General features: G+C 40.3%; 1 protein-coding gene and 3 long non-coding RNA genes across 5 annotated transcripts; 2 read left to right on the top strand and 2 right to left on the bottom strand.

The window, feature by feature from the left end:
• Positions 1-19361: 19361 nt before the first annotated feature.
• On the top strand, positions 19362-20733 carry LOC138912158 (uncharacterized). The gene is made up of 2 exons (XM_070212019.1): positions 19362-20062; positions 20598-20733. The coding sequence occupies exons 1-2, from the start codon at positions 19362-19364 to the stop codon at positions 20731-20733; spliced, it is 837 nt and encodes a 278-aa protein (XP_070068120.1).
• Positions 20734-37661: 16928 nt separating this feature from the next.
• On the top strand, positions 37662-38383 carry LOC138912637 (uncharacterized). 2 transcript variants are annotated; one of them, XR_011418201.1, is made up of 3 exons: positions 37662-37805; positions 38068-38258; positions 38323-38383. It is a non-coding gene; the product is annotated as an uncharacterized lncRNA (long non-coding RNA). The 2 variants fall into 2 exon arrangements; XR_011418200.1 differs by having other exon boundaries at positions 37750-37805; positions 37939-38258.
• A 10685-nt stretch (positions 38384-49068) lies between these two features.
• LOC138912588 (uncharacterized) lies at positions 49069-50810 on the bottom strand. The gene is made up of 3 exons (XR_011418133.1): positions 50310-50810; positions 50036-50251; positions 49069-49972 (listed from the first exon to the last, which is right to left on the bottom strand). It is a non-coding gene; the product is annotated as an uncharacterized lncRNA (long non-coding RNA).
• Positions 50811-60753: 9943 nt separating this feature from the next.
• LOC138912595 (uncharacterized) lies at positions 60754-62010 on the bottom strand. The gene is made up of 3 exons (XR_011418146.1): positions 61689-62010; positions 61415-61630; positions 60754-61351 (listed from the first exon to the last, which is right to left on the bottom strand). It is a non-coding gene; the product is annotated as an uncharacterized lncRNA (long non-coding RNA).
• Between the last annotated feature and the right edge of the window lie 10079 nt (positions 62011-72089).

The following is a 72089-nucleotide window of genomic DNA, read 5'->3' as shown; positions in this document are numbered from 1 at the left end:
TTTCGTTCGTCCATCGCCCAACACTTGGCTTCACGAATTCATCAACAACATTGCTCGTCCATCGCCCAACACATGGCTTCACGAATTCATCAATAACATTGCTCGTCCATCGCCCAACACATGGCTTCACGAATTCATCAAACACATTTCTAAAGCAACCCTCGTCCATCGCCAATTACATGACTTCACGAATACTCTTCCGTTTCAATCAACTTTTGTTATTCATAATTTGCATCGAGCTCTTCAGGAATTTGCACATCCGGTAACTTTCGCAAACTTTCGTGTGGATACTTATAACGTCTATTGTTCTGTGTAGACTTCAAAACGTATCGATCTCCGTCCAATACCTCGACCACTAAAAAAGGTCCTCTGAACTTTGGGTCTAATTTCGTTTGCTGTCTCTCACTGTTTTTAAGCAACACAAAGTCACCCACACAGAACCGAATTACTTTAGCCATATTTTTATCAAATTTTGTCTTCTCATATCTTGCAACCTCTTCCATGTTCTTAGCGGCCAACTCCCTTAATTTAATCTTGTCAATTTCAGTTTCAGTATCGCTAATAGGAATCAACCCCAGTGGTCGTCCAACTTTACCAATCAAAAGCTCTACAGGACTAAACTTAGTGCTACGATTAACTGTACAATTAAGGGCTAACTGTACATCCCCAAGTGCATCTTGCCATGATCTAGAACTAGTCTCAACAGCCGTCAACAAATTCTTTAATGTACTCATAACCCTTTCAACTTGACCGTTGGCTCGACTTGCACCTGTTCCGATTAAATGTAATTGTATCTTTTGGTTAGAACAAAATTGAGGAAACTTTGTGCCCGTGAAGCTGCGTCCCTGATCGGCAATTAAACGTGTTGGTACGCCAAAAATAGCAATAGAAGATTTCATAGCGCTTATACAAGTATTAGCGTCCAAAGAAAAGGTGTGAAACAGATAAACGTATTTAGTAAAAGCGTCAATTTGTACAATTATATATTCTTTACGATCACTTTTTCCGCTCAATTTTCCCGATGTATCTATGTGAACGGTATGCCAAGGAATGCTAATTTTTGGAATTGGATGTAATTCAATTTGAGGTTTTCCTGACGTCCCCTTAGAAACTCTACATGTAATGCAGTTCTCCACAAATCTTCGAACATATTTTGCCATACGAGAAAACCAGTAATGATCGTACACCTTGTCTAGCGTTTTCTCCCAACCTAGATGCATGATAGATTCATGTACCTGATTTATAACTGACTATCGGAACGTACGAGGGACTACAGGTAAACAACGAGTTCTTGAATTCCTTTGAATCTTTCTGTACAAAACATTTGATCTAATTTCGTAAGTGGCAACCAATGCCAATGGTAAATCATCATTCTTCAACTTAGTTACGATGTCAGATATTTCTGAATCCTTTTGTTGTTCCACCAAAATCCAGTTTTCCGATATTTCTGTTAAGTCAATTCGTTTCTCTTCTATTTTACTTGGTACTGACTTACTCTTTTGATACACCGGATTCCTAGAAAGAAAGTCTACGTGTGCCATGCGTTTACCTTCTCTGTATTCAATTTCGAATTCAAAGGCTTGTAGAAACTCCCACCAACGATAAACCCTAGGTGATAATTCGACTTTGTTTCGAGAAGATTTGATTGAATTACAGTCAGTAAAAATTACGAATTTTCTCCCATGTAGATAGTGACGAAAATGTTTTACAGCATTCACGATAGCCAACGTTTCCAATTCATAAGATGTATACCTGGACTCACAGGAACTAGTTGCTCTACTATAGTATTCAACCACATGAGGCTTAGAGTTTATACGGTGCAAAAGGATAGCACCATACCCGATAGAGCTGGGGATCAAAAATAATCAAAACAGGCTTGTTTGTTAATACACTGATGACTTTACTGCGAACTTCTTCATGCTGTGTTTGCCAAACAAAACTATTCTTTTCAGATGTGAGAAAATATAAAGGCTTCATCAATTGAGAAAACCCCGGAATGAATTGACGAAAATATGAAGCTAACCCAATGAACTGTCTTAGAGTAGCAACTGACTTAGGTGGAGGTAACGCAACTAGCGATTCTATTTTGTTTAAATTTGGACGTATCTCCCCCGCTTTTATCTCATAGCCAAGGTAGCGAACTGTAGACCTCAAGAAAAAGCACTTTGAAATGTTAAATGTGAATCCAGCCTTTACTAGAACGTCTAATACAAGTTGCAACCGCTCAAACGCTTCTTCCTTTGTCTCTGAAACAATTAATATATCGTCCATATAAACGATAACAAACGAATAAGCAAGACTGCCAAGTGCCTTCAACACAGCTCTTTGAAACACTGAGGGTGCGTTCTTTAATCCAAAGGGCATCGATAGAAATTCGTACTGCCCATCAGAAGTAACAAAAGCAGTATACTCAATAGATTCAGGGTGCATTGAAATCTGATAATACCCGCTAGCCATGTCAAGAGAAGTGAAATATTTAGCTCCCCTCAGTCTTGCTATTTGATCTGCTATTAACGGTAATGGAAACCTATCAGCTACTGTATTTCTATTCAATTCCCTATAGTCAACACAAAGTCTTGCTGAACCATTTTTCTTCTTTACTAATAACGCAGGACTAGCAAATGGTGAACTACTAGGTCTGATAACTTTATACTCGATTAATTCTTTAATTTTAGCACGTACTAACTCCCTTTCGCTTGGACTAAATCTGTATGGTCGCCTTTGTACAGTCTTAGTCGGTTCAATCAAACGAATATGCATTTCCCCTGTACTCACACGCGTTTGCGGAGTGCCTTCGATAAAAGATTCTGAGTGTTGCTTTAATAATGATATTAAAATTTCTTTTTCATTTCCTTCCATTTCAGTTTCAATGCTATCAAAATCAGTATGTTTGACGGTTTCACAAACGTTCACAGCTTTAGTTTGAACAATCTTAAAATTATCGTAGGAAACTTCCACTAAAAACCCTTGAGCCAATATTTCCCTTCCAATTACAATATTATTTTTCATACATTCGTCTGGTACTATGTGGAACAAAATAACCAAAGAATTTCCATCAATCATGATGTTTGATTCAACTTGTGCGGTACTGTAAGTACTGGCATTACCTATTCCCTTTAAAGAGATAACGCTATGAATCCTCTTACCAACTAACTTATTAGAAACGCTCTCCTTAATTAATGAGCACTCAGCCCCCGAATCAAATGTAATTGGGAATCTCTCACCATTGACCAGCATACTCGATTGGGGTTCCGCTATAGCGCACAGCTCCACTCTTTTTTCAGATCTTACTCCCACTCCGGTACTCTGCACTTTTTTTGGACAATTAGTGGCGATGTGTCCCGGCTCCTGACATCTGTAGCAAGTTACATTTGCCCTTCCATGACGAGGTTGTCCTGAACGCCACTCCTTTCCAGTTGCCGAAACCTGGGATCCCATTCCGGATCTACAGTCTTGCTTTTTATGTCCTGGTTTTCCACACTGATAACATTTGAGTTCCACAGTTCTAGCACGCTTGGCGTCCGGTTCCCAGTTTGATGTAACAGGGCGCTCCTCCAGCAGTGAGAATACTTGCAGCTCCGCTTGCAGTTCACGTCGATTGTTTACAGGCGTTGTGTGTATCATTCGTTGCAAACGCCGGTCGAAATTAGCCATGTGTCCAAGAACCATCGCTATGCAAATTTGTTCAGAATTCAAATTACGCAATTTTGTGCACAATGACGTCACGATGCGACTCGCAAAAACAGGCAAACTTTCACCGTTGCTTGGACGACTATTAAGAAGATTAAAAATGACGGCGGCTGGCGTTTCTGATGTCTCGTATCGCTTCTCAAACAATTGCCGGAACTCTTGCCAATTTATTCCTGGGTAGCATATTTGTGATAACCACTGGGCCGCTGCGCCTTCCAAAGCTTTACTCAACGCCAATATAAGAGCGCTGTCACTTAATGGTCTAGCTCGCAAAATGATGTCGACCGTAGCGCACCACTGCGTGGCATCCATCCCAGCAATGTCCGGATTGTATTTCGGCAAGCAAATCTCGCTAGTCTGTTGTAACTCGTTCACCGGCGTCTGTAGCTTCTTAACCAGTTCCAGAAAATTCCGGTTTTGTTGCTCTAACAACGCGAAGACATCCCTTGATGAAGTTTGGTTAGGGCCGAATCCCACTTCTGATGTCGGGGAATTGAAGTCATCCCCGTGCAAGTCGTCGTTGTTGGTCGCGTTATCGTCAGATTTCTTTTTTTCCATACTCGGTCCTGGCGGATGCTGCGAGTCTTCGTTGCCTTTGTTGCTCATCGTGGTCTTTCAGATCTTACAGCTCGGAACTCTTAGACTTACGCGTGACCCTTTCACGCCGGAAACCAGAAAAAGAAGGAAGAGACCAGATCTAGCAACGCATACGAAGCCACACACAGCCCCAGTTCGCAAAACTGAGTCTCCATTCTGCCAGGACTAGTATTTACCAACACCACCCAACAACCCATGGTCATACCTTAAAGTCTCGTGCCTATCGATATGCTACAGTACTTCCTCTCCGACATACATTTATCTGTATAAGCAAAGTACATACCGTTCTGAACAATATATATTATAGTCGAATTGGGTTCATTAAAAAGTTATATGCAATTAAAAAAAAAGTTATATATCCATCTCCCTCGCACTCCCTTTAGCCGAGTGACGGGTATTAGATAGTCGGGACACGAACCCGACTATAGCGTTCCCTCTTGTTTACGTTTGAATTCTGTGTGGTAATTATGCAGTTGCATTTGTGTTTTCTACATATGTGTAGATGTTGACATTTTGTTTGTGACAGGGATGCCCCGGAGTAACTTCCCCAGTCTTCTATTTTCCTAAAGAGGTGGTTTAGGTTGATGGTAATGTTTTTTTTTGTTTTTTAGATTTACCTGCAAAAGGAAATCGTCATACGCGCTAAATTTGATCTATTTGTATCTTGTCAGGACGTTGGCTAGTTTATTGAAGGCTATTAGGAAGAGTACTACTGATCCTTGTGGGATTCCGTGCGTAAAGCACGGTTTAACCCAATTCGACTATAATAGATATTGTTCATAACGGTATGTACTTTGTTTATACCTTATAACTTAGGCTGTGTTTTACGTAAAGAGGTGGTAAAACGTGCAGCTTATTAAGTTCGTAAATGTTGTGCATTACAATGTTTATGTAAAGTTTTAAGTGCTTTCCCCCGCTTACCCCCAATGATGTTTATATCCTGTTATTTATTAATATTTCAAGATTTTAAAAGTGCTTTCACCAGCTGCCGAAACGTGCCGATGCACTTGTCCAATCAGAAAATGCAACCTAACCTCATTTATTTTAGAAGGTCCATCTAGGAAGAAACTCTTTTTATACCCTTGCAAAGGGTATTATGATTTCAGTATGAAGTTTGCAACGCAGTAAAGGAGACGTTTCCGTTTCCCCATAAAGTATATATATTCTTGATCAGCATCACTAGACGAGTCGATCTAGCCATGTCCGTCTGTTTCTACGCAAACTTGTCTCTCAGTTTTTGAGCTATCGGGATGAAACTTTCCCAAAAGTCTTCTTTCTATTGCAGGTAGTATATATGTCGGAACCGACCGAATCAGACAACTATATCTTATAGCTCCCATAGGAAGGATCAAAAAAAATCGAAAAAAAAAACGTTACAAAAAATCTAGCTTCGGTGTTTTTTCAAATATTACCTTCTACTCTTGAGAATATACTTTTTTATATATTTCTGAATTTCGAATTAAATATTTAAAAAATCGGATCACTATATCATATAGCTGCCATAGGAACGGTCGAAAAATTAAATGGAAATTAATAGGAAAAAAATTATATCTTTGTTAATTTTCATTACATTCTTTTCTACTCTGGGATATGACTATTTTTAAATATTTCCGAATTTCGATTTTAAGTTTAAAAAGATCGAACAACTATATGATATAGCTGCCATAGAAACGATCGAAAAATTAATGTGAAATAATAGAAAATTTTACATTTTTGCGATTTGTAAATTAATAGAATGATCTGCAAGGGTATATAAACTTCGGCCTGCCGAAGCTAGCTTCCTTTCTTGTTTGTTCTGTGTGTGTTGTTGTATCTTGTTTTTGCTGTTTCTTTTGTTACCTTTTGGTTGGTTTTTGATTAAAAAACTTCTTAAAGGAGCAGCTGAATCAAAAAATTAAGGATATGTATTGATTCGACTGCAAAAACAGATTTATTTAACAAATTGCTTTTAAATTCTGATCCATTTATTAATGGACAAAAAAATTGAGTCATAACAAAAAGTCAATTCTTTTAAAGTCAACTATTTCGCTAGTCGATCATAAAATTTAAAAATGATATTAAATCATATTATTGTTCGTTTTGTTTTTTATAATTTTTTTGATGCGGGTGGAGTTCAGTAATCACTCCCACATTTTTATATTGCAGTTCTAAGTTTGTAAATATCGTACTCGTAGAGTAAAAGGGTATATTGTATTCATGCAAAGGTATGTAACAGGGAGAAGGAAGCGTTTCCGACCCTATAAAGTATATATATTCTTGATCAGGGTCACTAGCCGAGTCCATATAGCCATGTCCGTCTCTCCGTCTGTATGAGCGCTGAGATCTCGGAAACTACAAAAGCTAGAAGGTTGAGATTTTCCACACATATTCTTGGGCTTCCTACGCAGCGCAAGTTTAATTCAGCCGAGCGCCACGCCCCCTCTAACGCCTACAATCGCCCACTAACGATTTTAAAATGTGTCTGGCGCCCACATCTTTAATGATTTCCGAGAAGTATAAATGCAATTTTGTTGTGTATATTTATACCTATCGACATTTTTCAAATCGGACCATTCATTTAAAAGTTATACGCAAACAAAAAAAATGTTATATATCCATCTCCCTTGCACTCCCTTTAGCCGAGTGACGGCTATTAGATAGTCTGGACACCAAACCGACTATAGCGTTCTCACTTGTTATTTAAAAAAAAAATTGAATTTTTGATTGCCCTCTCATGTAAACGCAACCAATGAGAACATCGTTCCTATGGAAGCTATAGGATATAGTGGTACGATCTGGCCAATTTTTGTAACATATATTTATAATAATTATCTAGATTTTTGTTAAAAGTTTCATAGCGATGGCACATCTAGAAGTATTTTTGGGCACGGCTCCGTACAAGCCCGACCACTGTGCGTTGCTCGATGGTTGGGATGCTAGAAACGTAAAGTAAATTGTATGTTGGTGCTGTGCGAGTGTGGTTTTTAATTTTTTCAGTGTATTTTTTGGGGCGTATCCATATGTGTGAAGTGCATAGTCAATTTTAGAAATAAGTATGGCTTTTGTAATGCTTAGTAGAGTGTTTGTGTTGCAGTTAAACTTGGGGCTGGACAAGCATTTTATGATGTTAAGTTTATTGGATAGTGATGGTATGAGAGTGTGAGTTCCAGTTGTATTTCTTGTTTATAGTTAGTCCGAGTATTTTGAGTGATGCTACGTTTTTTGCGTTTGAATTCTGTGTGGTAATTATGCAGTTGCATTTGTGATTTCTACATATGTGTAGATGTTGACATTTTGTTTGTGACAGCGATGCCCCGTAGTAACTTCGCCAGTCTTCTATTTTCCTAAAGAGGTAGTTTAGGTAGGCAGTGAAGGAGACGTTTCCGATTAAATATATATAATATAATATAATATAACAGCCGAGTCCATCTAGCCATGTCCGTCTGTCCGTCTGTCAGACTGTCCGTCTGTCCGTCTGTCCGTCTGTCCGTTTCTATGCGAACTAGTCCCTCAGTTTTAAAGCTATCGCGATGAAACTTTCCCAAAAGTCCTCTTTCTATTGCAGGTAGTACATATGTCGGAACGAGCCGGATCGGACCACTATTTCTTATGGCTCCCATAGGAATAATCAAAAAAATAATAGAAAAGCGATTGTAACTTTGTAGAAAGTAGGCGTTTTTATTTTTGACAATGTAAAAACATTTTAAGTAGGCATACCTGCAAGGGTATATAAACTTCGGCTGGCCGAAGTTACCTTTCTTGTTTTCTTGCTTTTTAGATTTACCAGCAAAGGGCAATCGTCTGCATATGCACTAAATTTTATCTGTTTATATCTTGTCAGGATGTTGGCTAGTTTATTGAAGGCTATTAGGAAGAGTACAACAGATATGGGGGATCCTTGCGGGATTCCGTTTTCTAGAGGGTGTATGTTTGAGTTGTGTGTCCCTATTCTGACTGTTATCTTTCTGTTCTTGATGAAGTTTATAATATAATTTATAATTTTGTGGCCACATTTCCATTTAATTAGTTGGTCAATTATTGAATGTGTACCCCCACGATCGAAAGCTCTTTCAGAGTCAAGAGAGATGAGTGAGGTATGTTTTCTGGTATTAAGTGACTTCGTAATGATGTGATCTGCATAGAGCAGATTATCCGAAGTCGATTTACCTTTTTTTAAACCGAATTGATGTGGGTGTAGAAGTTTGTCGTTGTTCAGAAACCACCATAGTCTTGGTCTATTCGCTATTATTTTGGCCATCGTTTTACTCAGGCAGGAGTTAAGTAAGATGGGTCGGTATGATGAAATGTCAGTTTTATCCTTTTGAGGTTTTAGAATTGGTATGATCAGGCTGGTTTTGTATTCTATTATTTGTTGTTGGTGAACTGTTTTTTTATTATGGTGTGTGAGATTCTATTGATTCCTGGTGTTGAGCCTTTAAGTGATTGGAGAGAAATGGTTAAATCGATTTTGGTTATGGGCTTGTCGATTTCTATAGCAGATGTGGATGGAATGTGATTGAGGGTTATTGTGTCGTATTTATGGGAGGTTAATTCCTGGCTGAAGTTTGCGTCTTTAAAAAGGTGGGACCAATGATGTGCAAGATGGTTGGCGATTTGGTTTTTGTCGTTGGTAGTCACTTTGTTGTTGGTTGTTATGCAGTGTATTTGTTTTACTGGCAAAATCGCCGAATGTTGTTACATATTTTTGTTGTTGGTGTGTTTTCTTGAATGGTTGAATGTGGTGGAATGTGGTTTTGTGGGGCGAAGAATCCCCTGCTTGTGGTTGTTGTGATCACGTGACTGTTTGTTGTAGCATTTTTTTTAATCCTTTTTGGGAGTCTCTTTTGTTTTCTTGTTTGTTTTTGCAAATTTTGCTGATAAGCACTGGTTGTTGGTGATTTAGATCGCCGTACCTGCACGTCTTTACTAAATGAGGTCTGGAGTGAAACTGATGAACAATATACACTGGGCGGCATAATTATTTTGACAGATTTGAATGTTAACTGTACTCACATTTTGAACTTTTAATATAAACTTTTGGCAATTCCGTTTAAAAGACACAAAAATGTTCTTAACCCATTAAGCACCCTATGAAAAGTTAGGACATTTTGTGAAAGTCAAATTTGAAACTTTTTTCCTGGGGCTTAAAACAAAAATGTTTTGATGCAAATATTATCCCCAATCAAAATTAATAATAACTGCAAACAAAAAAATTTCAAAATATTTTTCCCTGTATTTTTTATGATTTTTTGAATGGAACGATCTCAGTAAAATTTTGTATGAAAAGGAGGAAAAAGCGGCTAAAATTGTCATTGTTCAGTCGAGTACAAAATTCTTACTTAAATGTAGAAAAACAAAACTAATACCTAAGTTTATTCAACGCACAACGAGACTTGACCAAATATTTACATCTAACAAACAAACACCAAAACACATAAGAGAACTTATAGACAGATATACTTACTTTTTCCAAACAAAATTACTAAAAATTCGTATTAAACTGAGGCATAACATTTTAAAAGAACAATCGCAAAAACTCACGATCACAAAAACAAAGCTTAGCAACGCACTGAAGAGCGAAGATGCAGAAAAGTTTTTTGAGAGCGAACAGCTGCTAACACAAACAAAAACAAAAATTTGGAGAGAGACTCAACAAAAGAAACACGAAAATCTGAGACAGGAACGAAAGTCTAAGGATCGAAATGGTTTGTAAACAGAACAAACACTGAGTTCCCGCCAGACGTGGAAGCACTCTTAGGAAAAGGCCCAAAGTTCACACTCCCCATAGCAGCAAAGAAATTTCCGCTCTTAAACGGAGACGGAGAGGAACTAGTGCAAAGCAACAACGAAAAATAGACACAAGAGGCAGCCAGAACAAAATTTTCTCTTCTCTTAAATGACGTTTTGACGAGACACAGGTTGACAGCTAGGGACCGTGTCATATTGGATACAGTGGGACAAACCCAAGATTTCTTACGAAAAAAGAGGGACATACAATTTTTAACGCAGATAAAGGAAACGTGAACGTCGCCATGATAAAAGATGACTAAAAACACAGAATGACAACCTTGTTGGAGGATATAGGTATTTACCGAAAACTACGACAGGATCCCACACTAAAGTTACAAAGTAACAAGAAAGGAAGCTACCTTCGGCCAGCCGAAGCTTATATACCCTTGCAGACAATGTAAATACCTATAGTTTAATGCTTACTCGGTGCAGTTCCAGGGATTCCAGATTCAGCGTTTCTATTTAAGTTTTGTTTTTAAGTTGTCAAGAATCAAAACGCCTACTTCCTACAAAGTTACTATTAATTTTCTTATATTTGTTTGAATATTCCTATGGGAGCCTTAAGATGTAGTGGTCTGATCCGGCTCGCTCCGACATATGTACTACCTGCAATAGAAAGAAGACTTTCGGGAAAGTTTCATCGCGATAGCTTTAAAACTAAAAGACTAGTTCGCATAGAAACGGACAGACGGACAGACAGACAGACAGACAGACGGACATGGCTAGATAGACTCGGCTATTGGTGCTGATCAAGAATATATATACTTTATGTGGTTGGAAACGTCTCCTTCACTGCGTTGCAAACATCTGACTGAAATTATAATACCCTCTGCAAGGGTATAAAAATAACAGTGTGCAGCATTTTTAGTGCTTTTTAAATTTACCTCGATGGATGCTATATTTTTGGATTCGTTACGAATTCCCAATTTAAACTGCGTTTTCCAAAAAGTTCCCCGACGCAAGGATTCTTAGCAAAAGGACCTCAAAGTTTGAAAAATGCTGAAATTGGCCAACTTTGCGGAGTTCTCAGAGGCAAATGGATGCATGGTTTGATTCGATGTTAAAGTTTTTTTTAAAGATACACTCTTTATCTTTCAAACCCCGTACTTCGAATAATTTTAGGATTTTTTTTTAAGGCATAAATAAATTCCAGAAAACATAGTCAAAAAACTTAAAGCATACAGCTGCGGTCAAAATAGTAGTAGTGTTGCCGCCCTGTGTATTTAAAAATTTGTTGTTGTAATTGTTCTTTTCCCGGTAATATTGTATTGATTATCATTTTACTATTAGACTAATTGGATAAAAAAAGTGACAACATCAAACCTTTAAAAACACAGGGCGGTAATACTACTACTGTTTTGACCGCAGCTGTATGCATTTATGTTTTTTGACTATTTACTAGCATACCAAAGAAATTGTTTGTAGAAATATTACGGTTCTGCATAACGGAAAATAGGTACTATAGATATGAAGACAACATTTACACGCAACTTAAAGGACTACCGATGGGATCCCCGGCATCACCAATTATAGCGGACATCATAATGGAGGAAGTACTCGACAGAGTTCAAAACACGAGGCTACTTAGCAAATATGTGGACGATTTATTTGCTATAGTGAAGAAAGAGGACGTCCAAAAACATTGGACACATTAAACTTATACCACAAGAACATAAAATTCACAATAGAAATGTAAGTAGAGGACAAATTACAGTTTTTAGACTCATTGGTATGCAAAGTGGACAATAGGATAAAACTAGATTGGTACCAAAAACCAACATCATTAGGCAGAATAATTAATTACCACTCCAAACACCCCCGTAACATGCTTATAAACACAGCAAAAAATCAAATTAGAAGAATTTTAGACACCAGCGACGAAATATTTCACGAGAAAAATAGGATGCGAATTTGGACAATCCTTAAAAACAATGTGGAAAGTCAACGCAATAATACACAAAATGACAAAAGCATATTACATAACCAAGAACCTACAAATCTGTGATATATGTACCTGGATTCTCCGACAGACTAAAATCGTCGAACATATATGACAAAGAAAACATCAGAATAGCACACAAACCAGCCTTAATAACGAATAATTTTTTCTCTAACTGAAAAGCAAAATAGACAAAAATAATTTGATTTATAAGATTCCTTGAGCAGGAGACAAAAATAAAAACTGATAATGTATATGTTGGTACGACGAAATGTAAATTAAAAACGAGAATCTCTGGACATCGATCGGACATGAACAAAATACACGAAATAAATAGCGAAAAACAGCACTCGCGACACACAGTAAAAGTACCGGTCACAGGACAGACTTCGATGCAGTGAGCATACTACAACAAGAAGAACATTATAACATTATAAACACACCTACAAACATTAGGCTCAACTTTAAAATAGACACAGAAAATTGCGGACATATAAACAGACACTTGTTAGAAAAGAACAGAATTAGTTTATATCTACACGGCGGACAGAACGGACGTCGTGCGCTTTTAAAAGCAATGTAGGTATAAACAAGGTTTAAAATGTTTTTTATGTCATTAAATGTAATTATTATACCCGTTACTCGTAGAGTAAAAGGGTATATTGTATTCGTACAAAAGTATGTAACAGCTAGAAGGAGGCGTTTCCGACCATATAAAGTATATATATTCTTGACCAGGATCACTAGCCGAGTCGATCTAGCCGTGTCCGTTTTGTCTGTCTGGATGAACGCTGAGATCTCGGAAACTACAAAAGATAGAAGGTTCGGACTTCCTACACATATTCTTGGGCTTCCTACGCAGCGCAAGTTTATTTCAGCCGAGTGCCACGCCCCCTCTAACGCTCACAAGCCGTGTCGCCCACAGTTTTGTGTATGAATAGTACCAATTCCGTGCCATAGATGGCGCGTCGCCGCGTGCTCAACACTCCTGCTGGTGTTGAAAAAAGCTGGTCACTCTAATTTGGAATATGTGAATGCAAAATGTAAATTATTTGAAATGGGGAGCGCGAAAAACATACAAGAAGGCATATTTATATTAAAGTTGTCAAGCTGAGTAACGGGTATTTAATAGTTGAGGAACTCGACTATAGCGTTCACTCTTGTTGTTAATATATATGTATCCCCTGAAGACGATCTCCGGAGGAGATCGAAATATATTGGGAAAAAACGCAAAAATAAAAGCACCCAGCCCTCGAGCCAGCTAATCCAATTGTTTGATTATATCAAAAAGGCCGCCAAACACCAACAATTGTCATTATACCCGTTACTCGTAGAGTAAAAGGGTATATTAGATTCGTGCAAAAGTATGTAACAGGTAGAAGGAAGCGTTTCCGACCCTATAAACTATATATATTCTTGATCGGGATCACTAGCCGAGTCGATCTAGCCATGTCCGTCTGTCCGTCTGTCTGTCCGTCTGTCTGTCTGTCTGTCTGTCTGTCTGTCTGTCTGTCTGTCTGTCTGTCTGTCTGTCTGTCTGTCTGTATGAACGCTGAGATCTCGGAAACTATAAAAGCTAGAAGATTGACATTTTGCATGCAGATTCTAGGAGTTCCTACGCAGCGCAAGTTTGTTTCAAAAGGGTGCCACGCCCCCTCTTACGCCCACAATCGCTAATGTACGATTTTAAAAATTTCAATATTTTGGAAAAGTAAAAATGCAGTTTTATTGTGTTTATCAATACCTATCGAAATGTAGAAGAAATTTTTTAAATCGGACCATTCGTTAAAAAGTTACGACGGATCAAAGTTTTTCTCCATCTCCTTCGCACTCCCTTTAGCTGAGTAACGGGTATCTGATAGTCGGGGCACCCGACTATAGCGTTCTCTCTTGTTTTTAGCTATTTTCAATAATCCAAGGAAAATTTTTTGAATTTTTTTTTGCAGTTATTATTAGTTTTGATTGGGGAAAAACTTTGCATCCAGTTTTGATTTGAGCACCAGGAAAAAAGTTTCAAATTTGACCTTCACAATAAATTGTCTAATTTTCTAACTATTCAAAGGGTACTTAATGGGTTAAGAACATTGTTGTGTCATTTAAACGGAATTGAAGTGCTCTTTCTATAGGTGCCAAAATGATTCTATTATAACTTAAAAATATGAGTAGATTTAACTTTAAAATCTGTCAAAATAATTATGCCGACCAGTGTATATTATATTCGAATTGGGTTAAACCGTGCTTTATATTTGTTTTAGAATTTTTTTAATTCACTGCGTTGCACTGCACTGTTGACCAATTGCAAGTAAGTAAGCACGTCATCGCTCTTTTCATTCCGTTATTGGAAATTCCCGTTAGAAATTAAAATGAAACTATTGTGTCAGAAATTTTGGACAATCAGCTGATCGTAAAACTGGTTTTCGCTGGAATATTTCAAATTAAATTTTTTGATTTTTGTCCTATGGCAGCGACCACTGCATTTGGACAAATCATTTCCCAAGAACATACACTTAGCGTGGCTATCGCTTCTTCGGTCAATCTCTTCTCCACAATCGCTAAGAATTCCTCGCTATTGCCTAAATTCTGATGCAGCTTCATGAATTTTGTAATGCTTCAATCAGAGCCTATGGCTGTCGCATATATGAACGCCTACACTCAGAAAAACAATCGCCCTAAATTTTAGAAAATCGCCATACTTTGGTAATCGCCTTGAAATTTACAAAAAAAAATCTTATTTTCAGAAATATTTTTCTAAAAATCAAGAAAAACTTACCCTGATTAGATCAACTCCTCTCGTCATCTACTTTTAGAAAAACTTTCAGTTTTTCAGAAATTTTTCTTTGAAACTAAGAAAAAATCGCCTTAGATTTTAAGAAATCAGCCCAATCGGTAGCCTAGGGGTCTAAAGCGAGCGGATTATTTGTTTTGTGCGCTTATATTTGGAAGTGTGTGTTCTTTGCGTCTTTTTATTTATTTTTTTTTAATATTGTGTATATTTTAATACAAACTAAGATTTAAGTAATCTAACACACACTCAGAAAAAAAATCGACCTAAATTTTAGAAAATCGCCATACTTTGATAATCGCCTTGAAATTCAGAAAAAAAATCTTATTTTCAGAAATATTTTTCTAAAAATCAAGAAAAACTAACCCTGATTAGATCAACTCCTCTCTTCATCTACTTTTAGAAAAACTAAGATTTAAGTAATCTAACACACACTCAGAAAAAAATCGCAATAAATTTTAGAAAATCGCCATACTTTGATAATCGCCTTGAAATTCAGAAAAAAAATCTTATTTTCAGAAATTGTTCGTAACTAGGAGTACCCAACCCAACCAGGTTGCAGCATACGTCAAGCAAGTCGTAACTAGCAGTACTCAACCCAACAAGGTTGCAGCATACAAGCTAGTTGCTCAAAGAGACCCAACAATGACACACTGACTATCCCATACACCCACTCACCAAGAGACCCACCAATGACCCACTGACGCACCCACACCCAGCACCTGTACAAGCAGCATATTCGGCAGACACAGCGAAGTTCGGCCACTACATAACAGCGCATTCTGCAGGCACAGCAGAAGCTCGGCCACTACACAACAGCGCATTCTGCAGGCACAGCAAAGTACGGCACCACAGTGCACGACCTACAATCACAAATTGGCACAGCGAAACACCTCAAACTCAACCCACTCCACTATAACTCCGAGTACTTTACTCTGCACTCACGGGAGCACACTCGCGTCAACTTATAATTGAATCTGAAGTTAAACTAAACATACAACATTCATTGATCCCCATCGTTCAAGGTGCGATCAAACATTGGTGACCCCGACGTGATTCTTGCATTTCCAAGGAGCACACTTACAAGGAATCGTTAACTGATTCTTTTGAACCACGCTAAACTAAAGTCCTTCAGTTCAGGCACCTCACTAAAAGTCCTCCAGATTAGGCACATTACTAAAGGTGCTCCAGTTCAGGCACCTCATTAAAAGTCCTCCAGATTAGGCACATCACTAAAGGTCCTCCAGTTCAGGCACCTCATTAAATGTCCTCCAGTTCAGGCACAACACCAAAGTCCTCCAGATTAGGCACATTACTAAAGGTCCTCCAGTTCAGGCACCTCATTAAAAGTCATCCAGTTCAGGCACAACACTAAGGTCCTCCAGATAAGGCACCTGACAAAGTCCTCCAGCCAAGGCATATCTCCAACGGTCCTCCAGAAAACAACGCCACCGATCTAACATGTAAGCTTCACAGTTCCTTTACACCAGACTAGGGAAACAGGGAAATCATCAAAATGCCAAATTCCTTCATGATGGAAACAAGCCTAGCTAGATCAGAACAAGTGAGTCAACTGTTAAACGATCAGCATGAATTGCAAGGGCAGATCCAGCAGCTCACTAAGAACTATGGAAAGGACTCTTCCGAAAGAAAAGGTCGCGAGGGATATTATTCCAACCGCCAAGCACAATTGCAAGATCTGTGGCAACAAAAAAAACCGAACCCGAATATCCAACAAAATACAACGCCCTAAAGGAATTAGTCGAAAAATACGAAACAATATTTGGCGATAACATTCCAGCAACCAGCGCCCCTCAAAAGATCCCTCGACGACCCCGAGAAGAGGCGAAACCACCACCACCAGCACCAAAGGAGCTGGACGCCTCAATAAGTCAGGCAATTCGGTTGCTACAACTAAGATGTACCGAAATGGAATCATCGCTCAGTTTAGCATTAGATGCACCTAGCATCACCCCTGCACTGCAACGCCATTTGGATACTCAATGGACCTTAATGAGAAAGGCACACGACGACAACGAAATGATACCAGGGGCAACACGGGCCGCCATCGCAGAAATAACCCAATTTTGGGAGTTGTACGCTGAATACGAGATGACCCTATTACGCGAAACCGAAGCACCACTGAGGTTGACTTTGTCACAGCCTCCAGTTACATTACCCGAATTTTCCGGTGAATATTTGCAATGGCCTCAATTCCATGACCTATTCATAGAATTGGTCCACAAGCAACCATACCCGTCGACACAAAAACTCCATCTGCTACAGAGCGCATTAAAAGGAGAAGCCCGAAATATATTAACAGATACTGCATTCTCTCAAGGAGAATATGAAGACATCTGGCGACGGTAAAAGACCAGATACCAAAATGGAAAAATACTAATCTTCACTGCACTCGCAAAGATGTTTGACTACGAGCCCATCAATGGATCTCTAAGCACCCTCAAAAGCCTAGAGGTCAGCACAGAGACTTGGGATCCAATCCTTGGGTTCCTCATCCGAAGGAAGCTGGATCACAACACCTTGGCGGCACTGGAAGACGCGGCCGATGCACCCACAGAAGTACCCACATTACCAAGCGTTCTCAACTTTTTGGAACGACGGTCCTGTATGCTGGAAATGTTAAGCGAACAACCTGGAGCAAAACCTAAATCGACATTCGGAGCCAGCTCAAGCTACACCGTCTGCAGGGTCTGCAATCAGACACAGCATATGATCACTAACTGCACCTTGTTCAGAAACATGACTCCTGACGAACGTCGTAACTTTATCTATCGACTTCGAGGATGTTAAAATTGTTTATCAACACATCACAAGTTTGGCGGTTGTCCGTCAATCAGGACATGTCGACACTGCGGACAACGTCATCTTTCAATGCTACACAATGTCAATCACGGCTTAGTGTCAGGACCTTAGACGACCGCAGTAGCCACGATTATTCCCTCGGATACTGCAACCAACTCAAGACCTCCCTCAGTCAAGGTATGTTCTGTTAGGGATAGCAAACGTACAAATCACAGGTCCAGACAACTTCCAGGAGCAGTGTCGCACACTAATAGATCCCGGATCTTAGATAAGCCTCATGTCTCGAAGAATGATGAATCGATTGGCTCTGCCAGTCACAAAAACTGCAGTAACCATAAGCAGGATAGGCGGCAAGACGCAGGAATCTACTTCTCGGGCCATGGTAAAGATGTCATCACTCACGTCTAACATTAAAACAGACATCAAAGTCATAATATTACCGCAACTAATGGCCGATCAACCATCAGAACCGGTAACAGGGACACTAAATATTCCAAGGAACATTCACCTAGCTGGTCCTAGAGAGCCCGGTTCCATAGACCTAGTACTTGGTGCTGTTATATATCCACAGTTAACAAGGAAGAAAAATATTCTACTCGGACGCAATAAACCCCTGCTTCAAGACACTAACTTGGGGTGGATTGTTTTAGGACCAAAAAGGAAACGCTAACGTCAGAATCGGAAAAATTTTGGAAAATGGACACACTACCTATAATCTCCTCACCAATGACAGCTCAAGAACGACTCTGCGAGGAGCATTTCCTGTCTAATGTAAAAATGGGTCCTGACCATCGGTTTTCAGTACGACTTCCCTTTGTAGAAGAGCCAACTAGTCTAGGCTCAACTATGCAAATGGCTCAACGAAGATTGTTCAGTCTAGAAAAAAGATTGCAAAGAGATGCCTCAATACGGCAAGGATATGTACAATTCATCGATGACTATGAAAGATTTAACCACATGACAGAAAAAGACGAGCGGCAGCTATCAAGGAATCATTATTTCATACCTCATCATTGTGTCTTAAAACCCGACAGCTCAACAACAAAGTTGAGGGTGGTTTTCGACGCATCCGCAACGAGCACAAGCGGAAAAAGCTTGAATGATATATTACGCATTGGGCCGACAGTTCAAGGAGAACTCTTGTCAATATTACTCAGGTTTCGATGCTACCGGTTTGTATTCACCACCGACATTGAAAAAATGTACAGACAGATCTGGGTGCATCACGTTATCATCGGCGGAATGGACGATCGTGTCATACTTCGATTTACGAAGTTTGGCAGAAGAGATACAAGCATTTACGAAGGGAGTTACAGGCCTAGAGAAGTACTGCGGCCGAGAAGGAACCTGTGGAACTATCGTGGGGGCCCTAACTCAAGGTGTGGATGAATTTCAGGACACCCAGAACCTTTTCAACCACCCGAGGCAGAAAGGGGTGCCCTTAATCTAGTAGGAAATTTAGCAAATGGGCTGTTCGGAGTTCTGGATTCACAGTATGCTCAGAAGATAGAAACAACGCTACAGAAAATTAAGTCAAAGGAGTTGGATCATACGCACATACTTAAAAAACAAACTTCGATACTGGACAGTACGGTCAACGTGATGAAGTCCAGCTACAACATGATGAAGATGAAGAACGCGTAAAGAGAGTCAGTCGAAGGTCTGGTTACAAGCCTCGAAAACTCCATCAAAACAGGAAAGGTGGCCCAAATCGCGACAGAATTATCGTTAGTTGCTGGGCATATAAAATACACCCAAGCAATGATAATTAATGTTGTGACCGGAGTTCACAAGGGGACGATTGATCCAGCTTTGCTATCAGTGAATCAACTACGAAGAGAGTCGATCAACATTCAGGCACATTTGCCAAATGGACAGAGGCTTCCAGTCAAACAGGAGACTATCCACGATGTATATCGACTGATAACAACACAGGTCCAGGAACTAGACGAGCTATTAGTGTTCCACAGCAAGGTACCGTTAGTAGACGAGGATCCCTTGCTAAGACAGGCAACCTTAGGCCCAGCTCATGAGTTGTTAAGGTGCACCTTGGCAGCCTTTCACAAGGAACATGATCCGCTGTGTGCATTAACGTTGCCTAATTCGTGGATTTTCGCGACCGCCAAAGAAATCACCCTGACGTATGTATGCGGGGAAGAGCGTCACCAAGTTCACATAGGCGGCAGTGGGAATATAACCTTGAATGAAAACTGCATAGCACGCAGTGCAACATTAACGTTACAAGGTCACCCTCACTTGCAGTCAGCAATACATGAGCAAGAGCCAGCAATTTTTGTCCACCCGATGAGTCTGCTTAACAAACCAGAAGTAATAATGGAGCACGATATGGGATCGAGATATGGTAATCACACACAACAGCTGACGCAGCTACAGGAAGAAGTCCAAACTCTGAAGAAAATGCAGACTCAACAACCAAATGAGTCGATGGACGACATACAAAGGTACGCAAACGTCAGCACGATAGCGACCATATCAATAATCACCATAGTTGCAATGGTTACAACGGCAATTATACGGTGGAAAAAGAAGAAAAATGTATGCTGCAAAAATGAAGGTGAAGAAAACAAGACTACAACGACCATAGGGAGGCCTGAAAAGAGAACCCCACCAGAGCCCAAGATTCGATCAACAAGAATTACTCGCACATTCAAAATGAGCGACTCAGAATTGTCATCATAACAAAAAAAAAAAAAAAACACGCACACGTAGATTTATAACGGGGATTACATATTCAAGTACTTTATTAAGAGGACTCGGCCCCAGAGTCAACAGAGATATCGTGACGTTGGGCGGGAGCCAGCGGTGCAGGAGAAGGCCGTCGCATGAGTCAAGTCAAGTTTAGACGAATGACGGCGAACCGAGCATCAGGAAGACACAGGATAGAACCAGGTTCAACTAGTATAACCTTCTCTGGAGGATAGGACACACCGTTTACAACGAGTCCAAAGCTCGTACGCAGTAGAATGTGCCCGCCAGATCGTCTCATGTAGTAGCCCGGGAGATCATCCAACAAGGTTCAAGATTTCCGGAGGGGGAAGGAGCACGGGACTCCCACAACATGAACTACCACACGGCGACAAACGTAGAGCGCCATGGTGACATCAACTACTGAGGTAGCAGTAATGGCATAAATATTTATTCCAAATAAGTGTCAGGTCAGCACTTAGTGTCGAAGCGATGTTGGCAAGAAAAAAAAAAAACGACAGTTCAAGGAGAACTCTTGTCAATATTACTCAGGTTTCGATGCTACCGGTTTGTATTCACCGCCGACATTGAAAAAATGTACAGACAGATCTGGGTGCATCACGTTATCATCGGCGGAATGGACGATCGTGTCATACTTCGATTTACGAAGTATGGCATTTACGAAGGGAGTTACAGGCCTAGAGAAGTACTGCGGCCGAGAAGGAACCTGTGGAACTATCGTGGAGGCCCTAACTCAAGGTGTGGATGAATTTCAGGACACCCAGAACCTTTTCAACCACCAGAGTCAGAAAAGGGGTGCCCTTAATCTAGTAGGAAATTTAGCAAATGGGCTGTTCGGAGTTCTGGATTCACAGTATGCTCAGACGATAGAAACAACGCTACAGAAAATTAAGTCAAAGGAGTTGGATCATACGCACATACTTAAAAAACAAACTTCGATACTGGACAGTACGGTCAACGTGATGAAGTCCAGCTACAACATGATGAAGATGAAGAACGCGTAAAGAGAGTCAGTCGAAGGTCTGGTTACAAGCCTCGAAAACTCCATCAAAACAGGAAAGGTGGCCCAAATCCGCCTTCCGATGGAGGCCTCCAGCTCCAAGTGATTCTGCCGGTTTCCTTCCTTTTTTGGGGTTAGCGACTAACAGCCAATCCTACTAGTCTTAAGTTCCTAAGTTTATATCATTTTTTATCGTCAGTCCTCATACATGTCACGATTATTCGCATCATACATCACCGCTAAACTTTGTTTACTCGTTTCCCCAGACTGTTCACGATGGCGCCAACCACAATCCATATAAAATACACCCAAGCAATGATAATTAATGTTGTGACCGGAGTTCACAAGGGGACGATTGATCCAGCTTTGCTATCAGTGAATCAACTACGAAGAGAGTCGATCAACATTCAGGCACATTTGCCAAATGGACAGAGGCTTCCAGTCAAACAGGAGACTATCCACGATGTATATCGACTGATAACAACACAGGTCCAGGAACTAGACGAGCTATTAGTGTTCCACAGCAAGGTACCGTTAGTAGACGAGGATCCCTTGCTAAGACAGGCAACCTTAGGCCCAGCTCATGAGTTGTTAAGGTGCACCTTGGCAGCCTTTCACAAGGAACATGATCCGCTGTGTGCATTAACGTTGCCTAATTCGTGGATTTTCGCGACCGCCAAAGAAATCACCCTGACGTATGTATGCGGGGAAGAGCGTCACCAAGTTCACATAGGCGGCAGTGGGAATATAACCTTGAATGAAAACTGCATAGCACGCAGTGCAACATTAACGTTACAAGGTCACCCTCACTTGCAGTCAGCAATACATGAGCAAGAGCCAGCAATTTTTGTCCACCCGATGAGTCTGCTTAACAAACCAGAAGTAATAATGGAGCACGATATGGGATCGAGATATGGTAATCACACACAACAGCTGACGCAGCTACAGGAAGAAGTCCAAACTCTGAAGAAAATGCAGACTCAACAACCAAATGAGTCGATGGACGACATACAAAGGTACGCAAACGTCAGCACGATAGCGACCATATCAATAATCACCATAGTTGCAATGGTTACAACGGCAATTATACGGTGGAAAAAGAAGAAAAATGTATGCTGCAAAAATGAAGGTGAAGAAAACAAGACTACAACGACCATAGGGAGGCCTGAAAAGAGAACCCCACCAGAGCCCAAGATTCGATCAACAAGAATTACTCGCACATTCAAAATGAGCGACTCAGAATTGTCATCATAACAAAAAAAAAAAAAAAAACACGCACACGTAGATTTATAACGGGGATTACATATTCAAGTACTTTATTAAGAGGACTCGGCCCCAGAGTCAACAGAGATATCGTGACGTTGGGCGGGAGCCAGCGGTGCAGGAGAAGGCCGTCGCATGAGTCAAGTCAAGTTTAGACGAATGACGGCGAACCGAGCATCAGGAAGACACAGGATAGAACCAGGTTCAACTAGTATAACCTTCTCTGGAGGATAGGACACACCGTTTACAACGAGTCCAAAGCTCGTACGCAGTAGAATGTGCCCGCCAGATCGTCTCATGTAGTAGCCCGGGAGATCATCCAACAAGGTTCAAGATTTCCGGAGGGGGAAGGAGCACGGGACTCCCACAACATGAACTACCACACGGCGACAAACGTAGAGCGCCATGGTGACATCAACTACTGAGGTAGCAGTAATGGCATAAATATTTATTCCAAATAAGTGTCAGGTCAGCACTTGGTGTCGAAGCGATGTTGGCAAGAAAAAAAAAAAACGACAGTTCAAGGAGAACTCTTGTCAATATTACTCAGGTTTCGATGCTACCGGTTTGTATTCACCGCCGACATTGAAAAAATGTACAGACAGATCTGGGTGCATCACGTTATCATCGGCGGAATGGACGATCGTGTCATACTTCGATTTACGAAGTTTGGCAGAAGAGATACAAGCATTTACGAAGGGAGTTACAGGCCTAGAGAAGTACTGCGGCCGAGAAGGAACCTGTGGAACTATCGTGGAGGCCCTAACTCAAGGTGTGGATGAATTTCAGGACACCCAGAACCTTTTCAACCACCAGAGTCAGAAAAGGGGTGCCCTTAATCTAGTAGGAAATTTAGCAAATGGGCTGTTCGGAGTTCTGGATTCACAGTATGCTCAGACGATAGAAACAACGCTACAGAAAATTAAGTCAAAGGAGTTGGATCATACGCACATACTTAAAAAACAAACTTCGATACTGGACAGTACGGTCAACGTGATGAAGTCCAGCTACAACATGATGAAGATGAAGAACGCGTAAAGAGAGTCAGTCGAAGGTCTGGTTACAAGCCTCGAAAACTCCATCAAAACAGGAAAGGTGGCCCAAATCCGCCTTCCGATGGAGGCCTCCAGCTCCAAGTGATTCTGCCGGTTTCCTTCCTTTTTTGGGGTTAGCGACTAACAGCCAATCCTACTAGTCTTAAGTTCCTAAGTTTATATCATTTTTTATCGTCAGTCCTCATACATGTCACGATTATTCGCATCATACATCACCGCTAAACTTTGTTTACTCGTTTCCCCAGACTGTTCACGATGGCGCCAACCACAATCCATATAAAATACACCCAAGCAATGATAATTAATGTTGTGACCGGAGTTCACAAGGGGACGATTGATCCAGCTTTGCTATCAGTGAATCAACTACGAAGAGAGTCGATCAACATTCAGGCACATTTGCCAAATGGACAGAGGCTTCCAGTCAAACAGGAGACTATCCACGATGTATATCGACTGATAACAACACAGGTCCAGGAACTAGACGAGCTATTAGTGTTCCACAGCAAGGTACCGTTAGTAGACGAGGATCCCTTGCTAAGACAGGCAACCTTAGGCCCAGCTCATGAGTTGTTAAGGTGCACCTTGGCAGCCTTTCACAAGGAACATGATCCGCTGTGTGCATTAACGTTGCCTAATTCGTGGATTTTCGCGACCGCCAAAGAAATCACCCTGACGTATGTATGCGGGGAAGAGCGTCACCAAGTTCACATAGGCGGCAGTGGGAATATAACCTTGAATGAATAGCACGCAGTGCAACAGTAACGTTACAAGGACATCCTCACTTGCAGTCAGCAATACATGAGCAAGAGCCAGCAATTTTTGTCCACTCGATGAGTCTGCTTAACAAATTTATGCAAATTTACACTTCCTGTTATTATTATGTTAAAATATTTCCAAAAAATAATATGTTTGGGTAATACCAACTTCTTTCAGGCAGACAGACGGACATGGCTAGATCGACTCGGCTAGTGACCCTGATCAAGAATATATATCACTATGGACGGCAGTCCATGTAGTGACGAAGCGCACCAGGAGAGTGTGCGAAGGAGACTACTATTATATAGCCGCAAAATTGAAAATCTGCTGTGATAGTCCGATCGTAATGAGTAATACACCAATCGAAAGGTATTGCAAAACTTGCATACAAAGACTTTAAGAAAACCAATTGGATTGGGAGAGAGAGCGGTGAAAGTGAAAAAGTGCAAAATTTCGAAATTTGGAGCTGTTGGGGCCGGTGGGGATAAATGCCCCCTCGCAATATTTTAGTTGTGTTTCTATTGAAAATATCCGTCGAATGAGGGGTCATATGATAAAATCCGACGCTCCGTTATGGCCAAAATAGGATTTTCTTCTTCTTCCCAAAAAGGAAAATTTAATTCTGTTTGTCAGTTTGTCAGTTTGTCCAAAATATGTTTTTTAAGTTCTGAAAATTTGATATGACGTTCATCACATCGATATAAAAAACTTTTGTTCTATCACTTTTGGAAAATCCCGCTAGTTTAGCGGGAAAACAGCTATTAATAGCTTAAATTCGGAAAGCCGTAACTTCTATTGTTATCTATTCTATTCTTGTGTTGCATCTCGTTTGAAAGGTATTTTTAAATGCTATAAACGCCTTCTATATGCAATTTGTGTAAATGTAATAGTTAAAAAGATATAAACAAAATACAATTTGTTTAAACTTTTTTTTTTAGGTTTTTTTCAATTTTCTCAAAAACGGCTCTAACGATTTTCTTTACAACTTTAAGCTGTATAGCCCTTAAGATTCCTTGAATTTTGGTATATATCATGTTTATGTAAAAAATCGCGTTTAAAAGTTATTCAGAAACGAAAATAGCCACTTTTGCCAGGTCAAAACAACTAACGCTTCCTGAGTGTTTAATTTTGTGCGTGGGTATCCAAACTGTATTTTAGGCTCATAGAATCATTTCAATTGTTTTAAGGAGTTCCAAATAGGAAACTTTTGTTATACGACTTTTGGAAAAACCCGCTGCTTTAGCGGAAAAAAAGCTAGAAATAGCTAAATTTCGTTAGTTTGTAAGTTCTACACTACTGAAGCTACAGACATGTGCTATACCTCGTTTAAAAGGTATTTTGAAATACTTAAACGCCGATTTAACTTAATTTGTTTAAATACAATGGTTTACAAATTATGATTGACCAATTTAAATTTTAATGTATATACTAGCTCCTATGAGAGCAAATATAAGCAAACAAAAACTTCTGATATCAAATAAAAACACCTCTTAACGAGGTAAAAAACTAGTGACGATCGCACCTTCAACATACAAAAGTTCTGATATCAACATTTGTGACGAAAAATTATTACACTCGTCATTTAATACACTTTCTAAGATTTTCTCATTCGGCACACTGCAATAGAAAATGCCTATGAAGGTAAAAAGGCTAAAATAGTATGCTAGGGCGGAATATATTCCAATCGAATCAAATAAAATTATATTAACAGATTAAAGTTTTGTTGCTGTCGAGCAAATGTTAACTTTTACAAGGGCTTCTATTCAAAATTGTTTTAATTTATGTTAAACATATGAGGCTTTTCTTAGAATCTTACCCAATTTCCATTTGAAGTCCAAACTCGAAATAAAAAATGAAATGGAAAATGGAATCTATTCCATCTCAGATTTTTAAATTTCGAACATCGTGACGTTATCCGTGTGTTTAGAAACATAAGTTGCGAAACCGGCACCAACAACAAACACCGTCAGAAGGAGTAACCGGCATTCCCCGATTTTTTTTTTCCTCTTCTTATTCAACTTTCGAAATACTTTGCCTAAATTTAAGAAATTTGTTTTTTCTGTTTTTTAGAAATTTTTTTTTCTAAATATCAAATCGAGCTGCCTTTGGCTTAAAAAGTATGGGGATTTTCTAAAATTCAGGGCAATTTTTTTTCTGAGTGTAGTGACATCTAAATCTCGACTATCGCCAACCAGGAAATTTTTGATTCCCAAATTAGAATTGTGCGGTGCACATTTATTGTCGAAACTCTACATCAAGGTTATTGGTTCCCTCGAAAACAAAAATAAAAGACAAGCCTTCATGTTCTCAATGCATATGACTTCATCACTGCCCGTCTTCTTTACGTGACAGCTGATAGGACCTTCTGGCGCTTCATGTCCACGGCTGCTTTAAAAATCTCGTAGTTTGTTTTAGACAGCTGTTCGTTCAAATAGATTGGAGTGGGCGAATCCCAACGTAACTTAGAGAAAGCTAGATTTTTGTTTCACGCCGTAGAGCACCTACGGTACGCATCAGGTTAGCCTTGTCTATCGAACTTGTCATTACATCAGTTTACAAAAAAAAAATCGACCTCTTCCTACTCAAAGAAAACCTTGGTTTTCTGTTAAAGTACTTCTCCCTGATTAAGAAATGGGCACTTAAAATTTTTGTTATGGTGTCAATTTTTTTTAAAGTGTTAAAAACGTTTTTGTGGCTTTTTTATTTTTTATCTTGAGTTCTAGTAAACCGAATGCGGTTATCGAAGACACTTTTTATAGGTAATAGAATGATCTTTAACTTTCTTATACACAGCAATAGGTTCCAGTCATTAGTTTAGAAGCTACACTTCGGCAAGGTTGAAAAAAATTAAAAATTAAAATCTAAATTAGTTCTATAACTTCTTCTGGTAGATGGTACTTTGAGAAAAAAAACAGCTAATGATCATTAGAATCCACCAGCAGATGAATATAAATATATACATATTTTAAGCTTGGGACAACGGTGATTTTTTGTCCGCTTACACCTGTTAACTGAGACAACAGGGCCTTAACAGGGCTGTTATACCCGTTTGTCCCAACTTAAAAAATCTATGGAAAATTGAACCCTTGATTGATTTTTGGGCTGATGGTCTTTTTAGTTTGCTTAAAGTTGTATCTTTGTATAAGTTATAAAACGAGGTTTAGCTTCTAAACTAATGACTGGGATTTGTTTGTAAACTGATGTTATTATTGGGTCAACTATAGAACGACCGTTTCTAGGGGGTTTCATCCGGAATATTCCCGAATTCTTGGGGTGGGGGTAACTTTAAGGTTAAAACAAAGGGTGTGAAACAATGCCCTCACATCTTCGCCTTGAATAAATGGTACCCTATAAAGGCGGAGATCACAAGCTACCCTTTCATTTTGCTACAGCTCAGAGGCCCAGAGGACTTGGTCTAGCAAGGCCCGAATTTCTGCAACCTCACTCTCCAAACGCTCGACTCTCTTTATGATTTCCGACATATCACTGTTAATAGCGTCCAGCGTAACAGTAATTTTGGTCGTCATGCGATTCTCCAGTTCGGCCATATGGTTAAAAAAAAAAAACAGTTTGCCCAGCAAACTTCTGGCTTATTTTTTCCCAAAGCCCACCTGTTGGAGGTGTGAAAAGATCGTGGATCGTGGTAATGTTTATTTCACTTCACACTTAAACCATCAGGCCACACACGAGAATATATACCTATACTAACAATTATATATTTTTATGTAGCACAGGATTGTCCCGAGTCCTGTCACGGTCTCCATGTGAAAAGATCGTGGAACAAAGAGGTATAGGTATATTAAGCCTGTCAAACATTCTTAGCTGCTAGAATTGAGTGAGCAGCGGGAGAAGTAAATGCAACGTTAGCATATTCACCCTGCAGTTCCCGAATTCAGACCGAGCGCTAAATGGCACTGCGACGCCGGCAGAGCCTCGGCAGAACCGACTCTCTCACCAACCCGTCCCTCTCATTCACCGTCACCGACGGAGCCGACCTAAACGGCGCCATAGACGACGCTCTCCCAAATTTCTCTCTCTCAAATTAAGCAAGCGCGATCGTGGCAAAGGGAAATGAACAACAAGAGAGATTGAAATTGCAGATGTGGTTTTTCTCGCTCAGTATTATTTTTCTATTTCTAAAAAGCAGGCGCCGTTGTTCCGCGTTTTTCAATTGCGTTCTAACTGTGATAAGTTGTTTTCGAGTTCAAACAAAAGTGCTATTAATCAAGAATGAATTTTTAGGTAAGTAATTTTAAAGGGTTTTATAATTTTGTCTTGTCAAAATTATTATAGCTTCCTATTTTTAGAATATGTATTTATTATTTTTAGGTCAAGCAAGGTGCATAAACAATATAATTTCAGATGAGATCATTTTGTTCTACAGCCCAGAAGGATGTTATTCTTGCACTTCTAAGTATGTTTTTATCGTTCATGTCTAATATTCTAATATTGTGAGGAAAGCCCCACATTTTTATAGAAATAAGGCTAGATAAGTAGAGATAAGTAAATAAGAATAGAGTAAGTGACAAAGCAAAGACCCACGGAGGGCACTAACACATAGGGAAAAAACCACCCGCACACCGCGTAAGAGAGGAAAAGAGAGAGAGAACGCAGCCGCAGCCGAAACGCAGCCGAGACGCAGCCGCAGCTGAAAACGCAGCCGCAGATGAAACGCAGCCGCAGATAAAGCGCAGCCGAAGCTCAACACGAAGGGGGTCCTCTGCCCGGAACGACGACAGCGCAGCAGCCGACACGATCGTCAGCAGAGGACTGCAGCCGAAGCTTGACGATTTGCGGATCGGGACAGTTACTCGAGAGCCGGCAAAGGAGCCGGACGTTTTCGGTCGTAAAGAACAACAGAAAAACGTGGAGTATTTGGACTAATCTATCGCCGCCGCTGCCCAGAGGATGCAGGAGGAGTAGAGTGGGTGAGCTGGCCGAGGGCCCTAAATCCCAAAAGTGGGAAAACATGTGTGGCGGATAGGCTGGGGAAATTGTAAGAAATAGAGTTTGACAATGTAAAAGAACAACAGCGTGTTTGTAAAAAGTCGGGTGTGTTCGGGAATAGTGCCCCACGCTACCGGGACAAAATGGGAATGAGGGCTCACGGCTGACGGCGCCCCTCTTTCCTCCGGCAACCCGTTTTTTGCCTTCGCCTCCGGATCGGGGAAATTGGCCTACGGGTGACGGGGCCGGCCTCCCCTCTCCGGAAGGTTTCCCCACGTCGAGATTGGAAAACGCGCTACCGGGTGACGGGGCCTGTTTTCTCCAATTTTCGGGCTGGGAATTCGATATCCGGGTGACGGTATCGGATTTTCCCGCTCCTGCCTGCACGGACCTTTACTTTCCTCTCCCCCCTCTACGACCCGACACAGTCTTCGTCCGTTATCCTGTCTGTCTTAAAGATAGAAATATTTTCTGTAAAGAGACCCTGGAATGTCTGAGATATCATCCCAGCTATAGAACTACTTTACAGAATGGCGCCCGAGCAGGGACTAGACAGGATATTTCAAGGATAATTCCAACCATCGTGGCTTAAAGCACCACCAGTAAGAATTTCAAGGGTCTAAAATTTCAGGGGAACAAATTGGCTGCTAGGCCCGTTATGTTCTCTTACAAAAGCAAAGAGAATAGTAGGAAGGAGAAATAGGAAAAATACAGCCAGACCCGACGAAAATAACACGTGGCACACGAAGCCGAACCGACACGAAGTTATGCTAGACCCGACGACCAAAGTACACGACGCTAAGAAAAGAAAAAAAAGCATGCAACGCAAAGCCTAGCCACGCCGCGAGCACCACCTGCCGTGAATCCTCGCTTCCGAACGGCGACATGGGTGTTCCCTGGATTTCATATCGGAGGAAACACGAACTCGAGGCAATCCTACTCGAATTTGGCCTCGAACGCACCGGTACGGTCGAAGAGCAACGAGCCCGACTCTACGCGTTCGTACGGCAACCCGAACTCCCCGACGCTGTCCACACACGGCTCGGAGAAATGGAGCAAAAATATGGGAATTCCCCATCCGCGGATTCCAAGCCACCGTCGCCATTGCCTCCCGACCTCGAGACAAGCGCCGGCACGGCATCTACGCACACGATTACACCGGCCCCGGTCCACACCCTAACGGTACCACGCAGTACGTCGCCAGCACCAGGACCCCACGGGTCGTCGGGATCCTCACGCGGCACAACCTCTCAGTTCGACGCGGCCGTGTGCTCCACGTTGGTCGACGAAATGACCAAATGGGGATTATCTTTCGACGGTACCTCGGATCCGCTTAGCTTCGTTGAGCACATGGAGGAACGGGCGGATACCTACCGAATCGATCGGAAATATCTATCTCACGCCATCGTCGTACTCTTGACTGGCAGAGCCGAGAGCTGGTTTCGCACCAGTGGACTCCAGGGAGGAGCCTGGACGGAAGTTCGCCGGGAATTTCTGGACTTCTTCTTACCACCCAGATATTATCAACGGCTCGACGACGAAATTAGCTCGCATTTCCAAGGGGCGAACGAACCATTCAAGGAATACCTCGTCGATCTTCGCCTCCAGATGCGCCGCGCCGTGCTCTCCCCAGAGCAAGAGTTGGAGCGTGTGTACGAAAACATGCTACCAGAGTACCAGATGTTCAAGCGCCGCCAAGACTTTCGGACGTTGACCGAGCTCACCCACCTGGTGGTTAACTTCGAGGTCGCCCGTAGCCGAGGAGGCCGGACTACCCGAGGACACATGACCAACGAGAACGCATCTGATCGCCAAATCGTACGACCCCGGGTGAATCCGAGCTATACATCGACCGCCGAGCCGCAAATGACGCGCCCGCGGAATCCCCCTAACAACGCCATCGGACAGGGCACGGCACGGAGCCAGGATCAAAGACCCCGAGCTTTGGGAGAAGCGATCGACGCCAGAACCGCCTGTCGGAACTGCGGACAGGCTGGTCACTACGCTACGGAATGCCGGAATACCAGAGTCATATTTTGCTGGGACTGCGGTCGGCGCGATCTGCGAACCATCGACTGCTGCCGGAAACAGGGCAAGGGCCTCAAGTATCCAGGAGTTACCCGAGGAACCCACCGATCCCACAGAGACAGTAACCAACCCGTTCGTACAGGATCAGGGCCGTATCCACGCCCGCGTCACGGTCGAGGGACACCCCCTCAGCGCTACATTGGATACGGTGGCCTCACACAGCTTCGTAAGCGAACGCCTGGCGAGGGAATTAGACAACGGGAGGAACCATCGCGTTGTACGGTCACAGGTGAAACTAGCCGATGGAACAGGTAGGGAACTGACGCAGGCCCTGAGGGCAGCAGTCCAGTTAGGAGAAGCAAGGGTCATCCCTTCCATCCTCATCATGCCGGACGTACTGGACGACCTCCTCCTCGGCATGGATTTCTTATGTAGCAGCGGAGCAACACTACAATGTGGAGGCCAGGCCCTTACCCTGCGGCCCCCAACCCGAACCCGATCCATGGAGCCTCGCGGAACGAACCCAGACCTAGCACAAACACCACCAGAACAGCAGGAGAACCACGACGAAACCGCCGCACAGACAGAGCCAGAACAGCAGGAGAACCACGATGAAGCCGACTCAAGGGCACAGCTCTAACGCAGACCAGAACCAGATCCACAAGTACCACAAGAAAACCATCGACAAGTCACTCCTAGATCCCATACAGAGAACCACCGGCGTACAACCCCGATCACCAACGCAGAACTGGGAGTAACCTCGACCTGGGCCACCGCGTTACCTGCCCCTGTCGCAACAGCCGTCGAGCGGAACCCTTTTCGCCGCGCGGTAAGGAGAGTTCGGTTTCAGGGGTCAAGCGGTCCAGAAACATCGGCGACCACGAGCGCTCCACTGTGCGGAAGCGCCAGCGCTGAATACACCTCGGGTGAGGAGCAAAACCCCGTTGACCACACCGAAAACTACCCAGAGCCATGGGTAGGGGAATTTCTCGAGCAAGAATTAGCCCGATTTGAAACCCTCACTGGTGTATCCCACATCGCCGAGCATAATATCACTATGCGAACCGACCGACCGATCAAGCAAAGGTACCACCCGCGGAATCCAGCGATGAGAGCGGTCATTGACAAACAGATAGATGAGCTGCTTCGCGACGGGCGCATTGAGCCATCAAAAAGCCTCCACAGTGCGCCGAAAGTCATAGCCACGAAGAAGAATGGCGACGTAAGGATGTGTGTGGATTACCGGCAGTTGAACGAGAACTCGGTGTCAGATGCCTACCCCCTGCCAAGAATCAACCATATATTGGAGCGGCTGCGGAACGCCCGATATATATCCACGCTGGACCTTAAGCACGGGTACTGGCATATTCCAGTAGCGCCCACCAGCCGAGAGTGCACCGCGTCCACGGTCCCAGGATTTCACTGGAAGGTTATGCCTTTTGGCCTGCATTCGGCACCGGCAACTTTTCAGCGTGCCCTGGATACGGTCATCGGCCCGGACATGGAACCACATGCCTTCGCCTACCTCGACGATATCATCGTAATCTGGGCCACCCTCAAGGAGCATGTCCGAAATTTACGCGAGGTGTTTCGGCGACTCCGGGAAGCGAGACTACGGTTGAATCGAGACAAGTGCCAGTTTTTCCAGCGAAGTCTGAGGTACCTAGGCCACGTGATTAGCGAAGCCGGGATACAAACCGACCCTGATAAGGTCGCAGCCATCCGGAAACTGACCCCGCCGACGAACCTAAGGGAGCTGCGCCGATGCCTGGGGATTGCTTCATGGTACCGTCGTTTCGTTCCTAACTTTGCGGACGTAGTCGAGCCAATGACATCCTTGCTCAAAAAGGATCGGAAGTGGGAATGGGCAGAAAAACAGGAGCAGGCCTTTCAGTGATTGAAGACCCTGCTGACCGAGGCTCCGATCCTAGCATGTCCAGACTTCGAGGCGAAGTTCGTGCTATAAACCGACGCGAGTGAGTATGGTATAGGAGCCGTACTCACACAATCCATCAACGGGAAAGTACGTGTGATCGCGTATGCCAGCCGCCGGCTGAATAAAGCGGAGCGCAACTACTCCGTGACGGAGAAAGAGTGCCTGGCGATCGTGTGGGCAGTCCGCAAGATGCGCTGCTACGTCGAAGGATACCGTTTCGAGGTACTCACCGACCACCACTCGCTAAAGTGGCTGAATTCGATCGACAACCCCACGGGCGGATCGCTCGGTGGGCATTGGAGCTGCAACAGTTCCAGTACGATATCAACTACCGCCGTGGAACCCAGAACCTGGTCGCCGACGCCCTGTCGCGCCAACCTCTGGTTACGGTTCAGCGAGCGCAGGTAAAAGTCCACAAGTGCAAGTGGATAAACAAAATGCTATGACGAATACAGCAGGAGCCCGCCAAATTTCCAGACTTTCGAGAGGAGAACGGACAACTCTATCGCCGCATTGGCCTACGGCCGGAAGATGAAGAATTCACGCCCTGGAAACTATGCGTGGAAACGCAATACCGCCGGAGAGTGCTGGAGGAATGCCACGATCACCCCACCGCGGAACACCTAAGAGTTCGCAAGACAAGCACACGGGTAGCTCAGCAGTACTACTGGACGGGATTGTTCTGGGAAGTGGCGCGGTACGTTCGGAGATGTGTTAGTTGTCAGCGATTCAAAGTAAGTCAGGAAAAGCCGGCTGGAAAGATGTTTACGCGGCAAGTAGACGAACCGTTCCACGTATTGTGCGCCGACTTTGTCGGACCTTTACCACGCTTCAAGCTAGGGAACACTGTACTCCTCGTGTTTCTCGACTCGTTTAGCAAGTGGGTAGAACTGGTTCCCCTGCGCCGAGCTACAGTCCCTTACCTCGAGCGAGCGTTCCGAGAACGGATCCTCAGCCGCTTCGGGATCCCGAGGACTTTCAATAACGGAACACAATTCACGAGCCGAGCATTTCAGGCGTTTTGCAAATCCCTGGGAATGGAGTTACAGCACACAGCACCCTACACGCCACGTCAGAACCCCACGGAACGGGCAAATCGAACGGTGAAGACGATAATAGCACAGTATCTCGAAGACACACCGCAGAACACCTGGGACCACCTGCTCCCAGAGATCTCGCTGGCCGTGAACAGCAGCGTGTCGGACACCACGGGATTCAGCCCGGCTTTTCTCGTGCAGGGCCGGGAGCCGCGCCTACCTAACGCTCCGCATTCCGAAGTTACGCCGGGGAGAGGAACTGCGCAGATCCCACCCACGGAGAGGAGTGAGCAGCTCCATAACATCTTTAAGGTCGCCCGAGAAAACGCGGAACGTGCCACAGCAGAGCAGGGCAGACACTATAATCTGCGACGACGGGAGTGGAAACCACCACTAGGATCGCTGGTACTAGTACGCCGCCACGCCCTGTCAAACGCCGCTGAGGGTTTTGCCGCCAAATTGGCCGCGAAATACGAGGGACCGTACCAAGTCATAAAATTCCCGGCGCCGCCGCACCGCCAGTTTAAACAACCTGAAGCCATATCACCAGGAGGGCGACGACGACGACCACGACTCAGAACGAATCAGAGACGGCCAGGATGACCATCACAGTCGTGCCCCGGCCGAGGAGACCAGGGTGTCCTGCCACTTGATGACGAGCCCGCTCGTCCAACGTCCCCACACCCCATTGGGGAAGAAACCCACCCGGTCGGCTCTCCTCGTCCCGGGCACAGTGGCCACCAGCGAGGCCAATCCCGAGCCTCCAGCCATCACCATCGACTCCCGCCACGGCACCGTTCCCGAAACCAACGCCGATACCCAGTCCAACCCAACGAGCCCATCCACGGCCGCTGCATCCGCATCAAGGACGGGCAACGAAAACAACCTTATGACCAGGCCGACCACTCAGACGTCGCCAGCAACGTCACCTCATCCGACTGCGCTACAAGGAGCACGGACGAGGCACCCAGGGTCTCGAGTACACCCCCCAGTTCGCGGCAAGCCGGCAGCGCCCACCCCGACGAGAGCGCGAGGGGAGCACATGGCCATAGCGCCTACGAACGCATGGTGCAGCAACTCCTCCAATGCCCAGAAGGACCCACCACTTCAGCCGCCGCTCAGAGGCGCGCGGCCGCCAGGACCATGATGGAGACCCTACTCTCGGATTCCCCGACACGCACAACCCCACCAAGCGAGGTCATCATGGCCACCGCTGGACGGACCGTGGTCACTCCAAAGCCAGTCCAGTCCACCCCGAGGCAAGTGCAAAAGGTACGTCCGCTACCCGCCACCGACGAATGGCGCTGGCGTTTCCGCCGTGAACACGCTGGCTTAGAGCCCGATACTGCCGCCAACCGTCCAGGGATCTTAAACCACGGCCCACAGCGACGACGACACGCCCCATGGCCAGCGGAGGAAGCCAGCACCGACGAAGAAGCACTCCCGGAAGTGGAACTCGAGGACGACCCCGAGCTGATGGTCCGTGCCCCACCAGGATGGACAACTCCGGACGGATGGATGCCAGCCGCACTCCTGGAAAGCTTCCGACAGCGAATCCGTATTAGAAATAAAGAGTAACAATGTAAAAGAACAACAGCGTGTTTGTAAAAAGTCGGGAGTGTCCGGGAATAGTGCCCCACGCTACCGGGACAAAAGGGGAATGAGGGCTCACGGCTGACGGAGCCCCTCTTTCCTCCGGCAACCCGGGCAATGTTTTTGCCTTCGCCTCCGGATCGGGGAAACTGGCCCGTGGGTGACGGGGCCGGCCTCCCCTCTCCGGAAGGTTTTCCCACGCCGAGATTGGAAAACGCGCTACCGGGTGACGGGGCCTGTTTTCTCCAATTTTCGGGCTGGGAATTCGATACCCGGGTGACGGTATCGGATTTTCCCGCAGTTTCGTCTTTGGGGCTGGAAACCGACCCACGGCTGACGGGGTCGGCTCCTGCCTGCACGGACCTTTACTTTCCTATCCCCCCTCTATGACCCGACACAGTCTTCGTCCGTTATCCTGTCTGTCTTAAAGATAGAAATATTTTCTGTAAAGAGACCCTGGAATGACTGAGTTTTCATCCCAGCTATAGAACTACTTTACAATATTATATAATATTATAAAAATCTATATTTTCCAAATTCAGATTCCATTGGTCAGGTGAAGCCTGCAGAGCCTCCGGAGAGGATGCGGAGATGTGTGAAAAATATCCATGCGCGAAAACGGAGCTCACCTAGACTCCGGAAGCCATGACAAACGTACCGAAGACCCTACAAGTCACCGTAGTTGGTAAAAATCTATTAATTTATTGTAAAAGTATAAAAATAATTTACCAAAAATGATGTAGTAAAATGAAGTGAAAAGAAATAAACCTTTTGATAAAGGCGATGAAATTCAACATATTTTTTATTTTTCTCTCTCTTTGCTGATGATTTTTGGGTGATATTTCGGCGCTAAAATAGCGCTTAGTGCTCCAGTTTTAGCAGTGATTCACTGCTAAAAAAGCGCTGAATGGAACTGCTGGGCACGTATACACATATATGCCCTGAGACAGCTGGCTCGATGTGTTAGTGAGAGAGAGCCACCCAGCGGGAATGTGAGAAGTTGGTTTTTGTGTTCTTGAAATCCTGTTCCTTTTTGCAGGCGGCGATGTAGGGATAGATAATTTCTGAGCGTTAAATGAGGGTGGGTTTCTGAGTAGCATCAATATCAGGCCATTTATGCGCTGTGTGATTTCTGTGGCACTACGATTATAATATTTTTTAACAAAAAAAATCACCAACTTATAATATTAAAAAATCCTATGATTTACACCAAAACCAAAAGACTTGTTCTCACATTTAGTTTTAATTTTTAGTAATTTTTAAAGTCGTAGAAAAAATATTAATAATTGTTAATCAAAAAAATTAAACTATATAACATTATTATCATAATGTCTATAATGATAATATTCATTTATTTTACTCAACATTTTTCAAATAATAATAAGGATGAATGTGGGATTCAACCAAATTATAGAGAAAAGCCACGGTAAGACGATTAAAATATTTGATCACATTTATCAAGGAATTACATTAAATTACAAAGAAAACTATTGTTGTTTTTTACATTTTTAAACATTTTCTGTGAAATAAAATAATTTGATCGTCAGATCGTGGCCTAAGCCATTTTTAAGTGTTGTTAAAATATAAAAATTCGTGTTGGTGGTATTGATAACACGAAAAATGCATAATATACCTATAATATACGTAACCTTTAATGATTACGGTCCCTGAAAAGTATTGTTTAAATATTTATTCGGCGCCAAAGTGTGACCCAACTTTACAACGAAATTTACCCCACATTTATCTGCATTTTGTATGGTATTATCAAGAATATAATGCAGGGTCACATCATTTTTAAATTTGTTGGAAAAAGTGAAAAAAAAAGTGAAAATAGTTAATTTTAATCTAAAAAACAATAAAAAGGTGAGTGATAAAATGAATTTTGTCTTTTTATAACCTTTATTTCAGCGTTACAAAGGTAAGTATCACAGATATTTTCGCCATTAATAAATATACGCCTCCGGATGCTATCTTCAACACAAATTCTGCATTTCAGTGACACTTGAAATGTTTTTAATCTTTACCAGTGGTAAATGGTGTGAGGTGTTCATTAAATGGTTGTATAAATAGTACTTCAGTACTAACTTAGTTGTTTAACTTAATCAAAATATTACATTTATTTCAGCCAGGCCGACTGAGACTTCTTGGGACCAGAAGTGTTGCGCCTGCGTTTGTCATATTTTATTTTTTCTTCTCATAGTTTTTGATATAGATACCCGACATAAAACAACTGAACAGAGGGTAAATGATCGGCCATGGCAAACCAGGCATAATTTCTGGAGAGATCCTTTAATTTTGTGCGGAGACCTAATAATGGTAATTACTCTTATTATTATTCCTGGTCTTACATTCATATCTAAATTATGTTTGATATTTTCAGAAGACAGACAAGAAATGGATATCTAAGTACTGCATTCGGCCAAGCAAAACCCGGGAATGCTTCATTCAAAAATTTGTAGTTCCAATGCTTCGATAATAAATACACAAACAAATATTACAAAAAAACATGATTTTTATTGTGGAAAATCAGATACTGCAAAGCAGTGCAAAACCAAAACTGCGAGGGTCTGGAAAAACCAAAACTGGGAGGGTGTAGAAAAACAGATATTGCAAGTGGAGGAAAACCATAACTGGGTACGTGTGGAAAATCTATAATGCGGGAAGTCGAAAAACCAGTGGATTTTGTCCTGCATTCTTCTGCCAGAGATCCAGATAGAAACCTCATTTCCCCCTTACTTTTTGTGTCACCCCCGTGTATTTTGAAACCAGAGATGGAAGAAATGTAAGGGGTGAATGAGGTTTAGTCCCTTCCGCTTCTATGGAGAAACCTCTTGAAAATATGTTATTTTCCAGAGGAATTTTCCCGGTGGGCAGCCGTGGGAATGCATACCCAGCGGGAAAGTGAGAAGTTTGTTTTTGTGTTCTTGAAATCCTCTTCCTTTTTGAAGGCGGCGGTGTGGGGATAGATAATTTCTGAACGGTAAATGGGGGTGGGTTTCTGAGTAGCATCAATATCAGGCCACTTATGCGCTGTGTGATTTCTGTGGCACTACGATTATAATATTTTTTAACAAAAAAATCACCAACTTATAATATTCAAAAATCCTATGATTTACACCAAAACCAAAAGACTTGTTCTCACATTTAGTTTTAATTTTTAGTAATTTTAAAATTCGTAAAAAAATATTAATAATTGTTAATCAAAAAAATTAAACTATATAACTATTATCATAATGTCTATAATGATAATATTAATTTATTTTACTCAACATTTTTCAAATAATAATAAGAATGAATGTGGGATTCAACAAAATTATAGAGAAAAACCACGGTAAGACGATTAAAATATTTGATCACATTTATCAAGGAATTACATTAAATTACAAAGAAAACTTTTGTTGTTTTTTACATTTTTAAACATTTTCTGTGAAATAAAATAATTTGATCGTCAGATCGTGGCCTAAGCCATTTTTAAGTGTTGTTAAAATATAAAAATTCGCGTTGGTGGTATTGATAACACGAAAAATGCCTAATATACCTTTAATATACCTAACCTTTTATTTGGTATTTCGTATTTATTCGGCGCCAAAGTGTGACCCAACTTTACAACGAAATTTATACCAAATCTGCATTTTGGTATTATCATTTGGTATTTGGTATTATTTGTTGGAAAAAGTGAAAAAAAAGTGAAAATAGTTAATTTTAATCTAAAAAACAATAAAAAGGTGAGTGATAAAATGAATTTTGTCTTTTTATAATCTTTATTTCAGCGTTACAAACGTTAGTATCATAGATATTTTCGCCATTAATAAATATACGCCTCCGGATGCTATCTTCAACACAAATTCTGCATTTCAGTGACACTTGAAATGTTTTTAATCTTTACCAGTGGTAAATGGTGTGAGGTGTTCATTAAATGGTTGTATAAATAGTACTTTAGTACTAACTTAGTTATTTAACTTAATCAAAATATTACATTTATTTCAGCCAGGCCGACTGAGACTTCTTGGGACCAGAAGTGTTGCGCCTGCGTTTGTCATATTTTATTTTATTCTTCTCATAGTTTTTGATATAGATACCCGACATAAAACAACTGAACAGAGGGTAAATGATCGGCCATGGCAAACCAGGCATAATTTCTGGAGAGATCCTTTAATTTTGTGCGGATACCTAATAATGGTAATTACTCTTATTATTACTCCTGGTCTTACATTCATATCTAAATTATTTTTGATATTTTCAGAAGACAGACAAGAAATGGATATCTAAGAACTGCATTCGGCCAAGCACCCGGGAAAATGCTTCAGGCATTAAAAATTTGTAGTTCCAATGCTTCGATTGTAAATATTATTAATAAATACACAAACAAATATTACAAAAAACATGATTTTTATTGTGGAAAATCAGATACTGCAAAGCAGTGCAAAACCAAAACTGCGAGGGTCTGGAAAAATTAAAACTGGGAGGGTGTAGAAAAGCAGATATTGCAAGTGGAGGAAAACCATAACTGGGTACGTGTGGAAAATCTATAATGCGGGAAGTCGAAAAACCAGTGGATTTTGTCCTGCATTCTTCTGCCAGAGATCCAGATAGAAACCTCATTTCCCCCTTACTTTTTGTGTCACCCCCGTGTATTTTGAAACCAGAGATGGAAGAAATGTAAGGGGTGAATGAGGTTTTGTCCCTTCCGCTTCTATGGAGAAACCTCTTGAAAAAATGTTATTTTCCAGAGGAATTTTCCCGGTGGGTAGTCAGCATTTTAACGTCCCACCGGGAAAACTCCTCTGGAAAATGACATATTTTCATCAGGTTTCTCCATACAAGCTGAATGCAAAAATGTTAATTTTCCTATTATTTCTCATTAATTTTGCGTTCGTTTCAATGGCAACTATATGATATAGTAGTTCGATTTTGATAAAATTAAAATCGAAATTCGAAAATATTTGAAAAGAGTTATATCCTAGAGTAGAAGAGAATATGAGAGCTATATGATATAGTTGTCCGATCCGGCTCGTTCCGACTATACTACCTGCAATAGAAAGAAGACTTTTGGGAAAGTTTTATCCCGATAGCTTGAAAACTGAGAGACTAGTTTGCGTAGAAACGGACGGACAGACGGACGGACAGACGGACAGACGGACGGACAGACGGACAGACGGACGGACAGACGGACATGGCTAGATCGACTCGTCTGCTGATCAAGAATATATATACTTTATGGGGTCGGAAACGTCTCCTGCGTTGCAAACTTCTGACTGAAATCATAATACCCTCTGCAAGGGTATAAAAATAACAAGAAGGAACTTGTTTCAACAGGAAGAGTAACAATTAATTTCAAAGGGCAACAACTCCCAAAAGAGATTAAGTTCTTGTATGCTAAGGTGGAAGTTCAGCCTAATGTTACTTGTTAGGACTCATCGACCTACATAATATAATTATTATCGCAATTACGAATGTCGAACAAAGAATCGTATATCATGACACTTGCTGCCGATACTGCAATTATACACCTAGACATTCAGTATGCTTAACAGTGGTCAATCTGCCGACGCAGCGAAAATAGCTGACGCCACAATTCGGAATTAGAGCAATAACGTAGCACTGCATATAACACTTTGACCCACTGCGAGTAATGCAGAATAGCTGTAATTTCATTTTCCCTTTCTACATATTTTGTTAACGTAAACACTTTTGTACCTATAAATACCGGTAAGTTTGTTCAATAAAATCAGTCTCAACCTCAGAATACCACTGACTGTTACTCATCTACCATCGCAATCAACAGAGGCTGTCGCTGTGTCTTCAGATCCTCATCTTGCGCACCATTCTCCGCCGTCCACCTAGTTCCAAGTGCTGGGTGCGACACCTAATCAGTAGACAGTTTATGTGCTATATGCTACCCAACCCCCCGATACACAAATCCTGTAACCAGGCGAAGTAACGCCACTCACGCTAAGGATAACGTATTAACATTTGGTGATCTCACCAAGAGATCACACCCTAGAACACAACGTTGGAGATATCTTCCATACGAGTCCTTTTGCCCAAGTTGTCAAAAAAAAGGGGACAGATTAAGGACGCCTGAGAAAAGTGGACTTAGGAAGTTGGAAGACTGGTCAACAAGGCGATCAGCTTCGTCAACGATTTGGTAAATCGATTGTGATCCCAGCAGGAAAGGATTCGTGAATCCAATCCCGGACACATTCTTAAAGTTGTCAACAGGCGACACTTTGATAACCACCACCATCCTCACAGCAAGTGCCATCGTGGCCACAGAGGGACACCTACACACAAAAAAAAAACTTAGTAAAATCAACTGTAATAATTGTCAAACAGGCCCCAACCAGCAAAATTGTCAATTCTACTAAGTAAATAGTCATTTCACAACAACAAAATACACACAATTAGCAAAGACACAAACCCAAAGCAAAAACAAAATACACGTAACTATTTTAATAGTTGCGTAACTATCTTTGTTGGTCAATTTTACCAAGCATTTTTTTTTGTGTGTAAGATCGAACCTATCGATTCAGGATCAATACAGGACCGGTCAACAAGCGGCCACCTTTATCCACCATAACTGTTCACTTTCTGACCAAATCTGGTTGCGAATCGGAGCGTATCCAGCGTAAGCGAATAAAATACTTCCACCGGGTCAGAAACATAGAACAAGATCAAAATGGTTAACAGCATGGATGAAGAGAATCCTTCATCGGAAATTCAAAAGATTTTAAATGCACAACAAGAAATAGGCAATGACATTGCTAGGTGCATCAATAATTTCAAGAAAGATGGACCTGCACGGAAACAAAAGCCTGAATATTTTGAAGCCCGATTATTGGAAATTAATGAAGCCTGGGAGATGTTTAAAGAAAATGAGACTCATCTGCCAGACTCACAGAAAGGATCTAAGTACGAGAAGTACGCAAACGATCTTCGATCGACTTACGAGAAATATACCAAGATATTTCAGGAAGGTCTTGACGTACTCCTAGCCAGTAACAGCAAGGAGATTGAAAGTTCGATCAAAACTGGGCAGCCACCCATGACAGAAGTCAGCGACAAAAGGCTAGCCTCACTATGCCGACGCCAAGGAGAGGTTATTGAATCCCTAAGAATGGCGCTAAAGGAGTACGCGACTATAAAGGGTCAAGCCTCCACGCACTTCATAAGTTCTTTGTGGGCACAAGTACAAGAGGTCCACTTAAACATTTATGAAGAATTTGACAACCCGATAGAAAAGGACTACAACAAGGAAGCCTACACAAAAAAAAAACTTGGTAAAATCAACTGTAATAATTGTCAAACAGGCCCCAACCAGCAAAATTGTCAATTCTACTAAGTAAATAGTCATTTCACAACAACAAAATACACACAATTAGCAAAGACACAAACCCAAAGCAAAAACAAAATACACGTAACTATTTTAATAGTTACGTAACTATCTTTGTTGGTCAATTTTACCAAGCAAATTTTTTTGTGTGTACGGGATGTTACAAGTGGAAGTGCAAAAGGCGCTCATGGCTTGGCCAAGTGCATCCGCCACAAACAGCACTGATGTGCAGCTGCCAAGAATGAGCATCCCGAAATTCGATGGAGAACTGTTAAAATGGAGACAATTCTTCGATTTATTCTCATGCAAATTATAAAAAACGGTAAACGGTTTTTATTTTTAAAAACTATTTATTCACTGGTCATTATTGACTTATAGATTTCCCTTACTAATAAGGTTTCACATCTTTATTATTTGACTTCGATTATAGAGTTCCCGATCTACACTGAATTGGAGTTCAAGATATGATTCTGGAAGAAGCCTCCGAGTATGAGCTTTTAGAACTTATCTTTTGCAGTTTCCTCAAGCTCAACTTTATAAAAGCTTTTTACTAATTTCAATAATTGTGAAATGCAATTATGCTGCGCTTAGCGGAAAATATTTGGCGACACGATAAGCGTGGGATTGGAGTGGCGTGATTTTGATTCGGATGTTTATGTCTACTTTAACCGTGGGATTGCAGTGCGGTGATTTTGATTCGGATGTTAATGCTTACATTATCTTGAGCTCCATTTGCCTTTCGTCTGCTACGATAGCTTGAGGTTTGAAATCGAAAACTTGTTTACAAATTCTATTGAATCTTAATGCTAAAGCTCATGTTAATTCTCCCCCTTCTTAAATGGATCGTCCCGATTCATTTGATATTTGAAGTAAGGTTGGAAACTTGATTATTAAGTTAGGCATATGTCATTTCTATGTTTCTTTCTATTTCATTGTTTTCCTGTGAAATTTCGGTACTTTTTTCTTTTGGTTTCGGGGTGATTATTTTTGTAAAAGTATTAAGAATATTTGTTCTTGTTTTATACAATAATCCAGTTATCAAAATTAAGATTATAAAGATTAATAAAAAATTGAAATTTCGAAGTTGTTGTATTTATATTGGGATATGTAATCTAACATTTTGTTTTTTTCATATATGTATTTAATAATCATTGAATAAGATTAGAAAGGCGCCATTTAATTCTGTTTCGTTTACAATATTTTTTTCTGTTATTAAAGTTGCGCCATCGTTTAAATTTTTGAAATTTCGATTTTTTTTCTCTAATTTTGGAGCAGTTTGCTTTTTTTCCGTTAAGTAAGTTAATAAAACATGAATTATCTTTTGAAAGTTTACAATAATTATTTAATTTAATTTATTAAATATTCCATTACAATATGCTACCTTATCATCTATTATTAATTTTCCATTAGGTTGTGAAATGGCTTTTGAGGTGTAAAGGTTACATATACCATTTATTATAGGATATTTTATATATATTATAAGTAGATCTTGGTTTTTTATTATTTTAAATGTTGAGATGTCTAAAAGATCTGAGAGTACAATTGGTTTTTGTTCATGTTTAAATATTTCTTTTATATCATTTTCGCTTAAAATTTTTGTATTAAAAATGTCTATTTTGGCTAAAGTGATAGTGTCAATTAAATTTTGTAAATCAAACGTTATTAATTACAAACGGTGCTGTCTCAAAACCGCTTGTTTGTTAAAGATTATGGTGTTAAAGGTTTTTGAAATTAGCTCAATTTCTGAAAACATTTTCGAATTTATTACTGGTTCTTTATTATTGTTTATGATTAAGTCGTTAATTTTATTTTCTACTTTCATAAAATCATCATGATCAGGAGTTCCTGATATCCATTTCCAAAGTGTCCCAAATTCATTAATTCCTCTTTTATTTCTTGAGGGCAAAAGTTGAGTTAAAAGAATTTGGATTATATTAAGGTTTTGAGCTATTTCCCATTCGATATCAGAATTTTTAGATTTATTTGTAAGTCTAATTTCGGTTCTTATTATTTCTTTATAAAGGCTAATATTGGTAATATGAAACAAGTCTTCGTTTGTCTCATAAGCAGGGACCGTAAATAACAGTTATTTGAGACTTTTATTTTAAAAAGACTACTGTGATACTTTGTTTTAAACGTCAAAAATAACACTCTTTTTACTCTTGTCCACAAAGCATATGCATTTCAACAAATCTGGAAAGCAAATTAGGTATTATTATTTGTCCATGTCTATAAAGTGCATAAAAACCAGTAAAATTGTTGATAAAAAATTGAACAAATCTCAGTAGGCCTTTTAAAGTCTCAAATAACTGTTATTTACGGTCCCTGCTCATAAGTCATCACATCCTTCTCGTCTTTGAGTAGTAAGTATTCGTTATTGGTATAGTCAAATATTTCAGTGCTGCATTTGGTAACCAGTAGAAGTTGTAAGATTAAAATTGTCATTTTCTGTAAAGAATTATTTATTTTATGTTATCTTTGTGAATTATTCTTTGTTTTTTATTTATTATTACTCTATTAGGTAGATTTTCTTTAATTATTTGTTTATTTGTTTGTTTGTTATTTGTTGGCCCTAATTTGTTCCTTTCGCCAAATCTTTTTTCGTAAACTACTTCGCCAACCTCATAATTTTTGGGCGATCTCTTTTTATTATGATGGTCTAACATTTTTGTTTGTGCTAATAATAATTTTTCTGGCAAATTTTCATGATCTACTTTATTATAAAGAATATCAAAAGGTTTGTGATTTGTTACTGCTCTTATAATTATTTCCGAGTAATCTAAAAGACGATATTCATCTTTTATACAGCGAGCTATTTCTGTTAAAGTTGAATGAGCTCTTTCTACTTGGCCGTTGGATAAACTATGCCTCGGATCTGTAAAGTGAATTGTTATTCCAGAACGCTGTAGGAAAGATTTAAATTGTGCTGATGTAAAACTAGGTTCATTGTCTGTCATGATGGTTTTCACCAAGGGAAATGTTTGAAGTAGTTCATAGACTTTTGTGTCAATGTTTACGACAAGATATTTGGAATACGAATCTATACAAATTATGAACATTAGGCTTTGAGCATAAAATATATATAAGTGTAAATGATGTCCTTCTTTTTTTGGTATTGGAGCTTCACCAATAGGGATTTGTATTGGGTTTCTGTCATATTTATTTGTATTGCAGATTTCACAATTTGCAATATGTAATACAAGTTTGGCCAATAGTATAATCTGGATATTTGTGTGTAATTTTCATCAAGTCCGTGATGGGCTCGGTAGTGCGTTTCTTCAATTATTATTGCTTTATCTTCATTATTGGTAATATCTTGGACAAATGTTCGGGTATACAAAAATTTGGGTAATAGTCTAGAAGAGCGGCCTGAGCACCAAAAACCGCGAAAAAATTACCCTCGATGGACCGCGATTTCTTAGGAATTTACGTGCAGAAGATTATTTGCGGAAATGCATTGTTCTCTTGTAATTGCATTTCAAAGTTGCGTGTTTTGCTATAAAAACAAAGTAGGATTTTCTAGGATTTTGAGGTGTTTTGTGTCATTTTGCTATAAAAAACATATGGGCTTTCCGTTTGTTGTCAAAATAATAAGCGTTCGAAAAAATTCGACAAAAATGTGAAATTGTTTTTATAGCAGGCCAGACCCCACAACCGCGAATTAATATCCTCGATGGACCGTGATTCCTTAAGAGCTTGGGCGACCATGGATGACCAACATATACATTTTTAAGATGTGTCTTAAGAAATCGCAATCCGAGGAGGATCAACCTTAGTCTTTATCAGTACCTCCTTATACTTGTAACTTATTTGTAATAGTAAATAAAATGCTATATAAAACTATGGTTAATGATTGGACAGTAAATATTTATTTATAAAAAATGCTGGTTAGTGGTACAGATTAAGCCTATTCTTTTTCATTGTCCGTATCGGTGGATTCCTGAAATTTAAGATAGTTAATTGTTAGTATTTAAAAAGAGATGGGAAATGCTAAAAAAGCGCCGGAGGCAAAAAAATTAAAAAAAAAAATTCCATCTCTTTTTAAATACTAACATCGCGTTCAGGATTAAACAATTCGCCCATTGCTGAGAAAATTGCATGGAATCTTGAGGTGTGGTTTGGGTGCCTTTTCAAAAAAGTGAATCGCGCTAGGTACCCTTGGTAGTGCTCCGTTTTCCGGCCATAGTGGGGAATGTTCTCCTTTAGATCACGCCATAGTCTCTATTCGCTGTGTATTGGCTCCCGTTTCAGGGTCGACGAAGTTTACTGAGTGATTAACGGTCATGTGAGAGTAGTTCGCATCCTTTAAACCATTGTATGACTTCCAGCAGTCGGATATAATTCTGGTTCCATTGGCGATGTTGGCCTCTATAATTGGAAGGAGCGTTTCCTGGCTACGGTCCTCCACAGGCACCAAAAAAAAGTCACCGGTTTCTCTGCAAATTCCTCCGAAAACCCACTGGCCATTCACCACGCGACCGCAATTATACTTGCGCCGGCCAATTTTGGTTTCGTCAATTTCGACGGTTAAACCGTCTCCACCTATTATTTGTTTTGCGTTCTTCTTCGTCCAGCTAAGATAAATTTCCCGAAGAAAATTACTCCAATCAACCACAGAACAACTCCATGTCTCTGCAGAAATGCAAACACTTCTTCTTCGTCTTTATAAGTCTTTATAAGAAATAGTGCACCCGTTGCAGGAATCCATAGTAAACAAAAATCAAAAGTGCCATTTCTGATTAAGCAACAAAAGCCTACTTGTTTTTTATAGCAAACCCATAAATTCCTAGAAAATGCTACATTGTTTTTATAGCAAAATGACACAAAACACCTCAAAATCCTACTTTGTTTTTATAGCAAAACACGCAACTTTGAAATGCAATTACAAGAGAACCATGCATTTCCGCAAATAATCTTCTGCACGTAAATTCCTAAGAAATCGCGGTCCATCGAGGGTAATTTTTTCGCGGTTTTTGGTGCTCAGGCCGCTCTTCTAGACTATTACCAAAATTTGGGTAATGCTATATATTAGCGGGCTCATCCCCGAAATTCGCAAAAAAAATTATTCGCGATGGACCGCGATTTCTTAAGAATTTACGTGCAAAAAGAAATTGGCGGTCGGTCATGGTTCTCTTGTAATTGAATTTCAAAGTTCCCGGGTTTGCTATAAAAAACAAGTAGGCTTTTCTAACGTGTACTATAAAAATCATGTGTATATATGTACCCCTTTCCTGTTTTGTCAAAATAAGACTAATCTAAAATTCCAAACATCTGAGTAATTGGTATTATAGGGAACCTCACAACCGCATAAAAATGATCCTAGATAGACAGCGATTTCTTAAGAACTCTCATAACCATGGATGACCACATGTGTATTTTTATTATGATAATTAGAAGAAATCGCGGTCCAAGGAGGATTATATATTTTAACCTTTCTTTTAGTCTTTTCCACCCAAAACCAAACTTAAAGATTGAATTCTGTGACGAACACGGTGAAGTGGATGCTATTTGGTTGCATACTCTGCCTACGGGATCGGCCTAGCTCAGGGAGGAGACAAGGGGGTCGGTTACTTCCTAAACAGCATCACCGCCACACAATAAAACTTGTAGACAGAGTTGGGGAGGTTTAAAGGAAGGACGCAGTCAATCCGAATGGATGTAGGAGAAGATATTGATCGGTTAACCCGGTTGTTGAAGAACTGAGATGGTAATGTTCTTCGGCTTGGCCCACCCTACCTGTAAGGACACATTAATGTTGAACGCCCTTACCCTTTACAATGAAAACCGCTTAACTCAGATGCCCATGTTACCGTTTTTACTTCATTTCAGTTACTTTTAAACTTCATATAAATTCAAATAAACTCGAACTTCAAATACATGATTCTCCATTGCCAATTCCAAGACTCGCGAAACAATTTACTATCATTTACGAAAGCGAAGCGGTAATTAGCGGTAATTTGACCTGTCAGTACATTTATAAACTAAATGGGGAGGGTTTCATATTCTTTCACATCTTACATTTGGGTTGGTTTACACCATGCGTTATATATATAGATTTATATCAAAGACAGTGTATTTACTCACGACCACTCCCTCGAAGTCCGCAGGCCTGTTGACTGTAGTGCTAGGATGAGGTGATATTTGTTGATATGTGTTGATAAATTTAATTTAGCATAGCTGTCTTGATATGTGTAGGTACTAAATGTCACCAAATGAGAAAAGGAAAGAATATGAGTATGCGGTCAAATCAGATTATGAAAAGAATTTACTCTAAATTACTTAAAATTATTTCAAGAAATTAAATATAACCGCAACTAGGCGGGACGCAGCAGGCGGCGTTTCCTGTGGCCGTGAATTGTTCAAATTTGGGTGAATACTCCTACGCGCCACGTTCCCGCGGATCGCTGAAGTCGGAACAGGGTCGAAATAGCCAGAGATAGCTGCTGCCTCGCTGTACACAACCGAGCCAAAGTGAGCTTATGTGCACGAGGGTTGTCGATGGGAGGTTATGTTGCGCACGATCCTATGGGAGGTTATGTGCAGCACGATTATCCACTGAGAGGTTATGTTGCGGTCCAATGCGACTCCCTTGCGTTCGTCAGCGCTCCGGATCAAGCGCTGCCCCAATCACGCCCAATTTGCCGGTTAACTTGAGCAAGTTGGCTCCTTGCACGTTTAGGGGCTGATCCAGAGGTAACTAGGTGGGGGACGGAAGAGTTAGATCGAAACTAAACTGGTGCACATGCTTGGCTGCAACTACCTTGAAATATATATCCACAGAGAAGGATGCTTTTGGGCATAGCCTGACACTTTTTGGTTTCAATACTTTAGCTGGCTGAGATCCGCCGTTGAAGGGGACACTTCAGCAGCGCTGTGTAGGGAGCGCCACGTGGAATCCGCGGCTTGCCAAAATTTGGGTTGCGAACTGCCAATACACAGTCTGCCGAGATCTTGGTCTGGCGCTGCCGGTTGATGGCTGGAATTTACGCAAGACGATTAGAGTCGATCTTGCGTTTGCAGTTATTTCTGCTCACCTAGCGGTTTCCACACACACGCGTGCTGTTGATCGTAACTTTTCAGCGCTTGCGGGTATTGCGAAATCCCTTTCGAACACGGATGAATTGATTGCCTTTACTACAGGACTTGAGCGCGTGGTATAAGTAGCACACGCGTGGACTTTTAAACTTTTCGCTGAAACTATGCGTACGTTTGCTTGGCTGAACGAAATGTAAAAGAACGCTTTGGTTGAGCGGAAATATTGTCTTGCCAGTTTACAAGGTTGCCAGATCTACGGTTGGCATATGTCAAGGTCAGCGTAGCCAGATCATGGGTCAAGGGAACTATCGCTGTTAAGGTTAACAGCACTCTCCGTTCTGTTATGGGCAAGTCTGTTGTTGGCGACTGTTACGTTTAAATTTTGGGACAACAAAATTCGTACCCTCACACCACAGGTTTTATTGACATACATTTTGGGAGGAGATGAAAGCTGGAAAAGGGTACTTTACCAGAGATCTTTCGCATGAAAAACTCCTAGCTCCTTTCCGTTGTGGTCTTCTAGCAAATACAATGACTGTCCTCGTTTCTCCTTTACCTTAGCTTTAACCCCGATGGGTGCTAACTTGGCGTTGAAGTGTGTGGCCTGGTTGCTTAATACAAAATTTCGTTTTATAACTTCCTGACCTATCTCAAAGGTTCGATACCGAGAACGCAAATCATATTCGTTTCTGTTTTTCTCGTACGCTTTTGTCATATGCTTTGCAATGTTGGATCGGATTCTCGGAAATTCATCTGCCCTATCAATCTTGGCTGAACCTTCGGTAAGCATCTGAAGATTTCGTAGCAACTTATAATCTTTACCGTGTGTTAGCATGTGCTGGCCAAAGACTACATAGTATGGGGACTTTCCAATCGATTGGTGAACTGAGTTTCTCAATGTGTGACAATGTGAACCTTTTTACTGGTTTTGGCCAAGTAAATTTGGAGAAATGATCTAGAAGAATTAGAATGCCAATATTTCCATTTTTCGTCCTCGGAAATGGACCAATAAAATCCATATAAATACGTTGAAACGGCCTTTCGCTAGTAGCTTGGCAACCCATGAGTGGACGAAGACGTTGCGTCGGATGTTTGGATGTTTTGCATATCTCACACTGGGCTATGTAATTTCGAACATCTATTACCATGTTTGGCCAATAGAAGTGTCTTCGTAGACGTTCCAAGCACTTGGCAGCTCCGCAATGCGATGAGGTTGGTTGGTCGTGTGCCGACTGAATCGCGCCTATCCTCAGGTCGCTTGGAACTAACAGCTTAAACTCGGACTCATCAACTTCGGAACTTCCAGTTGCAAAACCAGTCCTGTAATAAATATAATCGTCAACGACATGGAAATCTGGTAATTCTGAGTTCTGCGCACGGTCTTTTAATTGGCAGTACTCAGCGGATTGAAACGCATCCGAATGCAAGTCAATCTCTGGAAGGATCTCTACGGACATGATTTCTTCTTGAAACGAGCGCGACAACGCGTCGGGTACGACGTTTTGAGTCCCCTTGCGGTGCTCGATTTCAAAAACAAATCCTTGCAACTTGATTGCCCAACGGGCTAGTCTCCCGCTGAGGTCTGTCTGTTTCATTAGCCATTGTAGGGCTGAATGATCAGTAACGACTTTGAACTTATGCCCCTCCACATACATGCGAAACTTTCTGATAGCTAACACCACGGCAAGGCACTCCAACTCTGTTACTGTATAGTTGCGTTGAGCACCGTTTAACTTTTGCGACATGTACGCGATAGGACGCTCATTGCCTGATTCATCGCACTGTGCCAACACTGCTCCAACACCACACATGGATGCATCGCATTGTATTATAAACGGCTTTTCATAATCAGGGTGAACTAAAAATGGAGCCGAGCAAAGCTTGGACTTGACTTCGTCAAAAGCAAGTTGTGCTTCGTCGTTCCAGGTGAATGTTTTTCCACGAAGTAGATCTGTCAGAGGAAAGGTTATCGTTGAATATTGGGGTATAAATCGACGATACCAGCCACACATCCCAAGAAATCTTCTTAAGTGTTGTTGGCTTTTGGGAATGGGGAAGTCGGAGACAGCACTAACCTTTTTGGGGTTGACTTGAAGTGTCCCTTCACCCACCACGTAACCTAAATATTCGACTTTTCTAAGACAAAACTGACTCTTTTTAATGTTGATAGTTAGTCCAGCATTGCGCAGACGAGATGCAACTTCGGCAAGATGTTTTAAATGATCTTCGAAACTAGATGACATGATTAGAAGGTCGTCTAAGTAAACGAATGTGTGCGATTTCATTTGATATGGAATGACTTGGTCCATGAGGCGACACATAGTCTGAGGGGCGTTGCACAGTCCAAAAGGCATTCGCTTAAATTGGTATAATGGCCTATTTGGTACTGTGAAGGCTGTTTTTGATCGGGACTCCTCATTTAAATTAATCTGCCAAAAGGCATCTTTCAAATCGATTTTTGAAATGCAGTGAACTGGTGGAAGACGGCTTATCAATCCTTCTAAATTCGGAATCGGATAAGAATCTTTTATCGTAACATCGTTTACCTTTCTCGAATCGAGACAAAATCGAACTTTATCTGGCTTGACTATCAACACGATTGGGGATGACCAGGATGACGAAGGTGCCTCTTCAATTACTCCTAAATTAATCATTCTGTCGATCTCTACGCACAGAAGTTTTTCACGCGCTGGTGACAAGGGGTAATGCCTCTGCTTTATTGGCTTGGCATTGCCGGTATCGATGGAATGTTCGACTAAGTTTGTTATGCCAAGACCGTCTCTATCAAATGAGGGAAAGGAATCTATAATGCTTTTTAATCTACGTTTCTCTGCTGACGATAAGCTAAGATTGGGCGACTCTTCCTCAACAGTTAACTCATTTGTAGTAAATCCTAATGAAATTGTAATTCCGAACTTTTCCCAGAAATCGATTCCACAAATAACGTCTTGTGTTATCGATGGTACAACTAAGAATTCCATTTCTGCCTCTATGGAGTTGTAATTCATCTGAACTCTGATAGTACCTAGAATTGTCTGTTTTGTTCCGTCAGCGGTTCGTACGTTGCCACGAGTTCTATTGAACTTATGTTTTCCCGAAACTATACTACTCGCTAGGGAACCTCCTACTACGCTCTTGTTTGCCCCACTATCAAGTAAGGCTAAGTACGGTTGGTCGAACAGGATTATATTCACAAAAGGTCGTATGTCGTTAACATTTTGGGTTATGCTTGATATCGTGTAACTGTGGTACCTACGCTTTGATTTCCAAAATTTGCGTAACCTTATCGCTGCGCGACTTATGTTATCCTTTTCTACAACGCCATCAAATATTCTCCTCCTAGTCTCTTTATATTCTTTGAGTCGAATATGGTATGGTTTGAAATGTCGAGTATCGGAAAGGTCAGGTATTTTAATTGATCTGTCAGGGTTGGTTGTACAATCTGGTAGTTTAGAAACTTCGACATCCGAGTTTACATTCGGGCATCCGCTCTCGGACTGACACGGGTGTCCGGTTTTGAGTTTCCCGATTTTGGAGAACATTTTGGGCAAGAAGGTTTATAGGTATCCGGAGCTCCGCACCCGTAGCAAAATACGCGGCGTGGTTGGAAGCACTCCTTGTATCGATGACCTACAGAATCACAATTCCAACACTTCACCTGATTGTCATTGCGAATTGCGAAAATCGGTGAATCACTTTCCTGAGTATTCTCCTCAGTTTCGTCATCTACATTTATCTCGTTTACGGTTCGCCTTGATGCTGAGTGACGCGCATTGTTTCTCACTCTTAAATTATTAAAGAAGTCTTCATGGCGATGACATTGTCTACGTAACGACGCTATGGTGGGTGGGCCCGAACCAATTCTGAGTCTGACATAGGTTCCGATAGTGCATCTGCAATGGCCAAGATAGAGTCGAGGAAATCGTCAAAACATTCATTAATTCCCTGCTTTCTTCTTCGCATCGCATCTCTTATGTCTTGGTCGGACTTCTGATCTTTATATCTTTCCCTCAAACGTGCACACAGTTGAGAGCAATTCATTTGCTCAGACACTCTATGGCATCGCCAATAAAAGGTCAAAGCTGGGCCTACAAACAAAAGATTTGCGTACTGATATAATAAATCAAAGTTTCCATTCAAGGCTTGACGAGTCAATGAATTTACACGATATATGAAATCTTCAATGAAAATATCTTTAGGTGAACCGGAAAACTTTAAGTTCCAGTGAGCAATTAAACTTGAAATTCGATCAGGTCGATCGACGTGATCTTCGCGACGGGACTCTCCTGAACGGTTATTAACCATATTTGGGTAAGCGGAAAAGCTATTCTCGAAAGTCTGCCTTGGCAGTTGCTCTGCTGACGCATCCCATTCGAGTGAATGCCTACGAGAAGACGGTACATTAAGATTTTGCATTGCCGAGTTGATTTGATCAGTTAAGGTTGCCGTTATTCGGGTTTGGTACGATTCTAAGGCATTTGTTATAAGTTCGTGAATTCTCCCTTCTGAAATGTTACTTGCTCTTTGGGTGCCTGCAGAACGTAGTGAACGCGGTATTTGTGAACTAACATTGGATGCTGTCGTTGCTGATCGTGTACTAGGTCTAGTATTCGGGCGAGTTCTTGGAACAGTGCCTGTTCGTGCGTTCGAACTGGCTTCGTTTTGGGGTCTGGGAATCTCTAAGTTGGCGTTTTGAGATACGCTTTCAAGATTAGCGATCTGAGAAGGTAAGCATGGCTGTCGACAATTTGGGCATGTTTCGTTTTGCTGTAACCAGGCATGTAGGCAACCGCGATGAAAACGATGACCGCAAGTGGTTTCGACACTTTCTGTATCTGCACTGGAGTCATTGCATATTGTGCATTGCAAGGACTCAGCTGGCAATCTCTGATTAATTTCGGGACTTCTCCTGACCGACATGATTTAGTTTTCTATAATCAACAAGAACGATAACAGTATAATTCGGTAGTGCGGTACGGGAATGATACGATAGAGCGGTACGACAAGTTTACGGTATCGATAAGAATGAAATTAAAATCTGATTAATTGGGACTTATTCTTTGTTAAATCGGTTTCATTTATACAATTAAATGAGTTTTGATCGGTATCTTCTTCTTTTGGTTCTATTGTACTTTAAGATTGATTTGCTCGATGCACTGAATGAAAGAGTATACTGCTGGAACCTTCCAGCCAGAATAGTTCTCAATTTCTTCTTGCAACTTGACTGTAGATTATGTTTCGAAATGAAAGGAAAGTTATTAAGGAAAGAGGTATTGTTGAGCTTGCCAACAAATACAATTCTCAAATTCCCTTTGACTTTTGGTATTGAGTTATTTGAGACTATAAAAAGGAGGTAGTGTTGAACTTTTCCAACCGCTACAAATCTCGACTTTCTTACTCCTGAATTAAAATGGATTAGGAGGTTAATCCTCTGATTCGTTAGATTATCTACTGGTCTGGTTCTGAAATATATCCTAGACACACAGCAATTCCTAGTAGATTATAAAACGATGTTTCTGAAACTATTGTGTCGGATGACTGGAAATGGATTTTTCGGAATGTTGGATGGGAAAGCATGGGCCAAACAATATTTAGATTTTCTTGCTTTTGCTTAGTTGTTATTGCAGTTGCTGTTGCAGCGGCCCCACGTTGGGCGCCATTTATTCTGTGACGAACACGGTGAAGTGGATGCTATTTGGTTGCATACTCTGCCTACGGGATCGGCCTAGCTCAGGGAGGAGACAAGGGGGTCGGTTACTTCCTAAACAGCATCACCGCCACACAATAAAACTTGTAGACAGAGTTGGGGAGGTTTAAAGGAAGGACGCAGTCAATCCGAATGGATGTAGGAGAAGATATTGATCGGTTAACCCGGTTGTTGAAGAACTGAGATGGTAATGTTCTTCGGCTTGGCCCACCCTACCTGTAAGGACACATTAATGTTGAACGCCCTTACCCTTTACAATGAAAACCGCTTAACTCAGATGCCCATGTTACCGTTTTTACTTCATTTCAGTTACTTTTAAACTTCATATAAATTCAAATAAACTCGAACTTCAAATACATGATTCTCCATTGCCAATTCCAAGACTCGCGAAACAATTTACTATCATTTACGAAAGCGAAGCGGTAATTAGCGGTAATTTGACCTGTCAGTACATTTATAAACTAAATGGGGAGGGTTTCATATTCTTTCACATCTTACATTTGGGTTGGTTTACACCATGCGTTATATAGTAGTAGTAGTAGTAGGTTGTTTATTGTTTGTGTTTTGTTTTTCTTTGTTGCTTATTTATAGCTGGCTGTACATATTTAAGGTTACATCAAAACAAATAAACAAACAAAAATTGGTTACAACGACAATGGCTTTTATGCCGTCAGTCGGTTAGTTGAGTTAAATTAAATTCTAAAATTGTTCTAAAATAATTTTTTTTCTGTAATTACTGGCTTTTGTAATGAAGAATGCCAGATTCTCCCAGTTTTCCCCATTTAGAAGACTGTGGAGATCCGATTCGCAAAGGGTGGTTTTCGTAAAACATGTAAAACGAATCTCTCTCAGAATAGGGCAGACTGCAATGAAGTGTTGAACATCCTCGATATCTCGCATGTTGCAGAGGCTGCATTCCAGTGATGTGTTGTTGCTGTAAGGCCTGCCATTTAGAGGTAAAGTCTCGGTTCTTGCTTGGAAGATATGTTTTACGAGTTCTCCTTTATGTTGATCGTGGAAGTAGTTCTTTTCATATAAATTATGCTCCAGATTTCTATACAAACTCCTCGACGCGCTGTTTTTGGCCTTAGTTATAAACGTTTCTCTTTCTATGTCGTGGTATCTGGCAATGATTTCGGCATGAGTCCTGCTCCACGAACTTGCATCCTCGAGATCAAGGAGGCAGCTGCATTCGGTTGCAATATCTGTCCATCTAGAGAATGGAAGTTCTTTTCTTTCACAGAGAGATTTAGCAATTATTTTTGGTAGTCTACTATTTGGCATATGCATAACCTTATCGATGTAATTAAAGTGCTGCTGAAGTGTGTAGGAGAATATACTAGGTTTCAATAAAGATTGCATAGTCGGGAGTATTTTGTGGCAGTCGAAATATCTTTTTTACAAAAAAAGTTAGTACTCGTTCCGCATCTTCATATCTTTGATTTCCCCACACCTCTGCTGCGTAGCACATAATTGTTTTCACTGTCGCCTGAAAAAGGCTGTACTTTGCACTCATTTTAACGTTTTTTCTGCCTAAAAAGTTTTTCCAGGTGGCGTTCATAGCTATTTTTGCATCCTTGAGCTTATCTCTTATGTGGGTATAAAAACTCATATTAGTGGTGAGCGTTACACCGAGGTATTTGAATGATTTTACACGTTCCAGCTGGATTCCGTTCAGTTGCCATTCTTCGTTCCTAGCGTGACGGCCACCTGTACCCTTAACTACCATAATCTTTGATTTGCTTGTATTTATGGTGAGGTTCCATACTTTACAGTACTCGGATATGCTAGTAATCATGTCCCTTAACGTTTCAGGGCTATCAGCCAGAAGGCACATGTCATCGGCATACATAAGGGTCTTAACATGGGTTCCATTCACAGTCACTCCACCTGGTAAAAAATCCACAACATCGTCCACGAAGAGAGAGAAGAGGAGAGGGCTGAGAATGCAGCCTTGTTTAACTCCATTGTTGGTATCGAACCATTTCGAGAGCTCTGATCCGTCCCAAACACTTGCTTTATTATCCTCATAGATACTGGACAGTGCTAGTATGGCTTTTGTTGAGAGACCGAGTTGGCTAAGTTTATACAGTAGGCTATTTCGGTTAACTGTATCAAAGGCGGCTTTAAAATCTACAAAGAAAATGTACAGCTTCCTTTTTTGTTGCAGAAAGGTTTGGGCGATTGATGTCAGCACGAAAACACTGTCGACTGTAGAGAAACCCTTTCGAAAGCCTGTCTGAAATTCACTAAGAATGTTTTCTCGGTTTACCCATGTCGTCATACGTTTTAATAGTGCTCCTGCAAAAATCTTAGCGACTGTGTTTTGAGCAGATATGCCTCGGTAGTTGCTGGGATCGGTCTCCATACCTTTTTTAAAAATTGGGCTGATCAGGCTTTTTTTGAAGCAATCCGGGAAAATTCCATGGCTGTAAAATTCGTTGTAGGCATCGGTAAGTCGCTGTATAAAGCAAAGTGGCGCGTTTTTGAAAAATTCTGCAGTTATTCTGTCTTCACCAGGAGCTTTGTTTAGCTTTAGTGTTAGGACAGCGCTTTCTATTTCTGCAGGGCTGAAAGGGGAGTCCATATGATCTGAGAAAATCAGAGGCTTAGCATAGCTTATTTCTGATTCATTTTGAATTTGGGAGAGTAGGCTACTAAAATAGTCAGCCAAATCTGTTGACCTTACTTTTATGGGGTTTTTCTGTTTGTTCCCGTTTAATTTATTAACGATTTCCCAGAACTGTTTGCTGTCGCGAACTTCTTGTAGTTGGCGTTCCATATTTATCCTGAACTGTTTTTCTTTGTCTTTGCATAGATGTTTGTAATTTGTTACTGCCGTTTTGTAAATGGTGCCCATTATTTCGTTTCGCCGTAGCTGTGTAAGGCAATCAAAAGAGTGTTTCCTGGCCCTTTCGCATTGTACGTCGAACCACGGTTGCTTTCTGCTATAGTTTAGTGACTGCTGCATGGGCTTGGAGGCATCTACGATTAAGTTGAGCAGTTTGACTAGCAGTGTAGACCCACTCAGATCTTCTATTTGTTGGACTCCTGATACTAATGCATCTGTGTAACTTCGGAGGTGGTTGTCCTTCCACTTTAACCTTCGGTTGAGTTTTGGCTGGGTACTATCGACTTGTTCATGTAGATTGAGTTTTAAAAGTACTTCGATGGGCATATGATCAGAAAGAAGTTGAGCACCTACCACCAAATCTTTCACCACTTCGTGCCACTTTCCTTGTATGAGACAGTAGTCAATAGTCGACCTTGCTGCGCCCCTTATAAAGGTATATTCTCCTTCTTGGTCACTGATTGTCCTGCCGTTCATTACCGTCAGTCCCAGTGATTCGCACATCTCAACAATATTTGCGCCTTTGTTGTCTGAGATTTCGTCCTTAGATTTACGAATAGTGCTGCTGGTCCTGAGTTCTATATTTGTGGGTTCTGATGTGGCTTGTGCGTTTCCGATGCGAGCATTTATATCCCCAATAATCATTAGGTTATTGCAACCTGCTGTCAGTCCGGAATCGTACACCTTTTCAAAATCTGCTTGCCATTTATTGCAGTTAATGTATACTGGAAGTATATGTAGTTTTTCGTCTTTCGTGTTTATTTCGATGACTTCTGCGTTTTCCTTGCTCGTAAAGGTAATGTGTCCTTCGTTCACCAGCTGCTTTCGGATTCCGTAAACACTTCCTCCGCTGGCCCGTCCACGGGCTGCTACCCTCACTGCTGGTATCCAATGCAGCAAGTGATTAGGAAAGTAATTTGCAAAACTCGTTTCGTCGTTGGTCAGAAAAGTTTCAAATAGTAGAAAAATATCGAATTGTGTTACATAATTAAAGAATTGTTTAAATAATGTCTTATTTGCTAAGCCAGCTATATTATACGATACAATTTTAACATTAAGGGACGGTATTACATTGGGGACATTTAGTTTTTTGAATTTAGTTTGCTCAATATAACTTTATAACCATTTACCTTCTATAACCATGCGGTCGTTTCTAACAGTGACCTTAAAGTTTTTGTGGTTCGCCAGAATGTCCCGGCGGAGGCCTAGCATCACGCGTTTTTTTAGTCTCCTTTCGATGTTCAGATCCTGTTCAATTGAGACTCGCGTTCCCTTCAGGTTTTTGGTGTGCTTAAGGATGGTCTGTACTGCGCTTACTGTGTTAAGTTCGACCAGAACAGCCATTTTTCCGTCGGCGTCGTGCAGCTTCTTTACCGAGTCTATCTCCATACGGTCCTTTATCAACAAATTCCTCTTTATTAGGTCAGACACAGCGTTAAATGGATTTTTTTCGGATTTTAGACCTCGGATAATTATGCTTTTTCGTTTATTTGCGTCCTCTAGTTGTAGAAGTCTTGCTTGTTTGTTTTCGTTGTCGCTTTTTATTTTGATAATCTCTGCCTGCAATATTTTGTTTTTCTCTGTTAGCGAATCGACCTTTGTTGAGAGACATTCTACATTTTGCTGAATCGTATCCATTTTTGTGGCAATCGAGTTAACGTCCGATTTTGTAGCTAGTTCTTTTAGCTTTGAGTCGAACATACCCTCCAGCATGGATTTCAGATCTTTAAGATCTACCAGGTTGCCTGTGTTTGTTTGTGTGGGATTACTTTGCGGGGGAGTGTCTGATCGACTCCGTTTTGAGACGCTAGCAGGTGTTATAGGTGCGTTATATATATAGATTTATATCAAAGACAGTGTATTTACTCACGACCACTCCCTCGAAGTCCGCAGGCCTGTTGACTGTAGTGCTAGGATGAGGTGATATTTGTTGATATGTGTTGATAAATTTAATTTAGCATAGCTGTCTTGATATGTGTAGGTACTAAATGTCACCAAATGAGAAAAGGAAAGAATATGAGTATGCGGTCAAATCAGATTATGAAAAGAATTTACTCTAAATTACTTAAAATTATTTCAAGAAATTAAATATAACCGCAACTAGGCGGGACGCAGCAGGCGGCGTTTCCTGTGGCCGTGAATTGTTCAAATTTGGGTGAATACTCCTACGCGCCACGTTCCCGCGGATCGCTGAAGTCGGAACAGGGTCGAAATAGCCAGAGATAGCTGCTGCCTCGCTGTACACAACCGAGCCAAAGTGAGCTTATGTGCACGAGGGTTGTCGATGGGAGGTTATGTTGCGCACGATCCTATGGGAGGTTATGTGCAGCACGATTATCCACTGAGAGGTTATGTTGCGGTCCAATGCGACTCCCTTGCGTTCGTCAGCGCTCCGGATCAAGCGCTGCCCCAATCACGCCCAATTTGCCGGTTAACTTGAGCAAGTTGGCTCCTTGCACGTTTAGGGGCTGATCCAGAGGTAACTAGGTGGGGGACGGAAGAGTTAGATCGAAACTAAACTGGTGCACATGCTTGGCTGCAACTACCTTGAAATATATATCCACAGAGAAGGATGCTTTTGGGCATAGCCTGACACTTTTTGGTTTCAATACTTTAGCTGGCTGAGATCCGCCGTTGAAGGGGACACTTCAGCAGCGCTGTGTAGGGAGCGCCACGTGGAATCCGCGGCTTGCCAAAATTTGGGTTGCGAACTGCCAATACACAGTCTGCCGAGATCTTGGTCTGGCGCTGCCGGTTGATGGCTGGAATTTACGCAAGACTATTAGAGTCGATCTTGCGTTTGCAGTTATTTCTGCTCACCTAGCGGTTTCCACACACACGCGTGCTGTTGATCGTAACTTTTCAGCGCTTGCGGGTATTGCGAAATCCCTTTCGAACACGGATGAATTGATTGCCTTTACTACAGGACTTGAGCGCGTGGTATAAGTAGCACACGCGTGGACTTTTAAACTTTTCGCTGAAACTATGCGTACGTTTGCTTGGCTGAACGAAATGTAAAAGAACGCTTTGGTTGAGCGGAAATATTGTCTTGCCAGTTTACAAGGTTGCCAGATCTACGGTTGGCATATGTCAAGGTCAGCGTAGCCAGATCATGGGTCAAGGGAACTATCGCTGTTAAGGTTAACAGCACTCTCCGTTCTGTTATGGGCAAGTCTGTTGTTGGCGACTGTTACGTTTAAATTTTGGGACAACAAAATTCGTACCCTCACAATTCATTTTTCTGAGCGACACAACAACCCTTATTTAGCTAAAACTACTTGTTTAATCGCGCCGTCATTCTTTTACTTTCTTTTTTAAATGCACTACTTTCAAATACTTCCTATTCGGGAATACTTCAGCAGAGGGATTTCTAGGCCATAAAAGGTTATTAAAGAAAAAACCTGGAACTTTACCTCAATGGTGGTGCGGAAAAGTGTTCATTAAAACTATTTAAATTAAAAAAAATTCTAAATTTTTTTTATAGGAGCTCATTTAAACAATATATTAATTTTATAGGACCTCATTAAAACTTAATTACTTTGGTTGAAAATATGAGAAAAGCACCCTTGTCTTTTATAGCAAACCCGAGAACTTTGAAATTTAATTACAAGAGAACTATGGCCGACCGCCAAGTTCATTTTGCACGTAAATTCTTAAGAAATCGCGGTGCATCGAGGATAATTTTTTCGCGAATTTCGGGGGTGAGCCCGCTAATATATAGTATTACCAAAATTTGTTTGAAAAATTATTTTTTAATTCATTTTGAATTTCGTATAAATGTTCTAGGGTACAGTGGATACCCGTGGTAAGATTAGGTTGTAGGTATTCTTTTAATATGGTTATTAAATTTTCAGTTTTATCATACTCAATAATGTGACGAGTTTTATCGAATACATTTAGTGATTCATGTATTGTGAATTTTCCTTTTCCGATTAATAACACTGTGCAGCATTTTTAGTGCTTTTTAAATTTACCTCGATGGATGCTATATTTTTGGATTCGTTACGAATTCCCAAGTTAAACTGCGTTTTCCAAAAAGTTCCCCGACGCAAGGATTCTTAGCAAAAGGACCTCAAAGTTCGAAGAATGCTGAAATTGGACAACTTTCCAGAGCTCTCAGAGACAAACGGATGCATTGTTTGATTCGATGTTAAAGTTTTTTAAAGGATACACCCTTTATCTTTCAAACCCCATACTTAGAATAATTTTAGGATTTTTATTAAAGGAGAAACAAATTTTAGAAAACATAGTCAAAAAACATAAAAGCATACAGCTGCGGTCAAAATAGTAGTAGTGTTGCCGCCCTGTGTTTTTAAAGGTTTGTTGTTGTAATTTATCTTCTCCTGGTAATATTGTATTGATTATAATTGTACTAATAGACTAATTGGATAAGAAAAGTGACAACAAAAAAACTTTTAAAAACACAGGGCGGCAACACTACTACTATTTTTACCGCAGCTGTAAGTTTTTTAGTTTTTTGACTATGTTTTTTGGAATTTTTTTCTGCCTTAAAAAAAAATCCTAAAATTATTCTAAGTATGGGGTTTGAAAGATAAAGAGTGTATCTTTTAAACAACTTTAACATCAAATCAAACCTTGCATCAATTTGCCTCTGAGAGCACTGGAAAGTAGGTCAATTTCACCATTTTTCGAACTTTGAGGTCCTTTTGCTAAGAATCCTTGCGTCGGGGAACTTTTTGGAAAACGCAGTTTAACTTGGGAATTCGTAACGAATCCAAAAATATAGCATCCATCGAGGTAAATTTTTGATGCTGCATAGTGTAATTGATGTTTAAATTGGTTTAACGGTTTCTTTGTTTCATTAATGACATTGTCGAAACTACTTTCGGCTGAGTGTTGGGTATTTTCTTCGGAGGTAATGTCATCTTCTGTTATGTTATTTATTTATATTCTAGATAGAGCGTCTGCGACAACATTTGTAGTGCCTGGCTTATAAATAATTTTTGGGTTAAATGTTTCTATAAAAGTAAACCATCTTTTTAATTCAACATTCGGATTCTTATCTGATATGGTGAAGGAAAGGGGTTGATGGTCAGTATGAGTTTCCATTCCAGATACTCCATATAAATAATTTCTTAAATTTTTCAGTGCCCACACTATTGCTAAAAGTTCTTCTTTATTTGTATCGCAATTTCTTTCGGTTTTGTTAAGGGTTTTTGATATAAAAGTAATTGGATTTCCATTTTGGGATAGGACCGCTCCTATGGCTAGGTCAGAGGCATCGGTTGTTAAAACGAATTTTTTTGAATAATCGGGTTGGACTAATTCTATATGAGCTATTAAATTTTCTTTTAATTCATTTACGGCTTGGATTGCTGGTTCATCTAAATTAATGGTGACATTTTTTAAAATTCGTTTGGAAACTTTTCCGTTGGAAACCTCTAAGTATTTGGTAACGGCTTGGCAATAGCTGCATAATTTCGGACAAACTTCCTATAGTATCCTGTAAGACCTAGAAAACTTCTTAATTCTCTTATATTATTGGGAATCGGATATTTTGAGATAGTTTCTATTTTAAGTGGATTTATTTTAATCACGTTATGGGAAACGACGTAACCAAAAAATGATGTTTCTAGTTTAAAAAATTGAGATTTTTCAAGAGAAATTTTCATATTAACTTTGTGTAAGATGTTTACTATTATTTTAAGTCTTCATAATGTTGTTCTAAGAAATGGGAAAAAATAGTTATATCATCCATATAGACGTGACAAATTTTTCCGAGGTGGTCCCTTAATATATCGTCCATTGCTCTTTGGAAGATTTGGGGAGCGTTTGTAAGTCCAAATGGCATTCTTATAAATTCATATTTTCCGTTATTAATGGAAAATGATTTTGTTTTCAATGTCTGATTCTTTCATTAATATTTGGTGAAAGCCAGTGAAAGGGATTCCTGTAACAAGGAAAACAACCTTCACGTTTGAGTTCTGTATAAAAACTGATTTTATTTTTCTAAGTCTTCGCTTACGTAACTAACATGAAAATCTTATGATATACTTATCTATGGTCTACGCAGAGACCACATCTGTTTGCCTGAGCGGGAGCCTTATCAACGGCCTCCTGCAAAGCGACCCGTCGTACAGGGTGAGAACTATATTTTATGGTCAGGCTCAAGTGGCCTGTACTTAAGATTACAATTGTTCGGCACTGCACCCTTGTACGTTTTAAGTTACAGATCATTATTTACGACTCTGGATAGATTTACATATTGACATGAACAGAGACCGTAAAATCTTAAATTTATGACAATTAGTGTTCTTCTTGAACATTCTGCCAAGGGCCGGCAAGGTGAGGTGTACAGGATATTATTTTGTAAATTCTTTCGTTAACAATGCAAACATAATATTAGTGGACTGTATTTTATTTGTTTAATTCGATATATTTATTTATTTGCTTTTAACTTATTATAAGACACCTTGCAACGGTCCGGCGAAAGTAATGGCTTGCAATCGTTGCCTTGTAGCATATTTTCTTATGGCATATATTACCAAGATTATCGTTATAATTAATCCGAGCCCTAAAGAAGCATGTCCGGAAATATGATGAAAATGCAAATCTTTTAATTTAATATGATTTTCTTTTAAATATTTAATTTCTTTATTTAGGCGTGCAATCTCAACAGTATGATTAACAGAGTTCAATTTCAAAGGATCCCAAACAATCTTTGGAATTTGACTAATATCTCCTACAAACGATGATGATAATACTTCTTCACTTTCAGATTGAATATTATGATGGGCAATCAAAATCCTATCATCCGTTCTAGCAGTACACTCTGGCGCAATACTTAGAATTCCTTGGGTTGGCAAATCAAGTAACTGAATTTCTGCATTCGTACACTGTACTCTTATCTTGGAATTAAAGGGAACCTTAAACAGCCAACTACTTTTCTGTTCTAGCTCTGTCCAATAAGATGAAGAATCCATTACTGTTTTATATATACAGTTCGAAACTCTATTTGGCTTAAGTGGTTGTACTTCACAAGAATTGTCATTTGCAGAATTCCAAGGCCAACTTCCCTGGCAAATTCTCTTATTTTGCTGCCATCTTTGACACTGACTTAAAGTTGATTCGAACATTATATGATAAGAATCGATTTCAAAATTATAAATTAAATATTCCGAAGTAATATGAACCATAATCATCCTGTCTTCATTCTGTATTGGTAAAGGAATAATTCTAAACAGTTTAGATGGATGTCTACTAAACAGAGGAATCTTAGCATTTATAATTAATTTATTTTCGATAAATAATCCCCTAGCTGTCAATAGCGTATAGACTTCCTTAAGCTCAGTACCTGTCCTTTTCCCTGGAAGAACTAATGTTTCGGAAAGACTACTTTGGATTTTGGATATCTCATTTTGTAACTGATTTGGCTTAAGAATGTTTGTGTTTAATCTACCATGATTAATGTCAATTAACAGACTTATGATTGCTGTCTGCACCCTTTCCCCTTCTTCAATCAATGAGTTAAGTTGTTTAGTTATCATAAAGAAATTAATCGACTCTTTATAAACATAATAACTTTCTTTAAGAACTTCTGTCATATTTTCAATTCTTTTATGCATACTCCTAAAGTTATCGTTAATATCTTCAGTCGTTTTCTTTAATAAATTGGTAGTGGAATCTACCACCGAAGTTTGTTTCTGAACTAATTCATTTAAATTGTGCTGATTGTCTAATAGATTTCTCATATTGTCTTCTAGTTGCGTCCTATCATCTTCATCCATTATTCCATATAAGATGTGATATAATGAACCCATAAATTCGAAAGGAGCACGTTTGCTTCGTGATCTCTTCTGCATCATAAATAGATTATTATTTTCTTTTAGTTCTATTAACTGATTTTGCATATTATCCAAAACTATATTGCATTGATCCTCGAAACTATGAAGCTTACCGCAAACAATTCTCATTTTCTGAATCAGCTCATTACTTCTTCTAATCATGTGAAAATAGGCATCCATATTATAGTAAATCACCAGATTCCATGATGCGCTTATAATTTCTACATCTCCTAGTGGATCTAAATAAATGGCAGCCGTCTTATTTATATTTTTAAGAGTAAATGATTTATTCTCGCCTTTTAGTGTTGCTGCCTGTGAGACTTGACAGAACAATGTAAGCAATAGCATTACCATTACGGTGCCTAATTTAGAAAATCTTGGTGATACTCTTCTTTTGTTTTCAACTGCCTTTTCCATAACATCCTCGGCTTGTTTGACACCAATTAAAGGACAAATCTTTGTTATTGGTCTTGTAAATGAAGCTTCTTGGGTCTTAACTTTTACAACTCGAACTTTATCATCTTTACCCTTGTGAACCTCCTCTACTTTTCCCATTGGCCATCTGGCTGGGTGACAATTTTCATCTTTTAATAGGACTACCTGCCCTTTTTCTATATTTGGAACTACCTTTTTCCATTTATATCTTTGCTGCAGTGTGTAAAGATATTCGTCCTTCCACTTCATCCAAAAATCTCTTTTCATTTTTTGAATCAGTTTCCACCTATCAAGACTACCAATTTTCTCATTGTCTTGGATTGACTCAACCACATCTAATGGTGGTCTACCTATTAAAAAGTGGCCTGGGGTTAGAACTTCGTTATCTTCAATATCGTCCCCCGTAGTATATAAGGGTCTCGAATTCAGCACCGCTTCAATCTGACATAACAGAGTTGCCATTTCTTCGTAAGTCAAAATATTATCCCCAATTACCCGTTTTAAATGATATTTAACGGATTTAACTCCTGCTTCCCAAATACCTCCGAAGTGAGGTCCTGCCGGCGGGATAAAATGCCAATGAATTTTATCATTTTTAATTTCTGAGGCTATTCCAGTATTATGTTTAATGGCCTCTAGAAATTCTTCATCCAACTTCCGAGCAGCACCTACGAAATTGGTACCATTATCCGAATAAATATTAGTACATATTCCTCTTCTAGATATAAATCTTTTTAATGCTGCTAAAAATGCATCGGACGTTAAGTCACTAACAGCTTCTAAGTGAATGGCTTTAGTAGCCATACACACAAACACTGAAATATAACCTTTAAATGTTTTTTGCCCGCGATTTTTTGAACATTTTAGGTGATATGGTCCCGCATAGTCTATTCCTGTATTAAGGAAGGGATATGAAGCATTTACTCTGTAATTTGGTAAATTACCCATTAATTGTTTACCTGTACATTGTCGATATCTCGCACAAGTAACACATTCTCGTAATATTTTCTTGAGTGAGTCTCTTAGCCTAAATATCCAATATACCCTTTGTACTTGGTTTCTCATTAGGTTAATTCCACCATGTAAGGTCTCTGTGTGAGCCTTTTTAATTATTAAATCAGATAGGTGGCATTTATCTAATATTATTGGGTGCTTGACATCAAATCGCATATTGCTATTTTGCAGCCTTCCACCCACTCTAAGAACTCCATGTGTATCTAAGAATGGGTGCAACCCTAATATCTTACTTTTGGATTCGATTTCTTTACCGTCTCTCAAGCAAACTATTTCTGACATAAATTGACGCTCCTGCTGTTTTTTAATAATCAGTATTCTAGCGTTTTTCAATTCATCAACTGTCAGAAAGGTTGGATATGAAGCCTTTTTAACTTTCATACCAATAAATCTTAGTACAAAGGCTACAATCCGCTCTAATTTTTGAAAACTTGAATATCTTTCAAATAATTTAGATATGTTGTTCTCTGTACTCGTGATTACAGTACTAACAACAACTTCTTCTTTTTGTTCCAATTGAAACTTTGGCCAATGGTCTTTAGACATCGAAAGCCATTTTGGCCCATTCCACCAAATTGAGCAATCTTTTAATTTGGTGGCACAAATACCTCTGGAGGCAATATCTGCCGGGTTATCTTCCGACTTTACGTGAGTCCATTCTGTATCCATTAGTTTTTTAATATCATCAGTTCTACGTCTAATAAATTTATCTTTGCAGTTCCCATTACGTATCCAAGCTAATGTAATGGTGGAATCACTCCATGCAAAACTTTCTGATATGTTAGAAATTGATTCCTTTGTTCTCTGCATTAATTTACTTAAAAGATGGGCTGCGCAAAGCTCTAACTTAGGAATAGTCTTCCTGTTTTTCTTAGGATTTACTTTACTTTTACTAGCTATTAACGTGACCGATTCTTCTACCTTTGCATATACAACTGCCGCGTAGGCCTTTTCAGACGCATCTGCAAAACCGTGAAGCTGAACTGGAAAATTTACATGTGTCTTTAACCATCTCGGAATTCTAATATCTTCCAAACATTTTAAATTTTCTTCATACAACTTCCACTCGTTTAAATCATTCACATCTAGTTCTTGATCCCAATTTATTTCCTCTAACCAAAGTTTTTGCATAAACAATTTCCCAACAATAGTAACTGGTGATAGCCATCCTAATGGATCGTATATTTTTGCTAGGTTCGACAATACTAACCTTTTATTAATTTTTTTACTGATAGTAAATTTAACGCAAAACTTAAATTCATCCTTAAAAGGTTCCCATTGAAGCCCTAAAGCCTTTACGGACTCATTCTCTTCAATGCTTAACGTTTTGTTTTCTCCAGCATTTTCGACATTTTCAATAATTTCTTGATGATTTGAAATCCATTTCCTCAAATTCATCCCTACTTTTTCTAGCTCCAATGAGACCTGTTTAACGATTTCTTTGGATTCTTTAATGCTGTCTGATCCTGTCATTAAATCATCCATATAGAAATCATTTTTTATAATTCCACTGATTAGTGGATCTTTACATTTATCTCCTATATCTGCTAGCACTCTTTTCGCTAAATACGGAGCGGAAGCAGTACCATAGGTAACTGTAGTTAATTTATAGTCTTTTATTTTATTTTTTGGAGAATCTCTCCACAAGACATGCAAAAATTCTTGATCGCTTTCTGCTATATTTATTTGACGGTACATTTTTTCAATGTCCGCTGAAACTACATACTGCCATCTGCGCCATTTTAAAATGATATCGAAAATATCTTTTTGAACTCTAGGTCCAATACACATAATATCATTCAGACATTTATTATTAGTTGTTTTTGCCGACGCATCAAAAACAACCCTTAATTTTGTGGTTAAGCTCGCATCTCTAATTACGGCTTGATGTGGTAAATAATATTTACCTTCTGAGTTTGCCTCAACCATATGCCCTAAAGACATGTATTCTGTCATAAACTTGCAATACTGCTCTTTTAGGTTTAGATTTTTTGTTAGTTTTTTCTCTAAGTTCAAAAATCTTGCCATGGCTTGGCCTTTAGATTCCCCTAAAGTTTGCTCTTCCTTAAAGGGCATCTTCACAACATATCGTCCTGAAGAGTCTATGTGTGTTGTTTTCGTGAAATTTTCTTCACATATTTCGGACTCTAAATCCTCCTTGCTTTCTTCTTCCAATTCCCAGAATCTTTCCAAGTCCTTGCACTCTATCGTGGTCGCAACTACCGTGTTACTTCCTTTCGATTTGGTGCATCCAGACACTATCCAACCAAAGTCTGTGTTTTGACCAAGAAGACCGTCTATCTCTATTACCCCTTTTTGAAGAATTTTAGCATATAAATCGGCTCCTATAATTAAGTCCACTCGACCTGGCTTGTTAAATTCGGGATCGGCTAACGGGTAGTTTTGCCACCTCATTTTATCAATATTTACTGAGCGCATTGGCAACGCTTTCATTAATTTTGGAAGGACAATTGCCTCCACTACTAATTCATTTTTCTTTTCTTTTAAAGGTTTAATGTTTAGTTTTATTTTATGCTTTGATATGCATTTTTTTATCGAGGAAACTCCACTAATCTCAGTATAATTTTTTATTTTTGGTAACTTAAGTATTTGTGAAGCTTCCTCTGATATTATTGTACTCTGAGATCCACTGTCAATCAGTGCTCTGAGTTTTTCGTAGCCTCCACTAGCTGATTTCACATGAATCAATGCTGTGGCCAATAGGGCTTGTTCCGTCGTCCTACACGTATTCACTTTTTCTCTATTATTATTAATGTGAAGAAGCGTGTGGTGCGGTTTCTTGCAATTCAAGCAAAGAATTTCATTTGTGCACTTTTTATTGCTTGAATGCTTCAGACACTTAAAACAAATGTGTCTTTTTTTTACCCAGTCATTTCTTTCTGCTGGTTCCATACCCTTAAAATTATAACACTGCGTTATATTATGGGAAGGTAAATCACAATAAGCACAATTTTCTTTGTTGCTTTTGCTTTGAAACTCTTTTCTCATAGGTTTATTTTCCCGTGGAAAAGAGGAAATGGAGTTGAGTCTTTGCTCTAAGAACTCCATGACATCAGAAAGTGCCTGAATTTCCTTTGTCTTTTTTACATGGCTCTCATATAAGTTTAGAGAATCCTTGTTAAATTTCCGAAGTATTACGTGAGCAAAAACTGCATCCACATCTTCGGATAATTGTGCCTTTAGTTTGATTATATAAATTGACTCATTAATTGTGTCAATAAATGTTTTGATTTGCTTGTTGGATTCCAAATTCAAATTGGGTAAATCCATAAGCCTATTGATATGTTCCGAGAAAATTTTCCTTTTGTTTTCATATCGCTTGGTTAGCAACTCCCAAGCGGCTTCATAATTATCCGCAGTGCCTAGCAGTAAATGGGAAACCACGTTTTTGGCTTCTCCTTTTAAAGCTGATTTAAGATAACTAAATTTAACGGCAGGTTTTAGGTCCTCTCTTGTATGAATGAGTTCCATAAATAGCTCGTTAAAAAGATCCCATTCTTTGGAATCACCAAAAAAAGTGGGTATCTTTATTTTTGGTAGCTTCGGTAATTCCTCTTCCTTTACCGTTATAGATTCCCTAACAAGATTTGCTCCCTTGCTAAGTTTTTTGTCTATAGCATCTGAAATGTTATTGACATCGAATTCTAACTCGCTAACCAATCTTTCAAAATCCCTGCTATTAAAACAACTTCTTACCTCCTCAATTAAACCAAAAGTTTTTGCTTTCCAAAACTGAATTTTATTTTTCCTTAATTCAAGCAAACTGAGATCGCTATTTAAATTATTAAAGGTATCATTTAAAAAATCCCTTAAAAACCCAGCATTTGCATTAAAATCTTCCTTCAACATAGCAGTCCTCGACATGTGTTTATTTTCGCCTACTTCTGCAACCTTTTGATCGCTGTTTCCTGCTGCTTTACCAGTGTCCTTTTCAAACTTTATCCTC

This window comes from Drosophila takahashii, chromosome 2R (assembly GCF_030179915.1).
Source record: "Drosophila takahashii strain IR98-3 E-12201 chromosome 2R, DtakHiC1v2, whole genome shotgun sequence".
Lineage (NCBI taxonomy): Eukaryota > Metazoa > Arthropoda > Insecta > Diptera > Drosophilidae > Drosophila > Drosophila takahashii.
This window is presented reverse-complemented; position numbering and strand designations above follow the sequence as displayed.

What these genes read in the sequence shown, in the direction of transcription:
- LOC138912158 (XM_070212019.1), top strand. Translation starts at nt 19,362, where the DNA reads ATGATAATTAATGTTGTGACCGGAGTTCACAAGGGGACGATTGATCCA. An exon ending in TCGATGGACGACATACAAAG is followed by an intron (nt 20,063 to 20,597) that starts GTACGCAAACGT and finishes TGTGCCCGCCAG; the next exon opens with ATCGTCTCATGTAGTAGCCC.